We start from the raw sequence: 72,089 nt of genomic DNA on the forward strand, positions 1-72,089 counted from the left end.
TATTCCATGCCACCTTTTGGAACATTGACCACTTTCATCATGTACACCAAAAGTAGTGCAATTCATAGGCAATAAGGTGCCATTTCAGATGCAGCACTAGATGTCCACTATTATAAATAAATAATATGCCATTTAGCAGACGCTTTTATCCAAAGCGACTTACAGTCATGCGTGCATATATTTTTGTGTATGGGTGGTCCCGGGGATCGAACCCACTACTCTGGCGTTACAAGCGCCGTGCTCTACCAGCTGAGCTACAGAGGACCATTATAGTTGTAATTCCCCTCTCAACCAGATGAGGACGCTGTGCAGATCTCCAGGCCCTTCTACAGCTACTCTGTGATCCAGAACTACTACACCATCCGCAGAGAGGAGCTGCAGCAGCTCTCCAAGTGAGTGCTGTTCACATCACATCAGACCATTCACCCGCAAGAGCTGGTTCAGGACTGATGGTAAAACGCATCAACAAGAAGAGATGGGAAAAGTTTAACTTAGTCCCTTCAGTGTCATTCTTCTGAAATGCTGCGATTATTATTCTTTTTTGTAATGTTGTATACAGTAAGGGTGTTTCTCAAAATGCATACTACCGTGCTCCGAGCACGGGAGCCTTGGAGTATGAGTCCAAATCAAAGTATCCAAACGGAGCACGGAGGGCGCTAAACGAATGCGTACTCCGTTTGTACTTATTTTGAAGTATGTGTCTACGCAAGCGTCATCGGCAATCTATACGAAGAAATATGACACCCCAACGTTAAAAATGACTCACACTAGCCCATAATAAGTCAATATGGCTAACTGGCTAGCTACTACTGTTAGCTAGATAGCCACAAAGAATTGGTAGCTAGCTACCTACAAATGTTTAATCTACCTTGCATAACATTAGTTTTAGGTCATTTTTGCCAGTTTAACTAGCCTGCTAGCTAGATTATTACTATTCGCACATCTATCTGATTAATTATGAAGTAAAACGTTTACTTTGTGTACATCTTGTTTCGTCTATTGTTGCCATTGTCCTGGCTGGAAGAAGGTTCAGTGAATGGGGAGGTGCAGCGTGATGTAATACAGGAGTGCGGGTGCTTCTCAAATGGAATGTTTTATGCTTTCTTCACGCTCTTGTCCTCACGAACGTCCTCTGAGCATGAGAGCGTGGAGCGCAGTAGTATGTATGTATATAGAGAAACCCCTTATATTTGGTATGCGTGTTTGATATTAGTGTCCATTTTCCTTCATGTTTCTACTGCGGAGCCCTACTGTGAATGAGACTATTTTGTGTTGTTTTGGGAAACTAATACATTTTATGTAGGACCACCTCAACCACCATCAATATTTAGAATGAAACCATCTGTGTTCTTCTCAGGGGGAAGTGGTGTGCAGACTGCCTGATGATTGACGGCTTAGTCGCCCAATGCGGTGATCGCTTGGTTGACCTGTGGAAACGGGACGAGGGCGGGACGGGACAGTATCCACCCCCTACGCTACATGTAAGCATTTGGTACCTGTGCATTCACGCACACACAAACACATGGAGCCAAAAAAGGATCGAACCCCCTACCTTGAGCACATACTCTGACTGATTTCATGGAATTCCATCTAGAAGTAGAAATGGGAGAACAGAAGCTAAAACACACCTGGATGTGGGATTTGATCTTCTCTCTGCTGTCCACAGGGCCTGCTGGACATTTACCTCCTGGAGAACATTGATGAATCTGCTAAGCACGCCATCGTATCCTTTCTCTGTACTGGGTTCCCTAGCAACCATCTTACTACGTATTCATATCAGGGAGTTGGTTTGATTTGAATTGCCGTGTCCTGTCCTTACACTCCTAACCCACACTAGCACCTAGACTCTTAAAATCCACCTTACACATACAGACCCACTCTCCCGCTTACACACACACACACAGTGTAGTGAGATACAACACTCTCCCTCTCTCTGTGTGTGTGAGCCTTGACCCCCCCCTCCCCCCAGGTGATCTACCTGTTGTTGGATGTGATGTATTCCTTCCCCAACAAGAGTGGTGCGTCTGTGGAGTCCTTCCCCACCGCCTTCGCCATCCCCATCGGTCTGGTCAAACTGGTGCAGGGCCTCTGGCTGCTGGACCACCACGACCACCAGGTACGCGCACTCACTCTCGCTCTCATTCACTCACTACACAAGAAAATACAGGGTTATAGCCAGTCACATTCATTTAGATATAAGACTGTATATCTGGAAGTTAGCATTTAGCGAGGATAGCGTTTGGGTTGTAATGGGGCCTTTTCTCCTCAACTCAAACCTTGCATTTAGTGCAATGTAGGGAACCTTTTGGACTTCAACAATTTAGCTATTGATTAGCATAGTCATACAATCCAATGTGGAATTTCTAATGTACAGTGAGGGAAAAAAGTATTTGATCCCCTGCTGATTTTTACGTTTTCCCACTGACAAAGAAATGATCAGTCTATAATTGTAATGGTAGGTTTATTTGAACAGTGAGAGACAGAATAACAACAAAAAAATCCAGAAAAACGCATGTCAAAAATGTGATGAATTGATTTGCATTTTAATGAGAGATTTCTGGCTCCCAGGTGTCTTTTATACAGGTAATGAGCTGAGATTAGGAGCACACTCTTAAAGGGAGTGCTCCTAATCTCAGTTTGTTACCTGTATAAAAGACACCTGTCCACAGAAGCAATCAATCAATCAGATTCCAAACTCTCCACCATGGCCAAGACCAAAGAGCTCTCCAAGGATTTCAGGGACAAGATTGTAGACCTTCACAAGGCTGGAATGGGCTACAAGACCATCGCCAAGCAGCTTGGTGAGAAGGTGACAACAGTTGGTGCGATTATTCGCAAATGGAAGAAACACTAAATAACTGTAAATCTCCCTCGGCCTGGGGCTCCATGCAAGATCTCACCTCGTGGAATTGCAATGATCATGAGAACGGTGAGGAATCAGCCCAGAACTACACAGGAGGATCTTGTCAATGATCTCAAGGCAGCTGGGACCATAGTCACTAAGAAAACAATTGGTAACACACTACGCCGTGAAGGACTGAAATCCTGCAGCGCCCGCAAAGCACATATACATGCCCGTCTGAAGTTTGCCAATGAACATCTGAATGATTCAGAGGAGAACTGGGTGAAAGTGTTGTGGTCAGATGAGACCAAAATCGAGCTCTTTGGCATCAACTCAACTCGCCGTGTTTGGAGGAGGAGGAATGCTGCCTATGACCCCAAGAACACCATCCCCACCATCAAACATGGAGGTGGAAACATTATGCTTTGGGGGTGTTTTTCTGCTAAGGGGACAGGACAACTTCACCACATCAAAGGGATAATGGACGGGGCCATGTACCGTCAAATCTTGGGTGAGAACCTCCTTCCCTCAGCCAGGGCATTGAAAATGGGTCGTGGATGGGTATCCCAGCATGACAATGACCCAAAACGCACGGCCAAGGCAACAAAGGAGTGGCTCAAGAAGAAGAAGCACATTAAGGTCCTGGAGTGACCTAGCCAGTCTCCAGACCTTAATCCCATAGAAAATCTGTGGAGGGAGCTGAAGGTTCGAGTTGCCAGACGTCAGCCTCGAAACCTTAATGACTTGGAGAAGATCTGCAAAGAGGAGTGGGACAAAATCCCTCCTGAGATGTGTGCAAACCTGGTGGCCAACTACAAGAAACGTCTGACCTCTGTGATTGCCAACAAGGGTTTTGCCACCAAGTACTAAGTCATGTTTTGCAGAGTGGTCAAATACTTATTTCCCTCATTTAAAATGCAAATCAATTTATAACATTTTTGACATGCGTTTTTCTGGATTTTTTTGTTGTAATTCTGTCTCTCACTGTTCAAATAAACCTACCATTAAAATTATAGACTGATCATGTCTTTGTCAGTGGGCAAACGTACAAAATCAGCAGGGGATCAAATACTTTTTTCCCTCACTGTATACTGTGAGTTATATTTAATAGAATGATAAGTTGGTAGATATTGGTAGTGATAAAATGGTGTCCTCCAATTGACACCTGACCTTTGACCCCCCTCCAGAACTCCCTGGAGCTGCTGCTGCACCCCACCGCCTCCCCGTCTCTGTGGGGCTGGCAGCACGGTCGCGTCCTGCATGCTCTCATGTGCCAGGGGCAACATGGGATCGCCTTGCGCTACCTCCACGTCATGAAGCCCCCCCTCTCTTCCACCGCTCAGGCCCAACTCTGCCTCTCTGTGCTGCTACACAACAGGTGGGTGCTATAGGGTGTGTTTGCTAGCATCTGTGCTAACAGTGACGGCATTGTGAGTTTCTTTTCCTTATACGGATAACATAACATGTCTGTGTAACCCCTCTCTCCTCCTCCTCTCCATGTGTGTAGGTGTCTGGTGGAGGCCTGGGCCATGCTGAGGCAGCACTCCAACAGGCTGAACACGGAGGAGTTGTTACGGTTCCTCTACGAGACCTGTCAGGAGCTTGGCCTCATGAAGGAGCTGCTCAAACTTCCCCTGGGCCTGGCTGAACAGGTAGAATGCCTTGTTCCCCCAACTTTCCTTTCTACCAGGCCCAAATCACGTCCCTGGCATGCTCATCAATAAAATAAAGTTTTTCAAGTTGTGCCGATCCTATCCCTGAAGATGTATCTGTTTGTTTGTGTAGGAGTGCTTGGAGAGGTTCTTGCAGGGTACAGGGGGTCTCCAGAACAGAGAGCTGCTAATGGTGCACTACCTACAGCAGGCTAACTACGTCCCCGCCCTGCAGCTCAACCACACCCTCAAGATGAACATGGTGGTACGTACACATTTACATTGATTAACCTTTAAATAAACCTCATGTTTATTCATACACTTCACCAATACACAGAAAATATGCAACTAGAAATGTAGTGCGAGTTGGAATGAGACTAATACAAATTTTAGAAATAAGTCACCCTAACGTGTATTAGTGTCAATATGATGGTTGTATTATGGTGTGGTGTTGCTGAATTTTGCCGTTTAATGTTTCCATTTCGTTCATATATCTGTTCTCCAGAACGAGAGGGATCCCAAGCTGAAGGAGAGAACCAACACTAGGAACTCTATCCTGGACCAGTACGGGAAAGTTCTTCCTCGGGTCCAGAGGAGGCTGGCCACGGAGAGAGCTAAGCCGTACCACCACCCCTCCACCATCCTCAGAGAGGGTACGGGATCTCACCCCTCCTAGCTTCTTATTACGCTGCTGTGCACACGCTTCAAGGTTAGATTTATGTTTTCAGCGTGACCCTTGACTTCCATAATGTGTGTTCTTGTTAGTGTCGCGACCACAGCCGCTGTCGACCATCGCCAAGCGGTCGGCCAATGAGAACGTGCTTACCAGAGCGGCGTTCATCAACAGTGTCCTGTCGAAGATCGAGGAGGTGTGGGTGGGGAAGAACCCCACGCCCCAGTCCACCCCACTCAAGAGGTGAGACCCCACCGCCCTGTCCCAAACCCACCCCTATCTGACTAAGATGTAAGTAAGTGGTAAAGATGGGTTTTCCACCCCTGAATTTGATCTGTTCAATTGATTGAGTTGTTTTCCCCCCTCTCCACACCACCCAGCCCCAGGGCAGTGGAGGTGCTGTGCCCCAGCCCCCTGTTCCCCTCCCGGGATCTGCCCGAGGCCTTCGTGGGCACTCCCATCACCATGACCTCCAAGAGGAAGTCCAGGTAGGGCACACGCCGAACCCCAACTTGACATATTCCTGTCTAACTCAGACTTTCACGTTAATCATACATCGATGTCAATGAGAGATTTGGGTGGAAGTTCGAGTTATGTACATGTTTCTCAAATGTGTACATGTATGGTATGAAAGATGAGCTATAAATGACGTACCTCTAGTCTTTGGTATAAAGGGGTTTGACGTGATTTCGATACATCTGACATGCTTTCCTAACCCCTCCTGTCCCTGCCCCCAGGCTGCTGGACCTAGTGGTTCACCCCTCTCAGACCACCCCTCCAGAGGGGTCACGACCCCTGCTGACACCCCCCAGGGCGGCCAGCTCCTGGAACCCCCCCAAAAGCATCAACAAGGCCCCCGAGCTCAGCCTGCTGCAGACCCCACAGGTGGTCAAGGTAAGACTCAGACCAAGGGGAAGAGCGTTGACTGTCCCCACTGTCACACATGCTCCCACATCCTAGACACTGACGCTCACTGGCACGATGACTGGAAATCCTCTAGTTTTATATCTTGGTTGGGAATTAACTCTTAACTCCTACTAGAAGTCATGGATGGTCCTGGACACCACTGTGCCTGAGACCTAAGTATGCCTGCGGCATTGGGTTGTCAACTGTGTTTGTGTTTGAAACTCCATTGACTGTCTGCATGGTTGTTTCGTTCCCATAGCGCGCGCGAGCCCTTGCGGCGTCCGGTCCCGTGTTCTCAGCCTTCACCCCTCAGTCCATCCTGAGGAGCAGCCTGCGCCCCACCCCCGTGGCCACCCCCTCTGCCTCTCCCGGGCGCTCTGTCACCCCCCCGCTGTGCCCCAAGGAGAGCCGCATCACCTTCATCGAGGAGACGGCCTCGCCCAAGCCAGAGAAAGGCCCCCTCTGCTGGAGCAACGGGGTAAGACACCCGGACCGCTGGGCCTTATTTAGCAACAGAAGTGGAATTGAGAGATGCTTTCTTATGAACAAACATTAACTGTTCAGATACTTTACCCTTGTGTATCATGTTAATGATTTCATGAATTTCTATGTTTTGTACTCTACAGATCGCAACCGAAAATGAGATTAGCCTGCTGACCAGAGGCTCTCCACTCTCCAAGGTTGGACTGGAGACCTGGACCTCACACCCTGATGAGGAAGAGGAAGAGGAGGAGGTGAAGGTGACACACGTGAAGTTCCTGCCACCACCGGTCCGCGAGCCACCAGAGAGGGGAGAGTCTGAGAGTGGCTCCTCTGTCCAAGAGGTCACCATGGTAACCACATTGCCTAGCACGTTGCCAGGACGACTCAGCCTAGGCCTGGAGACGAGCCAGGCCTCTGTCCTTTCAACGGACACCACCCTGGAGTTCCATGATGCACCTCTGCCTGAAGACCTGGAGAGGGAGGAGGAGCTTCAACAGCCAGCCAATGAAGTCACAGACGAGGAGGAAGAAAAGGAAGTGGTGGTTAACCTCAAAACTCCAGCAGTACTGGAAGCCCAGCTCTCAAAGGAGGAAGTGCAGCCTGCAGCAGCCAATGAGCTGACTCTCCTCCCATCAGTGGAGGAAGGGCAGAACAAGGACCAGGAAGTAACGGAAGAGGCGGTCAACAGCCAAGAGGAAGTGGCCGAAGAGGAGCCGGACCAGGAAGTAGAGCAGATGGAGGTCAGCCCCGAACAGGAAGAGGCTGAAGAGGAAGTTGTAGTCGAACCAAGACTCACACGGGCAGTAGAACCAACTCCTGACACGGAAGTGGTTGAGGAATCTAACCTTAGTCAGGAAGTGATTGATATGCTCAACCATGAGCATGAGGTGGAGGTGGTGGAAGAGGAGGCTCCCAAAGAGGATGAATCACAACCCACTGAACCAATGGAACCTGTGGATGCTACGGAACACACTGGTGAGGGTTCCACCCACCTGTGAGGACTTCACTTAGCCAGGATCTTACAGCCGCTCCAGTAGCCAAATGAAATACATTACATTCATGTCCTGCTTGGTTTCAGCTCTGTGTAGATGATGTCAAATTATTCAAACAGGAGTAGTCTGAGGCAAAGTGAACACAATGTGTGTTCAATCAAAAACGTTAATGGTCTTGAGGAACAGTTTAGATCTTCCTCACTGTGCAAAGGTGCAACCATTTGAGGTGATTTGATAATGTACAGCGGGCCTGTGAGTGTGAGCTCAGTGCAGGTAACCACAGTGAGATGAAGTGACAGAGCTAAACCTAACTAAATTGAATACTAAGCTTAGAAGAGTTACACAGACACGGACTGATCATGATGCAGTTGATTTTAAGCCTTCGATGACCTGGTTGAATCCTCTCTCTCATGACATGGTTGAATCCTCTCTCTCTTGCTCTTGTAGATCTGGACGAGTTTGTGGAGCGCCATCTGTTTGGCAACGACCTGTCTCCGCCCCTGACCCGCTCTGGCATCCACAAGGCTTCTGTCAACTGGACCTCCTTCAACAGGTACGTCCTGAAGTGCATCCCAACAACATCATTGGGTGTATATGTGCTTACAACCATTTATTGATGTTAAAGCATCTTGAATATCATTAAACCTCTCTCTCCCCTGTGCAGTGAGCGGGTGTGTGATGTGGTAAAGGAGGAGGAGTCTGCTCCTACAGCCGTCCCCCTGGCCCTCACCACCCAGAAGGGTGTGGCGTCCGTACCTGCTTCAGACCCCACGGGCACCGACTCCCACTGTGAGTGATCTCTCACCTCTTGCTCATGACCTTTACCCCTTGACTCTAGGTCATGCGATCAGAGATCTAACGCAGGCCCACTGTACGAGCTACAACCACAAAGGATTTTGTGTTTTGATTGGCCGGCAGCGGAGTTGACACCTCTGTGCTAATACCGACCAATAATGGTCTGGAATGCTCATAATAGCTAATGTTACCTTTAGTGAGTGTTTGATGGGGCTCTTCCCTCCCTATAGCTGTAGTGATCCTGAACGACAGTGAGGAACTATCTAGTGCTGTGTCGGAGGAGGAGGATGAAGAGTCAGATGCTCCTGCTGAGGAAGACTCGGGCAGCGAGGTGGAGGTCATCGAGGAGGTGCAGGGGAACGGGAGGCAGCGAGCCCCCTTGCCTCCCCCCTCTCTCTTTCTGGACCAGCTCCCACCCCTGCAGCCACACCCCCAGTTCCTGCCTGCCCTATCGGAGCAGGACGCAGCTGTGCGCTCATTGGTCACTCCAGAGGCAGACCTAAAGGTAAAACTGTCTTATGGAATCCTAACTCAGTCATGAAAGCAGTGTGTAGACCTAAATGCTGTGGGTGACTGATGTTAAAAGTTGTACGTCTAATGGCTTATTTGAAGAGCGGGTTAAAGTATTTTGTTTTGTGATTGTGATCCTAGGTTGTGCTCTATAAATGTTCTCATACATCTCTGTGTGTTTCCCCTACAGATGGTGGAGGATGACATAGAGGGGGAGGTGGTGGTGGTGAGGCTGGGGGTAGGAGGAGATGAGGGGGTTTGTTACACAGAGCTGAAGCCCTCCACCACCCTGCTGGTTCCTCTGGAGCTGGTGGAGGAACAGGGGCAGGCCCTGGCCGATGGCGCCCGCCTGGGGCTCACCGAGGTGGTTGAAGGCAGCGAACCAGAGGTACCCCCCTCTGGAGCCCACAGCAGCTTCTCTCTGATGCTGGAGGATGGGGATGACGATGCAGACACTGTACCACTGGAGGTACCACTAGAACCCAGTAAGCATCTGACCACAGAGGAGGCAGATGGAACGTCGGACACACCTGCGGCCGACCCAGAGGTCATCTGCCTGGGCACGGACAACCAGGACACCCCCCTGGCTGACGCTGAGCCCCTGCAGGAGCAGGAAGCTGAGTTGGACACCCTGGAGGGGATGGACACCTTGGGGGGGATCATGGATAGCTGGACGGAGGCAGAGACTGGTTTAACTGAAGCCATGTCAGTGGAGAATGTTCCTCTAGTCACGGACGTCCTGCCTGAATCCTCTAAGGCTAAACCAGCCAGATCAGCTGAAGATGTTGACACAGACCATGTAGAAGAGCCAGATGAGATCCCTGCTGACTCTGGACCAACTGAAGAAGAGCAGTCTTCATCAGTCCTGGATGAGAACGAGCAGCCCAACGGAGCGAGGGAGGAAACAGAAGAGGTGACTGTCTCGTGTGCTTGTCGGGAGGAGGAGATGAAGGCAGACGACGTTGAGCTGGAGGCTGAGGAAGAGATAGAGGAGTACGTCTCTGTCCCTGCAGACCTGCTTCTGTCTCAGGTAGAAAGCAATGGACCCATCCAGTCAGACAACCATGAACCTGCCCACGGAGAAGCCATAAGCGAGGTGGCAGCCATACTTGAAGAAGAAATAGCTCAAACCAGAAAGCCCTCTACAGCCAGTGCGGAGGAGAAGAAGCCGGACAAGACCTCTAACAGCCAGTCTGAGTCTGTGGAGGAAATATTGGTGGGGGTCAGGAAAGCCCCATCTACCCCGATGCGCAGGGCCACCAAGCAGAGGAAGATGATGGTGAAGTTCACCTCAGTGGAGGCAGAGAGGCCTGGGTCAGAGGACCAGAGGCCGGCGGGACCGACTGAGATGGAGACAGACTCTCAGGTCCCGGTCACACCCAGACGGATCACCAGGAGTGGCCGGCACGGCCAGGACTCCAGGGTTCCCGTCACGCCTCGCCGAAGCGCCCGTAAAACTGAATCCCAGCCAGAACCGGAGCCTCAGCGAGAGCAGGAGGAGAGGAAAGGGGAGGAAGGGGTCCTCATCACAGAGGCAGCTGTGGTCCACTCCAAGCCCACCCCGACCAAACGGCGCACCTCACAGAAGGCCACTCCGAGGACGGGAACCCGCCAGACCAGGAACACCCAGGTGGGGAGCGACGAGGAGCCAACAGCCACAGATGAAACGGCCAACGAGGTGTCAGTTCTGTCTGTTACACGCAGCACTAGGAATAGCCGAATTGGAACCAAGACCCCAGCCAACCAGACTCAGCCAGTGGTCCCCCAGACTCAGCCAGTGGTCCCCCAGACTCAGCCAGTGGTCCCCCAGACTCAGCCAGTGGTCCCTGAGGAGGAAGAGAAGAAGGGGAATGATGAAGGGGCCAAACAGTGGCCTAGCAGTCCAGGCAGGGTGACCCGCAAGTCAACCCGCGCGGGCGTGACCCTCGGCCTCTTCACCCAGGAAGAGGAAGTGGTTTCCCTGACCCCTCCCCGCAGCCGGAGGAAGACGAGGGGCGAAGGCACCGCCGAGAAGACTCCCTCTGCACTCGCCCTGGATGACCCGCCCCTCAGCGGCTATCGTCGACCAACCAGGAGCCGCATGTGGAACCACCAGGAGGAGGACCTTCCCCTGTTGGAGACGCCGCTGGAGATGGACTCCGTAACGCCGGTGGCCGACGCCCTCATCCAGAGACTCCGTGACGAGGAGGCCAAGCGGGAAGTGGATGAGTCTACGGTCGTCACAGAGATGGTGAGAGCCAAGAGGAGAGTCACCAAGCCGTCGGGTCAGCGGGCGCCCTCTCCACCCCCGATGGGAGATATAAAAGTGCCCAAGGCCGACCAGGGAAGCCCTGTCAGGGACTCGTTCATCTACTCACCACCTCGGAGGAGAACCAGAGGTAGCTAGCTCCTTGCTTTTAGCACATTGTTTGCTTGTCAGACTTTGTGGTTAGAAGAGGAAGGTTATTCTGTAGTTCTGGCTTTCTTTCACGCCTTTTCATCTTCTGTCTGACAGGTAGCAGAGTAGAGTCGCCCGGTCAGAATGACGTGTCTGCGCCTCCCGTTACTCGTACCAGGCGGCCGGTGGACGCCACCGCAGCACAGCCTGATAACAAGGTTTGTTGATCACATCCTTTAGACTGAGACTGATGTTAGACAAGACAGGACTGGCAGGTTCCATTTCCCGGTATTCACAGGTATGGACGGACTGTCTAGGTTTACACAACATGGTGAAGATGATTGCTCAGCCTAGCCCTCAAATACCATAACTGGTGCCTTTGTTGTATTTCACTCACCTATCCCGTCCTCTCAGATCTGTGAACACAGAGGAAGTAGCTAGGGGCTGAACTGGTACATGGTCATTTGGTACATGTCTGGTTGCTGTTAAGCTAAAACCATATTCAAGCTTTGTCTCTGACTCTGTATCTTTCTGTTGCTCAGGACAAGAACTCATCAGAAGACGATGTGGAGAAAGAGATGGCTGCTGCTAAAACCAGAGCAACAAAGAGCCGAACAACCAAGTAAGTTCTGTGTTCCTCTACACTCCGTCTGCAATGTGAATGCTCTAACCCCACCAGGGCAAAGACATTAACGCTTGTCCTCTTGTCCGGTACAAGTAATACAAAAAAATCACATCACAATATCTAACAATTACACAGATCACAATTGCATCAGAGGGGCCAACATTGGAATAATATTCAAATCTTTTTTTCCATGTACATAAAAAAGCCTACATGTGAAAGTGTAGGTGATATGCATGTTGGCTACAGCCTCATGTCCAAACAGATGCTGACATGAGGGAGGCGCCAGAAAATGTAGCCAAACTTTAATTATACTTTTAATTACATATAGGCTAAACGCCAGTCATGTTTGACAAATATAATGAAGGATAATTAACATTAACGTCTAAAGGCTTGATTCTGTTGACATACCCGAGGCAAGGTTCGTTCAGATCAAATGGTCACTAGACCGGAGAGTGAAGGACAGTGCCTGTGGCGCACCGCACATCACCCACCTTGAATCTGAGCGGAGGTGGTCAGCATTTTGAAACTATTTAACCATAAAGTTCATTGTTTAAAATATGGATGTTTTGTCATTTTATGAAGCATGACTTGTTTCAAAGTAGCCTAGCCAAAATACGACAATAGAAATGTTGAGGGAATTATTTCATAAACACTTAATATGCCATTGAAACCAGCATTGTTCTCATGTTCTATTGGTTTTCAAATCAATGTTGTTTTATTGTCCAGCAGTCAAAGGCATAATCCTAGTCATAATAGTAACACATGCTAGTTGATGCATCTTTAGATCTCCCCTCTTTCTTAATTTCTAACAGATATTTTCATCTGTCACATGAAACCACTAGTGTGTGCGGTGCGCTTTTGAGAGCTGCGTTTTCAGAGAATTGCATTTTAGAACATTCACACTTAACCTACAGCCATGTGCTCATTGTTGAGCTTATAATATGAAGAAATAAAACTATCAACATTTTAAGCTAAACGGTCTGATCTGTTTCATCAGCCTCATTGCTTTTACATTTTTCTAATGTGCAGTGGTTGTATGAATTTTGGATCTGTCGTCCCAGAACTTTCCCAGAGTCTGTTTCGAACCGTATAAATATTTTTTTATTATACAATGGGACGCCCTTAATTTCAAGCCCTGGAGGGAATTATTTTATGAAGATGTAAAATATGTGGTTTTTTGGGGGGGTGAGGGGGGAACAAGTGACTTGAGCTTTTGGACATAAATCTGTCCTACTTGTCCAAAGGAAAAGTGGCTAAAAAAGTTTGTCAAGCCCTGCCCACTCCCACTCTCTGTCTGTTTCAATGAGTCACAATTAGATGACCTTTTCTCTCTCATTCTTCTATCTCGCCCCCAGGCCCAAAGCAGCCCCCGCGCCCCCTCCCCCAGCCAAAGTGGATCTGATCTCTCCTATGCCCAGCCCGGCCGAGCCCGCCCCGCGTGCCACGAGGAGGCTGTTGGAGGAGAACGACGCCCCCGCCCCCCGGATGAACCTCCGACGCAAACGAGTGCTGGAGGCAATCTTCCCCAAACCTGTCACCCGCAGGAAGAAGCTATGATCGGATGCCATTTTCACCCTGAACAAACTACAGCATCAACCTGGAATCTTACAGACTCAGTCAGAACTCATGGGGTGAATATCCCTGTCTCCTTTCCTTCATCTGAACTGGCCTGAAAAATAGGATAGTGAAAGCAGTATGATGCCTACTGGGTATTTGCTTTCCAATACGCTGTAAGGCAGATTAAGAAAAGGAGACTGAGAGGAATCAATTACAGAGACCGATGAAGGGGCCAAACAGCGGCCCAGCAGTCCAGGCAGGGTGACCCTTGCCCTCTTCACCCAGGAAGAGGAAGTGGTTGCCCTGACCCCTCCCCGCAGCCGGAGGAAGTCGACCCGCGCGTGGACTGGACTCCTAACTTTACTCTGAGGAAGAGATTTGATTCTCCTTTTCTTTCTTTTAACTGTTGCTGCCTGCTGTTTTGTATTTTAAGACAGACAACCAGTAGAGAACATATTTGAAAATAATTAATCAAATTTAATTGGATATTGATAATTTTATATAAATTATTGTTATGTTTACAGGGAGGAAGACTGATGGACTTAAACACCAAAAAAGAGACATTGTTTTTTATTTCTGGAGAATTTGTACATTTCTATAAATTGATGCATATGTAAATAGTCTCTTTTGCCATGTTATGAATAAAGTTGAATACTTGTGAATGATCTGTTTTTTAATTTTGATCATGTTTGGGTCATAATAATGATGCCAATGTCAGCCTTAAGACAATTATGTAAAGTTAATTGCTGTTTTTCGAATGATTAATTTGCACTGATTTAGGTAGTTTGGGCTTATTTTCCTGTACTGTATCACTAACATGTATATAACCTACACAGTGAATCCACTGGGGCTGATAAGGCTTGTTGGCTTGTTTTAAGGTCATTTATTTGACCAGCATAACATGCCGATGAATGTCTTATTTACAATGACTGATCTTTGACAATATGGTAAAGCTGAAGTATTTCATTAATACTGTGTGGAGTTCTTGTCTCTGTCCAATGTTCTGCTCTCACCAGTAAGCACTACTAAGCAAGTACTAAGACTGGATCCTGGTTGGCTAGAAACTTTGAGTACATTTAGTAGTGGGACACGAGTATTTGAATTGTCCCATTTTGACTTATGACCAATTTAAGATCAAGGTCAGATCGAGCTAGATAAGACAATTAAAATAGGGCAATCATGGCCCCAGAGTGACAGAATTATGGCAGTATAAGACTAATGGTGACTGAGGGTTCAGGGAGGTATTAGTACTGGCTCATATGACAAAAGTCAACTGTGTCAGTAATCTTTATAAAGGTTTGTGTGTCTAGCCTTTATAAATGGCTGTGCGTGTCAGTAGCCTTCCTGAAAGACTAGCTTTCCTTGATAAAAGGCGCTGCGTGTGTCTATAATTCATACAGGGAGATGCAGAGGGAAAGTGATCACCTGGTCTTACTCTGGTTACTTAGCTACTCCCCTCGGCTGCATCTCAATAGTCTAAAGTGGTCTTCACGTGTCCTCTCCAACTGAACTATCTGAAAATAAAGGCTTGGTGAAAGCAACATGGATGATGTCTTTCAGGACATCTTTCACCTGTCTGGTTCTAAGGCTTCTCATCAATGCAGATGGAGGAGAGAAGACAAGGACGAGGAAGGCGCTCTAGACTGTTGAGATGCAGCCCTGGTGCTACTGTCAGTGGGTGCAGGGTGTCACCCAACCAGTCCCTCACAGGAGCAGGGAGGATCATGAGGGCTAAAGGAGCAGAGATGCCATACGCGTTTGACCCTTCAACAAGGTCAGTTCTGGACAGATCTGGGATGTTAATAGTTTTAGTTTTGTCTAGTATTTCTCTAGCCTGGGTGCTGGTCTGTTTCTGCTCTTCTGCCAACACCTAATGGAATTGTCATGCCAAACATTTGTTTAGCTTGCCAATGACAATTGAGTAGGCAAAAGCACAAACAGATCTGGGACCAGGCTACTATTTCTCTCTCCTGCTTTTTCATTATAATGTGCTGTATTAGGCCAATCTGCACTGTGTTTTGTGTGCAATGTTATGCTCCACCAATACTATACCTGCTTCACTGGTCCCCCGTCTCTCCCCTTCCATCCCCAGAGAGAGGGGGACGCGGGTAGCCGCTGTACCCTCTCCATGGCCTCCAGCACCATAAACATCCAGGACCCTCGTAATGGCCAGAGCCCTTGATCCTTCTGCTTCGACTACACCTACTGGTCTCTCTGTGGCTTCACCAGAGACTGATGAGGCCTGTACGTACCTGAGGAGCCTGGAGGAAGATACGCTGACTGGTGGAGGGGGGAGGTTGTTATGAGAGGAGAGGAGGAGAAGAGACCGCTCCTGCCTGTACATACCTGAGGAGCCCAGAGGACAAAATGCTGAGGGAGGAGGGGGAGGAGTTGTCCCTCAGGGCAGTAACTCCTTCTGTCCTCCCTCAGGGCAGTAACTCTGTATGGTCTCCCTCAGGGCAATAACTCTGTTTGGTCTCCCTCAGGGCAATAACTGTCTGGTCTCCCTCAGGGCAATAACTCTGTCTGGTCTCCCTCAGGGCAATAACTCTGTTTGGTCTCCCTCAGGGCAATAACTGTCTGGTCTCCCTCAGGGCAATAACTCTGTTTGGTCTCCCTCAGGGCAATAACTCTGTCTGGTCTCCCTCAGGGCAATAACTCTGTCTGGTCTCCCTCAGGGCAATAACTCTGTCTGGTCTCCCTCAGGGCAATAACTCTGTCTGGTCTCCCTCAGGGAAGTAACTCTGTCTGGTCTCCCTCAGGGCAATAACTCTGTCTGGTCTCCCTCAGGGCAATAACTCTGTCTGGTCTCCCTCAGGGAAGTAACTCTGTCTGGTCTCCCTCAGGGCAATAACTCTGTCTGGTCTCCCTCAGGGAAGTAACTCTGTCCGTCTCTCTCAGGATATTTGGTATTTTATTAGGATCCCCATTAGCTGTTGCGATAGCAGCAGCTGCTCTTCCTGGGGTCCACACTGAACATGAAACATTACATAATACAGAACATTAATAGACAAGAACAGCTCAATGACAGAACTACATACATTTAAAAACGGCACACAGCCTACATATCAATACATACACACAAAATATTTAGGTAAATAGGGGAGAGGCGTTGTGCCGTGAGGTGTTGCTTTATCTGTTTTTTTTTCAAATCTGGTTTGCTGTTTATTTGAGCAATATGAGATGGAAGGGAGTTCCACGCAATAATGTCTCTATATAATACTGTACACTTTCTTGAATTTGGGGACTGTGAAAAGACCCCTGGTGGCATGTTTGGTGGGGTAAGTGTGTGTGTCAGAGCTGTGTGTAAGTTGACTATGCAAACAATTTTGAACTTTCAACACATTGTTTCTTATAAAAAGAAGAGGTGATGCAGTCAGTCTCTCCTCAACTCTTAGCCAAGAGAGACTGGCATGCATAGTATTTATATCAGCCCTCTGATTACAATGAAGAACAAGACGTGCCGCTCTGTTTTGGGCCAGCTGCATCTTAACTAGGTATTTGTTAGCAGCACTTGACCACATGGCTGGACAATAATCAAGATAACACAAAACTAGAGCCTGCAGGACTTGCTTTGTGGAGTGTGGTGTCAAAAAAGCAGAACATCTCTTTATTACGGACAGACCTCTCCCCATCTTTACAACCATTAAATCGATATGTTTTGACCATGACAGTTTACAATCTAAGGTTACACCAAGTCATTTAGACTCCTAAATTTTTCAATGGCCACACCGTTCATTACCAGATTCAGCTGAGGTCTAGAGCTTAGGGAATTATTTGTACCAAATACAATGCTCTTAGTTTTAGAGATGTTCAGGACCAGTTAATTACTGCCCACCCATTCCAAAACTGTCTGCAACTCCTTGTTAAGGGTTTCAGTGGCTTCATTAGATGTGGTTGCTGACACGTACAGTTGAAGTCGGGAGTTTACATACACTTAGGTTGGAGTCATTAAAACTTTTATTTTTATTTTTTTATGGTGGTTTTGGAGCAGTGGCTTCTTCCTTGCTGAGCGGCCTTTCAGGTTATGTCGATATAGGACTCGTTTTACTGTGGATATAGATAATTTTGTACCTGTTTCCTCCAGCATCTTCACAAGGTCCTTTGCTGTTGTTCTGGGATTGATTTGCACTTTTCGCACCAAATTACGTTAATCTCTAGGAGACAGAACGCGTCTCCTTCCTGAGCGGTATGACGGCTGCGTGGTCCCATGGTGTTTATACTTGCGTACTATTGTTTGTACAGATGAACATGGTACCTTCAGACGTTTGGAAATTGCTCCCAAGGATGAATCAGACTTGTGGAGGTCTACAATTGTTTTTCTGAGGTCTTGGCTGATTTCTTCTGATTTTCCCATGATGTCAAGCAAAGAGGCACTGAGTTTGAAGGTAGGCCTTGAAATACATCCACAGGTACACCTCCAATTGACTCAAATGATGTCAATTAGCCTATCAGAAGCTTCTAAAGCCTGACATCATTTTCTATATATTAAAATATTTCAAAAAAAGCTTTATTTGTTTATTCATTCATTTATACACTCCCGTTCAAAAGTTTGGAGTCACTTAGAAATGTCCTTGTTTCCGAAAAAGAAAAGCAATTTTTTTGTCTATTAACATAACATCAAATTGATCAGAAATACAGTGTAGACATTGTTAATGTTGTAAATGGCTATTGTAGCTGGAAACAGCTGATTTTTTTATGGAATATCTACATAGGTGTACAGAGGCCCATTATCAGCAACCACCAGTCCTGTGTTCCAATGCCACGTTGTGTTTGCTAATCCAAGTTTATCATTTTAAAAGGCTAATTGATCATTAGAAAACACTTTTGCAATTATGTTAGCACAGCTGAAAACTGTTGTGCTTATTAAAGAAGCAATAAAACTGGCCTTCTTGAGGCTAGTTGAGTATCTGGACCATCAGCAATTGTGGGTTCGATTACAGGCTCAAAATGGCCAGAAACAAATAACTTTCTTCTGAAACTCGTCAGTCTGTTCTTGTTCTGAGAAATGAAGGCTATTCCATGCGAGAAATTGCCAAGAAACTGAAGATCTCATACAACGCTGTGTACTACTCCCTTCACAAAACAGCGCAAACTGGCTCTAACCAGAATAGAAAGAGGAGTGGGAGGCCCCGGTGCACAACTGAGCAAGAGGACAAATACATTAGAGTGTCTGATTTGAGAAACAGATGCCTCACAGGTCCTCAACTGGCAGCTTCCTTAAATAGTACCCGCAAAACACCAGTCTCAACGTCAACAGTGAAGAGGCGACTCCGGGATGCTGACCTTCTAGGCAGAGTTGCAAAGACAAAGCCATATCTCAGACTGGCCAATAAAAATAAAATATTAAGATGGGCAAAAGAACATAAACACTGGACAGAGGAAGATTGGAAAAAAGTGTTATGGACAGACGAATTGAAGTTTGAGGTGTTTCGGATCACAAAGAAGAACATTTGTGAGATGCAGACCAAATGAAAAGATGCTGGAGGAGTGCTTGATGCCATCTGTCAAGCATGGTGGAGACAATGTGATGGTCTGGGGGCGCTTTGGTGGTGGTAAAGTGGGAGATTTGTACAGGGTAAAAGGGATCTTGAAGAAGGAAGGCTATCACTCCATTTTGCAACGCCATGCGCTTGATTGGAGCCAATTTCCTTCTACAACAGGACAATGACCCAAAGCACAGCTCCAAATTATGCAATAACTATTTATGGAAGAAGCATTCAGCTGGTATTCTGTCTATAATGGAGTGGCCAGCACGGTCACCGGATCTCAACCCTATTGAGCTATTGTGGGAGCAGCTTGACCGTATGGTACGTAAGAAGCGCCCATCAAGCCAATCCAACTTGTCGGAGGTGCTTCAGGAAGCATGGGGTGAAATCTCTTCAGATTACCTCAACAAATTGACAACTAGAATGCCAAAGGTCTGCAAGGCTGTAATTGCTGCAAATAGAGGATTCTTTTACAAAAGCAGTTTGAAGGACACAATTATTATTTATATTAAAAATCATTATTTCTAACCTTGTCAATGACTACATTTCCTATCCATTTTGCTATATTTCCTATTCAAACTCATTTCATGTATGTTTTCATGGAAAACAAGGACATTTCTAAGTGACCCCAAACTTTTGAACGGTAGTGTATTTCATAGGTATAGCAGCTGATGGAGCAGGGGACGAGGACACTCACCACGGCCGCCACACACATGAACGCCAACAGCAGCTGCTAACACATGCTCATCATCCTCCAGCTCAAACAGGTAAGCCACATTTCTCAGTCAGCCCCTTGTCCCTACCCTCTAACTCCTAGCCACTTCTGGAGCTCTGAGAGGATTCGATAGGTATGGAAAAAGCTTGCAGTCTGGTAAGTACTTTTTCCGTGTTGGACACTGTCCAATCCTTTCAGATGTACACAGGTGCCAAGGGGGGTATGGGTGACGGGTTGATTTAGGTGTTAGACGTGTCTCTTGGTGTTCCTATTGTGTCTCTGACCCTCTCCTGTCCCCTTCTGCAGATCTTCTCTAAGGAGAGCATCACCAAGCAGTCTAACATCAACCTGGTGGACCTGGCAGGCAGCGAGATGCAGTGGGCGTCAGGCTCAGAGGCCGACCGGCGCAAAGAGGGCGCGGCCATCAACCTGTGCAACCACCCTGGGCAACATCATCAGGTCAGGGAGAGACCCATGCCCTCCACACCAACATGTCACCAAACACTCAGCGGAACTCTACATTTCTTCCTGTCACTGGATTCTCTATCTCCTCTTCTCCTCCCTCTCCTCTCTTCTCCTCCCTCTCCACCTCCTCATCCTCTCCCTGCAGTGCCCTGGCTGATATAGCGGTAGGGATGAAGGTGGGATATATCCCGTACAGAGACTCTATCCTCACCCAGCAGCTGAAGTCTGCCCTGGGGTGTACCAGCCATACTGTCATGGTAACCGTGCTCTGTCTAATACACCTCTATTAAAATAAAGATAGAATTTATATTATATGAATGCCTTTTTTTGTGTGTGTGTGTTTGTTAAAATAAATAGAGTATATTATCGTGCCTGTCATAATTAAATCCCATATTCCTCAGATTGCAGCTGAGTCCGGCTGATATCTGCTATGAAGAGTCTATCTCAACCCTGCACTATGCTGGAATGTAGGCTGACTGGCTCAGCATGCCTTCTCTGTTTCAAGCTGTACAAACTGTGGTCATCAGATGATTCAATCTAATTTATGTGTCTCTCCCTCACCTCACCCCTTCTCCCATTTACTACCCACCCCTCTCAACGTCACTGGTTTCACCCACCCAACTCATCCTTCCTCCGCTCCACTCCCCGCTGTCCTCCCCCCTTCCAAATGTTGTCATAATATATGTGTGAACTGTTTTGACTGGGAAGCATGCGACAGGCTAAAGTGTCAATCGATTAAAAGGGACATCTGGGATACATGTTCTTATATATATAAAAAAGAAGAACAAAAAGATCACCAATGACCCCTTTCCCCTCCTCAGGATCCAGGAGCGTCACACTGTGTACAGTAATGTAAAACGCAGGGTGTCCCTGACACCACTGGCCGGGTCAAAGGTTATCATCAACGGAACACCCAGCTCCCAGAAGAACAAGCTGCAGCACCTGGTGCGTCTCTCTGGAAACAAACTATGTCGGCCATTTTGGAAAAGGTCCCTGTTTAAGGGACAGTGGCTTTATGACAAGGTAGTTCAGGCAAAAGCAGCAACGTGTTCGAAACTGATGAGCAAGAACATGAGCTCATGAGCAGGAGTTCTTCATATGGGGTTAGGGGGTTAAGGTCAGGGATAAAGGTAAAGGTTAGGGGTTAAAATAACATTTATGGGGGGGGGGAGATATCTATAGATATTAGATATTAGTGTGACTCAGAGAGAGAGAAGGTGATTGTGTATATCCTCTCTCTGTCTCCCCCTTTAGGTGACACCAGTCTCCTGGCTGTGCTCTATGACTACATCAAACTGATGCCCATGGTGGCTGAGGCTAACCAGATGAGTCAGGAGCGACACAAGGTGATGGTTAGACAAACACAAGATTACACCTTTAATCCTGATGGCTAAATTCTGTAATAGATTTCCTCATCAGGCATGACCTACATGTCAATGCGGCAACATTTCCAACGCTGGGATTAACATAATTTGCTCATACTCCAATTCATGATGTTCTTCTGGAAATATATCAACGTCCCCCAAAACCAATGTATTTTTTCTTGTGTTTGTGAGAAAAATATAAAATGTGAATTTTATGTTTTACTGTTTGTATTGAGTAGTCGATGAACGCTAAAGCATAACTTGAATGATGTCATCTAATCTAATTCTGGGGGGGGGGGGGTCATGACCTGGAGCAGGAGAATAATGATTAGTGAATAATCGTGAATAATGATGAGTGAGAAAGTTAGACGCACAAATATACCCCAAAGACATGCTAACCTCTCACCATTACAATAACAGGGGAGGAAAGCATTTTTGTGGGGTATATTTGTGCATCTGTAACCTTCTCACTCATCTTTATTCACAATTAATTCAGGACTATCCGTAATAATGGTAGCATCCACATTAATGTAGAAGTGTTTAGAAACATATTATATTCTTATTTACAATAAAAGTGACTCCAAAATGACACAATACATTATTTACTATTCATTTCTATTGGGCACAATATAATCTGAAACACAACCAAAACAAACAGCAAATGCAACCAACAAGCTGTTGGTATAATCATTGCATGCTAGGAATATGGGACCAAATACTAAACTTTTGACTACTTTAATACACATAAGTGAATTTGTCCCAATACTTTTGGTCGCCTAAAATGGGGGGACCATGTACACAAAGTGCTGTAATTTCCAAACGGTTCACCCGATATGGATGACAATACCCTCAAATTAAAGCTAACAGTCTGCACTTTAACCTCATAGTCATTGTATTAATTCAAATCCAATTACAGAAAGTGCTGTAATTTCCAAACGGTTCACCCGATATGGATGACAATACCCTCAAATTAAAGCTAACATTCTGCACTTTAACCTCATAGTCATTGTATTAATTCAAATCCAAAGTGTTGGAGTACTGAGCCAAATCAACAGGATAGTAAGGCTAATCCTAGTAAACCTGGGCCCAGGTAGTAAGGATAAGCCTGGGACTAATACTGCATTCATACTGTATGCATGCATGTGTACCAGGGTAACACCTGATACCTTCCTGTCCAGAGGGATGTAGAGACCTGGTGTCGTCTTTGGAGGGAGTGAGGATGACTCCAGAGGGATGAAGAGACCTGGTGTGTGCGCACGGTTGCATGTGTGTGTTGCAGACAGTGGACCCTGTCTCAGAGCTGAGCTGCTCTCTGAGAGCCCTACAGCTGGATGTGGAGGAGCTGCGGAACACTAACGCTGCACTGAGGACAGAGAACAACACGCTGAGGACAGAGAACAACACGCTGAGGACAGAGAACAACACGCTGAGGACAGAGAACAACACACTGAGGACAGGGAACAACACACTGAGGGAACAGCTCAATACAGCCAACAAACTAAAGAGGGCAGACAGCCAAGACATAAGCTCTTTGTTCATATGGATCTTTCACAGAAAGAACACAGTCAGTCTGCTTAACCAGAATACACAGTAGTACTTCAACATACTTGGAACAAATCGTGTGACAATACAGTAAGGGGACAAGAGGAAACAATGACACACAGGACAAGACAAGTGAATGCAACAGTGATATCACATGCCTACTTTCACCCATCCATCCACCCACCTATCCATCCATCCATCCATCCATTACAGCTCCTCCAAATACCAACACACCTCTTAGGTCGACGGTGAGTCCAACAGCTCGCGTTAGTCTCTATGTCTCAATATTCTGAAATACCTTTATTTTATCCTAGAAACCTCACCCATGACCAGGGGAATGGCAATGGATGTTTTAACCAGCCAATTAAAGACATCTAGCCAATAAATTCAAACTTATTGAAATCAATATGGTACATTGGGACAGTGAGAACCTTCTCTCCTTCACAGTGATGTGATCAGGTTTGTAGTGGTCATCAATATGATCAATAGAAAAAGAGAGAAATACTACAGAGTTAGTACTCATTCAGGTAATACAGGATGTCTTGCATTTTAGGTGTTGAACTCATCCATACTACATACAGGATAACATTGGCAATTGCACCATATACACATTAGATACACATTACATGGCTGCCACTCCTATAAACATACTACCACCTCCTCTGATAACAACAGAGAAAGGATGGAATGATGGACTGGCTGATGGACTGACTGATGGACTCTGTTGTTAGTGCTTTTTGCTTTTAACCCTTTGAGGAGGTTTAGAATATTCAAGGTTATTGGGCATTCTAATGGCTGAAATTACAAGGAACATCAGTGTTTGTTGTAATCTATATAAGTTATTTGTATCTTAGTAATAGATTCTAGAATTCAGGAGAATATTGCATTTTTACTGTAGAAGAACTCCTCAATGACTTTGCTTCAGTGGACACTATAGTCAGTGCAAAATGTTGTTAGCCATTTTAGGTCAAACTACTGTAGTCCAGCAGCCAGCCACTAAATGACAAAAACGTTGTTTTCTGAATTTGATCACTAGACATCACTGCACTATATACAAAAGTGAGAATGAACATCAATACTCTATTCATATTCAATCACATAAACACAATATATAAAATTAAATAAAATCAAAGGCCAAATCCAAGTGCGTTCACAAGCTGCTTCTTAAAAATGATAAGTTCATGTAATAGTTCATGAATTAGTAGGTTTCTCTCATCTCGCAATTACAGTTTAACAACCAAAGCAAATTACATTACATGTTTTCTATTGTCTGCAACATAGTACCCCCCAAAAAAGAGCTCAGTCACACACCTGACTGATGTGACCGGACTAGTAGGCTATACAGTGACCATAACAGTAGCCAAAACAATGACTCTGCACAGTGTACACAGTGAGAATATGATATGTTATATGTGTCACTGTCCATAGAAACAGAGTGAAACAACCTGAGTTTCCTTGCGTTTCTTATTATCAGACTGTTTTAGATATGTCTATTCTGAAGTGTTAAATTAACATCAAAGGACTATTGATGACTATGGGTGAGAGACATCAATGAGAGAGGAAACCCTCCTCTGCGCCTTGTTAATAAAGTGAAGTGAAGAGCTACACTGGTTATCTGTTTAAGTTCAGTTGATCAGTAACATATTTACCTTACACAGAACATGACCAGAAACTGAAGAATAAAACCCTAATATGGAATGCTACTACACTATCTAGAACCAAAAAGGGTTCTTCGGCTGTCCCCATAGGAGAACCCTTTGAAGAACCCCTTTTGGTTCCAGATAGAACCCTTTTTGGTTTCAGGTAGAACCCTCTGTGGAAAAGGAAACCAAAAAGGGTTCTCCTATGGGGACAGCCGCAGAACCCTTTTGGAACCCTTTTCTCTAAGAGTGTACTAGGATGGAAACATTTAAAAAAACATATTATAACGTATTATAAACTGGGTGGTTAGAGCGCTGAATGCTGATTGGCTGACAGCCGTGGGTCACGGGTATGACAAAACATTTATTTTTACTGCTCTAATTACTTTGGTAACCAGTTTATAATAGCAATAAGGCACCTCCTGGGTTTGTGGTATATGGCCAATATACATACCATGGCTAAGGGCTGTATCCAGAAGAACAACCCTTAGCTGTGGTATATTGGCCATATACCACATCCCCTCGGGCCTTATTGCTTAATTATAATGACAAGTTTGGAGCTCACAGGTGAACTCAATTATTGTCACGTGCTATAATATTTTCATTGCTAGTTAATAATAATCTTGTATTGCTGAGCATTTAGTATATTAGCACTTTAAATTGTTGTGAAAATGTAGGAGATTCAATCAAATGTGCATTGTACTTTACTGTACCCACATTGAAAACAAAAAGTACTGTCATCAATCAGGCAACGTTATCTGGGTGAAACTGTTGCTTCAATGATAGGCTCTACTTCACAGTGATTTTTCCAGGTAGGCTGTACTTCACAGTGATTTTTCCAGGTAGGCTGTACTTCACAGTGATTTTTCCAGGTACGCTGTACTTCACAGGGATTTTTCACGGTTTGACTGAATCAGTTGTCTGGCTACCCAAACTCCTTGCTCTGGCTAAACACTACGCCGTTAGATTCTTCTCCACAATGAGTCTGGATCTGAGTACCTTCCCAATGATTTCTAGAACACAATTACATTCTAACCATTTTGATTGGTCCCAGAAACCGATGGGTTGGGCCAGAGCCAGAACACACGTGGGTAAAGTAGTGTTTAAAAAATGTGTTATTGGCTTTGATACTCTGATTGGTTAGAGATTATCCAATCGCTGATTACTTTGTTTTGTACAACACCCCTCATTTTGACGTCACCACAAATGATTTCAACTATGGCAGTCTCAGACTAAAGTATGTAGCTGTCATGGGCCTCTCACTCCACCGGGTTACCACCTTAATTTTCTTCCACTCTGCTCACCACTCTCTCTACTCAGCCTAACTAGCTCCACCTGTCCCTGCTCTGCTCTGCTCTAATTACTCTGCCAGCTGCGCTGCATTACCCACTACCTCTCCCAGTATTTAAGGCCCTGTCTTTCAGCTCTCCGGTGTCAGATCGTCTGCAAAGCTCACACCCGGAACCTGTTTGCTCGCGCTTCTGGCTCACCCTGGTTTTGTGACCCCGGACCTGCCTGTTTTTTGGATACTCTTCTGCCTCAGGAGATCCAGACCTGCTTCTGCCATTACGACTCCTGACTACTCTTCAATCCCGGTAACTCTGACCAGCCTTCTGCCTTGCTACTACGTATTTTGGATTTCCCTTGAACTGTACTGCTGCCTGGTTTCATTCCGCCCTGTTGTGTCTGTGTCTCCCCCCCCCAGGACTTCTGGACCACCCACCACCGGCTTCATAGGACGCATCGCTGCCACTGGGGGGGGCACAGACCCAGCGCATTGGACAGGATCCCTGTTACCCCTGGAGCCTTCATTCACTCCCTACTTCCCTTTTCCCTTAAGTTTAATAAACTTTCTGGTGTGACGCAATTGTGGTCCTCTGGTCGTCTGTCTGAACCGTGACAGTACGATCTGACCATTATGGACTCAGCGCACACTTTCCCCGACATGGAAACCGATGAGCATGAGCAGCAGTTCCAGCAGCAGCAACAACAACTCGCCATGATCATTCAACTCCTCACCAACCTTACCCCAGCCAGTCTGCCCACCAGCCCAGCCCCCGAGTTACCTGCCCCGGTCATTGCAGCCGCTGCTCCGGAACCCAAGATTGGAAACCCCGAGCGGTTCAACGGCGATTCTACCCAGGTCCGGCCATTCCTGACTAGCTGCCGACTTCAGTTCTCCTTGCAGCCAAGGACCTTCGCCACGGAGGGGGCTAAAGTTGGGTATGCCATCACTCACCTGACGGGCCGAGCTCGACTCTGGGGAACAGCAGAGTTCGAACGTCAAACCCCCGCATGTGCAACCTTCGACCTGTTTGCTGAGGAGATGCTGAAGGTGTTTGACCTGGATTCACCCACCGCAGAGGCGTCTCGTGAACTGTTCAGTATTCGACAAGGCAGACGTACAGTCGCAGACCATTCCATCGACTTCCGAACCCTGGCTAGACGAAGTTCTTGGAACACACCATCGTTGGTGGACGCGTTCTTCCATAGTTTGGCTGACTATATCAAGGACGAGTTGGTCTCCCATGAACTGCCTTCCACTCTTGATGAAGCCATCGCACTGACTGTCAGGATCGACAGAAGGATACAGACCCGTCGTCGTGAGAGGGGGCGCCAAGGTCCACCTACTACCGGCATTCGGAGAGATCCGACTGGGCTCCTGTCATCTACTGCCACTCACCCAGGTCAGCTTGATCAGTCTGAGCCTATGGAGATTGGGCGAGCCTCCCTCACTCCTGCAGAGCGCCAGCGCCGCTTCACCTCAAACCTCTGCCTCTATTGTGGAGGTGATGGACATCGTGTGGTAACCTGCCCTTTAAAGGGCCGAAGCTCACCGGGCATAGGGGGAGTCCGGTTGAGTTCAATGACCATCCAGTCCTCCGACCGCAAACCCCTGCTGCAAGTTCACCTCCGCCTCTCTGACTCAACTCACACCCTGGCTGCTCTGGTGGATTCTGGCGCCGAAGCCAACATAATGGACATCAAGCTGGCACGCCAACTGGGACTGGAGAACCTCCGTTTGACACCTCCTATTCCTGCCCGGGCACTGGACGGACACTTACTCGGATCGGTCACTCATGTCACGGCCCCGGTCTCGATGGGTCTGTCCGGAAACCATCAAGAAACTATCCAGTTTCACCTGCTCCCCTCTCCAGGCCAACCCCTCATCCTGGGTTACCCATGGCTCCGCCGGCACAACCCTCAGCTTGACTGGGTGACCGGGGTGATCAGGGAGTGGGGAGAGGACTGCCACCGAACCTGCCTGCTTGCTGCCGCACTACCCCCTCGGCCAGTACCTACTAACTCCGCTCCTGACCTCTCCAATGTCCCAGAATGCTACCATGGTCTCAGAGAGGTGTTTAACAAAGCAAGAGCCACATCTCTGCCCCCTCACCGACCGTACGACTGTGCCATCGACCTCCTCCCTGGAACAGCTCCTCCAAGGGGTCGTCTTTATTCGTTGTCTGCTCCTGAAAGAAAGTCCATGGAGGACTACATCAATGGCTCTCTGTCCGCAGGATTAATCCGTTCATCTTCATCTCCTGCTGGTGCTGGCTTCTTCTTTGTGGGGAAGAAGGACGGATCTCTTCGCCCCTGCATCGACTACAGGGGACTCAACGACATCACAGTGAAAAACCGTTACCCTCTGCCTCTGCTCACCTCTGCTTTTGAGTTGCTCCAGGGAGCCACTGTTTTTACCAAGTTGGATCTCAGAAACGCTTACCACCTAGTGCGGATCCGGGAGGGAGAGGAATGGAAAACCGCATTCAATACACCAACAGGCCACTACGAGTATCTGGTTATGCCTTTTGGCCTCACCAATGCTCCTGCTGTGTTCCAGGCTCTAGTGAATGATGTACTGCGGGACATGTTAAACAAGTTTGTCTTCGTTTACCTGGATGACATCTTAATCTACTCCAGAAACCTGTCTGAACACACCCGCCATGTCCAGCAAGTCCTTCATCGTCTTCTGGAGAATTCCCTCTACGCCAAGGCAGAGAAATGTGAGTTTCACGTCAAGACAGTGGCCTTCCTGGGGTACATAGTGGCAGAGGGAAGTATCCAAATGGATCCTGCCAAAGTATCAGCAGTCACTTCATGGCCAGTTCCGGAGAACAGAAAGAAGCTGCAACAGTTTCTGGGGTTTGCTAACTTCTATAGGAAGTTTATCCGGAACTACAGTACCGTTGCTGCCCCTCTCACTGCTCTAACCAGCACCAAGCAACCCTTCACCTGGACCCCAGCAGCCGACAAAGCCTTCAGTACCCTCAAGGGGAGGTTCACCTCCGCTCCCATCCTCCAGATGCCTGATGTGGACCGGCAATTCATTGTGGAGGTGGACGCCTCGGATGTGGGAGTTGGTGCTGTGATTTCTCAGTGGGCTGCGGAGGATAGGAAGCTCCATCCCTGTGCCTTTTTCTCACGTCGGTTGTCCCCCTCTGAGTGCAATTACGACATAGGGAACCGTGAGCTGCTGGCTGTGAAGCTTGCCTTGGAGGAGTGGCGTCACTGGCTGGAGGGGTCCACCATTCCATTTCTCGTTTGGACCGATCATAAGAACTTGGAGTACATCCGCACGGCCAAACGGTTGAACTCCAGGCAGTCCCGCTGGGCCCTGTTCTTCACCAGGTTTAATTTCACTCTGTCATACCGGCCTGGATCACGCAACACCAAGCCAGACGCCCTCTCCCGTCAATTCCAGAAGGATGACACCCCCTCCAAGGACCCTGTGTCGATTCTGCCAAGTCCCTGCATCGTTGCAGCTCTGACCTGGGCTGTTGAGGAACAGGTGCTGGAGGCTCTCCGTAACCAGCCAGGTCCCAGCACTTGCCCAGCTGACCGCCTTTTTGTCCCCGAAGACCTGAGGTCCCAGGTCGTTCAGTGGGGACATGACTCCCGCCTAGCTTGTCACCCTGGCTCCACCCGCACTTACAACCTGCTCGCCCAGAGGTTCTGGTGGCCCTCTCTGAGGAAGGATGTACAGGAATTCGTCCAAGCCTGCCCCATCTGCAACCAACACAAGTCGTCCTGCCAGCCCCCAGCCGGATTGCTGCAGCCCCTGCCTGTGCCCAGACGTCCCTGGTCTCACATCGCCCTTGACTTTGTCACGGGGCTGCCCCCTTCAAGTGGCATGACCGTCATTCTCACCATCGTTGACCGTTTCAGCAAGATGGCACACTTCATTCCCCTCCCCAAGCTCCCAACCGCCAAGGAGACCGCCCAGGTGGTCCTGGAACACGTCTTCCGGATCCACGGACTGCCAAAGGATGTAGTTTCTGACCGTGGTCCACAATTCTCCTCCGCTTTTTGGAAGGAGTTCTGTCACCTGCTGGGAGCCACAGTCAGTCTGACTTCCGGATTCCATCCCCAATCCAATGGGCAGTCAGAGCGGGCTAATCAGGAGCTCGAGAAGGCACTGCGATGCATGACTTCACGCAACCCCCACTCCTGGTCGCAGCAATTGACATGGGTGGAGTACGCACACAATTCTCTGACCTGCTCTGCCATCGGTATGTCCCCTTTCCAATGTGTTTATGGATACCAGCCTCCTCTATTTGCCAGCCAGGAAGAGGAGGTTACTTGCCCATCTGCACTTGCTTTTGCCCGTCGATGTCGCCGCACCTGGTCACAAGCCCGAGCCACACTCCTCAGATCCGTTGCCAGCTACACTACCGGGGCCAACCGTCGGAGAATTCCTGCTCCCACCTACCATGTTGGTCAAAGGGTGTGGTTGTCATCGAAGAACCTGCCACTCAGGGTGGAGTCGCAGAAGCTGGCACCTCGGTTCATTGGCCCATTCCCTATCATAAGAGTGATTAGCCCAACTGCTGTCCGGCTCCAACTGCCTAATTCCCTGAGGGTGCACCCCACTTTCCATGTGTCTAAGATTAAGCCCATCCATGAGAGTCCGCTGGTCCCTGCTGCGCCTGGTCCTCCTCCTCCACGGCTCGTCGATGGTGGTCTGGTTTACACCGTCCGCCGCCTGCTTCGGTCCAGACGGAGGGGTAGGGGTCTCCAGTACCTCATTGACTGGGAGGGCTATGGACCTGAGGAAAGGACCTGGGTGCCAGCTAGTCGGATTGTGGATAGGACTCTCATCACCGCTTTCCACCAACGGCATCCTGATCAACCTGCAATCCGTAGGGGCCGCCCCAGAGGGGTCCCTAACCGTCCGGCCCGCTCGGCTTCCTGTCCTGTGCCTGATCCTGTCTCGGGACCTGTCCCATCTCCCGACCACGGCCCTCCGGCTTCCTCCGAGGATGAGGACGTTCACTCGGACCGTTCGGAGGAGTTCTAGCCCTCCTCCGGCTCCCCTCCTCCCGCCCGGCGTGGTGTTGCTCTTGGGACTTCTGGGGCCGTCCCTTGGGGGGGGGGTTCTGTCATGGGCCTCTCACTCCACCGGGTTACCACCTTAATTTTCTTCCACTCTGCTCACCACTCTCTCTACTCAGCCTAACTAGCTCCACCTGTCCCTGCTCTGCTCTGCTCTAATTACTCTGCCAGCTGCGCTGCATTACCCACTACCTCTCCCAGTATTTAAGGCCCTGTCTTTCAGCTCTCCGGTGTCAGATCGTCTGCAAAGCTCACACCCGGAACCTGTTTGCTCGCGCTTCTGGCTCACCCTGGTTTTGTGACCCCGGACCTGCCTGTTTTTTGGATACTCTTCTGCCTCAGGAGATCCAGACCTGCTTCTGCCATTACGACTCCTGACTACTCTTCAATCCCGGTAACTCTGACCAGCCTTCTGCCTTGCTACTACGTATTTTGGATTTCCCTTGAACTGTACTGCTGCCTGGTTTCATTCCGCCCTGTTGTGTCTGTGTCTCCCCCCCCCAGGACTTCTGGACCACCCACCACCGGCTTCATAGGACGCATCGCTGCCACTGGGGGGGGCACAGACCCAGCGCATTGGACAGGATCCCTGTTACCCCTGGAGCCTTCATTCACTCCCTACTTCCCTTTTCCCTTAAGTTTAATAAACTTTCTGGTGTGACGCAATTGTGGTCCTCTGGTCGTCTGTCTGAACCGTGACAGTAGCGAACATAGAGCAGTGGAAGAATTCAGTGAGTCGTCAGGCAACTGAATCAGTGCTTCGTGTCTAAAAGTAGTACCTTTTTCACCTGTAAGCCCTGTATGAGTAGGCTAGGTATTGTAGAGAAAACAACACTGAGTAAATAGAAATGATGGCTACATAGAAATACCACTCAGTGCTAACATGCCTGTTGTAGTAGCAAGTACACTTTCACTAGTGCAAGGTCTGCATCTGCATAGCTGTGTGTGAGTGTGGCATTAGAGCAGACATATGCTTCTTGTATTTGCACGTCTGCATCATCATGAGTTTGAGCATGTCATGAGCGTCTCTCTCCCTTCCCTTCCCTGATTGCACACAGGTCACTCCTGGGGTGGTCTGATGTGGTGTGGGGTCTTCTCAACTGTTGTCCAGGGGCTGGTCGGGGCTGTGGACTCGGGGCTGGTCGGGGATGTGGACTTGGGGCTGGTCGGGGCTGTGGACTTGGGGCTGGTCGGGGATGTGGACTTGGGGCTGGTCGGGGCTGTGGACTTGGGGCTGGTCGGGGCTGTGGACTTCGGGCTGTGGACTTGTGGCTGGTCTGGGCTGTGGACCTGGGGCTGGTTGGGGCTGTGGACTTGGGGCTGGTCGGGGCTGTGGACCTGCGGCTGGTCGGGGCTGTGGACCTGGGGCTGGTCGGTGCTGTGGACCTGCGGCTGGTCGGGGCTGTGGACCTGGGGCTGGTCGGTGCTGTGGACCTGGGGCTGGTCGGGGCTGTGGACCTGGGGCTGGTCGGGGCTGTGGACCTGGGGCTGGTCGGGGCTGTGGACCTGGGGCTGGTCGGTGCTGTGGACCTGGGGCTGGTCGGGGCTGTGGACCTGCGGCTGGTCGGGGCTGTGGACCTGGGGCTGGTCGGGGCTGTGGACCTGGGGCTGGTCGGGGCTGTGGACCTGGGGCTGGTCGGGGCTGTGGACCTGGGGCTGGTTGGGGCTGTGGACCTGGGGCAGTTGTTCTCTCCAGTAGGTGAACTGGCTGAAGGTGTCAGGGCAGGAGAAGTCAGAGACGTGGCCTCTGATCAACAGGGGGAAGACGTGGTCTACCACCTCACACAGACCACCATACCTGGCAGGGACACAAACAGAAACATACTTCACTTCATTGTTCATAGACAGACACAAAGACAGAGAGAGAGAGCTACTGAGGGAGATAGAAACAGAGACAGACAAAGACAGATGAAGAAAGATACAAGGGAGAAAGATGTCTGACTTACGATGAGATGTTGGTTTTAGCGTGTTCCTGTATCAGCTCTCCCTTGGGGTTGACTGTGAAGATCCTGTTTAGGGGAACCCCCACCTCCTTATAGGAATACACATCCTAAACAACAACAACTTTAACAACAACCGACATACTATCCAAAAACACACACACAACCACAACTGCAACGGTATCAAACAGAATTTTCAGTTTGAAAATAGCCTTTTGGCTTAATCTGTCACATTTACAGATCGGTTCATTACTGTGCATGGTTCCAGACAAATGAATCTAAAAAGTAGCCTAAGGTAACATGTGCAGTGTTGGAGAAAGCAGGGCTCTCACTGTGGCTCTGTTGCCAAAGGCTGCGTAGAAAGGCTCAGTGTTGGCGTAGAACAGCTGCTTGATGTCGGTCAGACACTGGATCTTAAACCTCTCAGGCTTCTTCTCTATCACCTCCCTACAGGAAGGACAAGGACAGGATGGACGGACGGGATGGAATCATCGTTATACAATCCAGGGATAGCTAGTTCTATTACATCAGCTGCTGTACATTGTTACCATATGATTGTTCACTATTGTTACCATATGATTGTTCACTATTGTTACCATATGATTGTTCACTATTGTGTTTCACTCTTTTTTGCTTCTGCTGTGTTTATTTTTACGATGATGATGGTGATGAGTGATGATGGTGTGTGTGTGTGTGTGTGTGTATGTGTTCCTCACCTGTGCAGAGCTGAGAACAGACTGCTGGGGCTGAGTAGGACAGGTCCTATAGGCAGCATGGTTCCTCTCTCGTTGACCCAGTGTAGATACCCCCTCGTCATATCAGCCATACCTATGGCCCTCGCTGAGCAGTACATAAACTTATAACCATTCCTGAAAAAGAGAGAGAGAGAGAGAGAGAGAGAGCGAGAGAGAGAGAGAGAGAGAGAGAGGGGGATAGAGAGGGATAGCGCGAGAGAGAGAGAGAGAGAAAGATAGAGGGATAGGTAGAGGAAGAGAATGAGATTTAATGATTCTCCTCTCTTAGTCTTTCCTAAGAGTGAGGGAGGGGACAGGGCTGCCTTCATTAGGGTGCAACGTACTAAACCTTGTAGATTGAAACACCATGAATAAAGTTAATTGATCTTACATTGAGCCCTATTCTAAATGTGAACAAGGTTCCATTACTCTAATGCTCATCTATAGTTATTGAATTCCTCTTGTGGGAACTCACTGGCTGACTCGGTGGTAGAGGCGGGCAATGCCCTGGTGGGTCCAGTCTTTACCCAGCGTGGGCAGAATGTGGCCCAGGGTGTCCGACCTGCAAGAGAGGACACATGCACGCACGCGCACACACACACCTCATTAACCTACCATTAACAGAGATATAACATGATCACACACAACTGCCAATAAAACTCATGCATGCATACACACACCTGGTGATGGTGCCGTCAATGTCTGAGATGATGATCTTGTCGTCCCAGCTCCAGAGGTAGATGGTGCCCTGGCAGCGGCAGGTGCCCTGGTACTGAGTGGTCACACTGAACACCACCTCATTAGGACCCTCCTTTAACTGCAGACTGGCCTGTGGACACAAGGACTACATTACCCATACACCCTCTAACTCTAACCCTGCTACTGAGTGGTTCAACTGCAGACTGGCCTGAGGACACAAAGACTACATTACCCATTCACACTGAACACAACGTCACCACATAAAGAGGTGAGAAGTATTGTTTCTCATCAGCAGTTCTGAGATCATAAGTTAAATCAATAGATGTTAGGGGAACAGTGTTGTGTCTCTCACCAGCTGCTCTGGGGTCAGTCTGAGGGTCTTCCTGTAGCACACACTACCGGGTGTAAGAAGGGGCTCGGCCTTGCAGGATTCTGAGCCCTGATTGGACAATCTGTGGTCCTCATCGCTGGAGGAAGACTCCTCCTTCATTCTGTTATGACAACAGTTCAGCTATAAATGCATTTCTGACTTTATAACCAGAATCTAAACACTATATAAACAATGTAGTATAAACTTCTAGGGGGGGTTTCCCGGACACAGATTAAGCCTAGTCCTGAACTAAAAAGCAAACTCAAAGGAGAATCAGTCCATGAAACCGACCCTTTCTGTATAATGTATATGATGATCTGTAAACTAGGGTATATAAACGTGTATTCAAAATAATTAAATTATATTGCGCATTATAAACTTTTCTGGTGTTAGAGAAGTGTAGTTACCCATTGACTGGAGCCATGCTGAGCGAGGCCTCTCCCTCATCTCCAAGTCCTGTCTCAGACACTGAGTCCTGGGGACAAACAACCAGTCACACACTCATACAACAACAACCAGGAAATTCTAGCAAATATAATATGCCAGTCAACTAGGCCTCCAATACTGTAACTTCTGCAGAAGTTTCCTGGTTATGGTGTGTGTTACAGAGGTGTGTGTATTTGAGCTGAGGGGTGTACCGATTTGGAATCGCTGTTCCTGCTGCGCCATGAGAACCACCAGCGGCCTCCTTTCTTGGGCATCTTCTCCTTCATGATGTTCTCCACTGCGGCCTGATGCAAACGCACACAGTTCCTGACCAAAACCACAACTCAACAAAACCACTGAAACGCAAAAACACAGAGATACAAAAACCCAAATGCAAATAAGTGAAGCTAGTGTCATATGACTGGATGATGGTGATCTAACGAAGACAGGCAGCGACAAAGGGAGGGAGACAAAGAGACAGAACGAAATAGAAGAGAGAGAGAGAGGAAAAACACACAAAGAGACATAGAGAGAGACAGACGTACAGACAGATATGCTACAGACAGACAGACAGACAGTGGACATACTATACCCAACAGGCAGACAGACAGACAGTAGACAGACAGACATACTATACCCAATAGGCAGACAGACAGACAGTGGACAGACAGACATACTATACCCAACAGACAGATGGGATGGACTGACAGACAGACAGACAGACATGCTATACCCAGCAGACAGACAGACAAGACAGACAGCTGAAACTGAAGGGACCCACAGGGCTGGAGCTGAACTGACTGGGTAAACAGTAGGAGAAGAGGCCAAAGGCAGAGTACACATAACTCAGACAGGAGTACTGAAGGCCAATAGGGGCCGGATGGGAGGTGAGATTGAGGGAGAACAAATTAAAGAAGGGAACAAAAAGGGGAAAAGCCTTGAGCGTTAAGAGGACACGTGGTTAAGGAGAATGCTTTCCAGTGTGCATGAAGTTCAAACGAGACAGAGGATGTAGGAATTCACACAAAAACAAAACATGCATGGCCAGACGCAGAACTGGGCCACAGATTTAGCAGGTAGATGGGTTACATTTGGACTGTTCTTTTTACATTGCCATATGATTAATGTGACATATGATAAACCTCAGGTAAAACCACTCCGGTACAGTGCACTATATTTGAGATCAGCACATAGTCTACCAGCCGTGTAGCCCAGATGCTATGCTAATAGCATGTTGCTAATGTTGTGGAGGTCTTACCAATGGCAGGGGCTTCTGATACACCTGCATAGCCAGCATCAGAGGGGCTGCAGTAGTCCAGTTATAGTACCTGGAGGAGAAAACACAGACATATGATCATTGTTTAATCTCCAGTTTATACAGTAGATTTCTTATCAGTAGTACTATATTTGACTGCACACAAAGGGTGTTCAGTGGTATGTTCTGTACATTACATACTTTCCTGTCAGGGATGTGGTCAGGACAACATATCAAATCGGGATTTTGGCTATGGGATAGGTCAGATTCAATTACATATGAATGGAGGATAATGTGTCCTGATTAATCAAGAAAAATCACATCTCTGCTATCTTCACTGCTATGATGCAGAGTTAGAGGTATTTTACATACTTGGTTCCTATCTTGACCACCAGGTTGGGATCGTCGATGATGGAGGGGTTTTCCGTGAACTGCTGGTAAGAGATGGCTCTCTCCTCAAACTGTTCTGTAGAGACACACAGACAGGAGAGGGTTAATACAACTGTTCTGTAGAGACACACAGACAGGAGAGGGTTAAGTAGTGCGTACGGCCCAGTACATCACTAGGGCCAAGCTTCCTGCCATCCAGGACCTCTATACCAGGCAGTGTCAGAGGAAGGCCCTAAAAATTGTCAAAGACTCCAGCCACCCTAGTCATAGACTGTTCTCTCTGCTACCGCACGGCAAGCGGTACCGGAGCGCCACGTCTAGGTCCAAAAGGCTTCTTAACAGCTTCTACCCCCAAGCCATAAGACTCTTGAACAGCTAATCATGGCTACCCGGACTATTTGCATTGTCCCCACCACCCCACCCCACCCCCTATTTTACGCTGGTGCTACTCTGTTTATTATCTATTTTTATTATTTACTTATCAATTTTTTACTTAACACGTATTTTTCTTAAAACTGCATTGTTGGTTAAGGGCTTGTAAGTAAGCGTTTCACTGTAAGGTTACCTGTTGTATTCCGCGCATGTGTCAAATACATTTTGATTTGATTGAATATAACTGTTCTGTAGGACACAGAGAGGAGAGGGTTAATACAACTGTTCTGTAGGACCCAGACAGGAGAGGGTTAATACAACTGTTCTGTAGGACCCAGACAGGAGAGGGTTAATACAACTGTTCTGTAGGACCCAGACAGGAGAGGGTTAATACAACTGTTCTGTAGGACCCAGACAGGAGAGGGTTAATACAACTGTTCTGTAGGACCCAGACAGGAGAGATGACTGGATAGTTGAAAACAATATGGCAGCAAATAGATGTAGCGACAATTTGCACCTATTCAGTTATACCAAGAAGTAAACCAGACACTATTGAGATGCAGCCCATGTGTTTAGCAGCCCCTACCTCTTGTGATTTCTCTGTTGTCAGTGAGACCTCCACACAGGGAGATGGTGATGTTGGGTATGTCTCCCAGCTGGTCAGAGTAGCTGTCCACGCCGCTGTCCATCTCACTGCTGCCCACCGACTGAGGGGATTGGTTGGCGCTCCGCACCCCCGTCTCCGCACCCACTCTTACCGAACCGCCCCCGTCACTAAGGAACAGGGTCATAGGGTCAGGAGTGTAGGACAAGTCTGTGTGTAGGACAGGATAGGTGAGTGTGTGTATGTGTGTGCGTAACAGGTGTGTGTTTGTTACTGGTATGTGTGTGTGTGGGTGTGTTGAGTGTGTGTATTTGTGTGTCAGTGGAGGCTGGTAGGAGGAGCTGTAGGAGGACGGGCTCATTCGAATAGCTGGAATAGAATATGGGGTGGAGTCAAACATGTGGTTTCCATATTTGATGTTTGATACCATTCCATTAATTCCATTCCAGCCATTACAATGAGCCCGTCCTCCTATAGCTCCTCCCACCAGCCTCCACTGATGTGTGTGTATGTAACAGGTGTGTGTGTGTTCGTTACAGGTGTGTATGTGTGTGTGTGTGACAGGTGTGCGTGTAAGTGTGTGTGTGTGTGTGTGTGTAAGTTACAGTTGTGTTACCTTTTGGGGAAGTAGAGAGCGGCCACATCTGGCTCCAGCTCAGTGATGTCATCCAGGTAGATTCCATCAGAGCCCAGGTGGTGGCTCCTCTTGTCTGCAGGTACAGCGTCACACATTACCATGGATACAATGATTGACAAGGCATTACTTTCATTCATTAACTTGACATGAAACTAATGGCTGAGGCATTCATATTTACAGATGTGAGTGACAGTTTCAATAACAATTCTGGAATCTAAACCGATTTATATATATTCTGTCTGTACTCTCCTTCGAGGTAATGGTTCAGCTACTCAAACATGACTGTCCATAAACTCTGATTACAATCTAACCCTGAATGTGACACTGAAATAAACCAGATCATTAAAGAAGCAGACTTGTGAGCTGCATACCTTTCCTCTTAGATGGGGAGTCTGTGTGTCTGACCGTGTTGTCCCTGTGGCCCCCCTCATCCAGTCCAGCCCATACTACCTCCATGTCTCCTCCAGCCCCAGCCCCAAAACCAGACCTGGCCCCAGACTCAGGCCTAGCCACAGACCCAGTAGTGTTGTCCCCAGGCTGGGGAACGTACAGGGTGAGGGACGGGGGGCTGCTGTCTGTGTGGCTCTGGGTCTGGATCTGATCAGAGGGGACACCGTCTCCAGTGATGGTCCTGAAGTGTGTGCTGTCACACACAGGGATGGTGACAGGGGACATCATCAAAGAATCTTGCATCTGGAACGGAGGGAAGAAGGAGGGCTAGAGGAGGAGAGAGAGAGGGAAAGAGAAAGAGAGAGGAGAAAGAAGAGAGCGAGAGGGAGAGAAAGACAGACCAGGACAGAGCAAGGGAGGGGAGGTAGGGTGTAGAGAGGAGAAGAGAGAGAGAGAGAGAGAGAGAGAGAGAGAGAGAGAGAGAGAGAGAGAGAGAGAGAGAGAGAGAGAGAGAGAGAGAGAGAGAGAGAGAGAGAGAGAGAGAGAGAGAGAGAGAGAGAGAGAGAGAGATAAAGGATGTGTGGTTAGCGTGTTTCTCAGCTGCTCTCATGGAAGATGATTAAAGAGATTAAAGTCTGCCAACATCAGTCCTGATTTCTGGATCACTGTGTGGACATAATGTCTCCCTTTTTGTGTCCTTTCTTTCCTGTTCTGTCTCTTTCTTTTTCTGTCTATCTGGATCTGTCTCCCCTCCCTATTTCCCTCCCTCCCATTCCTCTCTTCCCTCTCTCTCTCTCCCTCCTTCCTTCCTTCCCTCCCTCCCGCTTCGTCCCCACCTCCCTCCCTTCAACCCCTCACTCCCTCCCTCCCCACCTCCCTCCCTCTCTCTGTACCTTGGCAGCATGTGGCAGCTCTCCCCAGGCCCACAGCATCTCAGGGTTGTCTTTGCTCTGATTGGTCAGCTCTGAGTCACTCTTAGGAGTGGAGGGGCTGGAGCCGCCTGGGCTGCTTGGTAACATACACATAGAGAGATGTGATTGGTTGAGCCAGTACTACACTGATTCATGAACATCAACAATACAGTACAAAGTCTCTGCTGGTTACCATGGTTTTAGACTATAATGTAGTTGGTCTAAAATTAAACAAAGGATAACTTTTAAGACTTAATGAAGCTATACTGATAAGTGAGATTGGATGGTGAGTTAAAAATCTAATCAAATCTAATGTTATTTGTCACATGCGCCGAATACAACTGGTGTAGACTTTGCAGTGAAATGCTTGCTTCCGAACCTTTCCCAACGATGCAGAGTTTAAAAAAATATATATACAAAATAAAATAGTATAACTTACCTGATCGGAGAAGGGAAGAGAGAAGTCTGCTGTGGACAGGAGATGGACAGACCACCGCTAGGAGGGATAGACAGAGTATGCTCTATCAGAGCACTGGAGGGAGAGAGAGATGGGGATAGGGGGGGAGAAACAGACATACAGAGAGAACAACTGTAAGCCATACGCAGTTCTTTCATTCTACAAAGGCATCCGACAAGATCCTGCATGAGTACAACAACCAAACTGTCGGTTATTCTATTCTGTTCGATCTTGTGGGTGCATGTGTGTGTGTGTGCGCGTGCGTGTGTGTGGTTTGGGTCATATGTATGTACCTCTGCGAGTGTGCCCAGTCTGCGTCAGGGCGTGTGTATGTTTTGTTCTGGGTGTAGGTGCTGCTCAACACACTGTCCTTAGGCCCCTGCTCTCCATAGAACTCCGGAGTAGAGGTCCTGAGACAGAGAGAGAAATAGATAGAGATAGAGAGCGAGAAAGACAAAGAGAGTAAGCCAAATAGAGAGAGAGACAGAGAGAGAGAGAGAGAGAGAGAGAGAGAGAGAGAGAGACAGAGAGACAGAGAGAGAGAGAGAGAGAGAGAGAGAGAGAGAGAGACAGAGAGAGAGAGACAGAGAGAGAGAGAGAGAGAGAGAGAGAGAGAGAGAGAGAGACATTAGCAACAACAACACACACATCAGATGAATGAGAGAGAATAAGGAGGGTCCGACTGAGAGGCCCCGTTCACCACGGTCATTACTCCACAGAGACAGAGAGCATTGTGGGAAAAGAAGGAGTTACTGGAGCGTTTCCAACACGGAGGACACAGAGCTGGCATTCACACACACACACACACACACACACACACACACAGAGACACCAGAGAATTGGGTTCACATTAGACAGATGCTGGTTCCTTCAGGCTTATTAAGCCAGCACCCAACCAGCACAGGGACGTGTGTTTGTGTTTGTGTGTTACAGGAATCCCATAAGCTCTATATTACCCCAGTGAGGATTCACCAGAGACAGTCTGGCAAAAATGGTTTTGTCATTTCCTAAGGCCTAAGAGAAACGCAACATATGATAATAATTGGAGTGTCCCGGATTTACATTTACTATGTTTCTTCTACCCCTGTCAGCAGTGAAATTATATAATCTGCTTGTATATATGGATGCCTGCCTGGCAATGCAACCATTGACCTGTCACCAACTAGGCTATAAACACACACACACACACACACACACACACACACACACTCTCTCTCTCTCTCTCTCTTGGCATACCCCACATTTATTTCACACACAGAGTGATTTCTGCACATCCTGTCTGTCACGATCGTCGAACTGAGAGGACCAAGGCGCAGCGTGGAATGCGAACATATTTTTATTTTTTATGATCACACGAACAAAACAACAAACGATACGAAACGTGAAGTCCTACGGTTACACAAACCAAACGGAACAAGATCCCACAACACACTGTGGAAAACAGGCTGCCTAAGTATGGGACCCAATCAGAGACAACAAGCAACAGCTGATACACGTTGCCTCTGATTGAGAACCACACCGGCCAACATAGAAACAAAAGAACTAGATAATAACCCTAGCACACAAAACACATAGAAACCACACACCCTGGCTCAACATAACAGAGTCCCAGAGCCAGGGCGTGACACTGTCCAAACTCAGCAAGCTGTTTGTTATTGCTCAAGAATTCCAAGAACAGCCCCAGAATTCCACTCATTATGACATTACAGCACGTTTTCCACCCATTGCGTCCTGGAGTCACCCTGGGCTTCGTAAGGGTTGGGCTGCCAGAGGGAAATATAGAAAGCAGCACAGTGAGTACAGTATCTGTATCTGTTGCAGCATGTGATCGCTGTTACAGAAGTAGTAGCAGAGGCCTCTGTAGGAATGTCGTTTCTCCAGGAATTGGGGCCCAATGTAAACAGATAACTCAGAGGCGGGCTGTGTGTGTGCCTCTCTTGCCAAATGCGTCCCTGTCTGTACAGACGTTCTGGACACACACACACACACACACACACACACACGTTGTAGATTAGTGTAAATAGTGTTGATGTAAAGACTATATCTACTGTAATCACCTGCTGGTGGTGTTGTCCTGCTCTCTCTCCTCATCAGTGCTCATGTCGATGGTGAACATGTCCTCGTCCTCTGAGTACTCCCCACTCTCCTCCCGCCTCCCTCCTCCGCTCTCCCGCTCCTTCCTCCTCCTCTTCCTCCTCTTCTTCATCGTCATCATCCCTCCTCCTCCTGTGGTCTGCTGGGAGCCCAGGGTCTGGACCGAGAGGGAGGCGGGGTCAGAGAGGCGAGACATGCCCCTCCCCAGCTGGGCTTCCATTAGCTCCGCCCCCTGGGACACAATGGGTGACGTCGCCAGGTAGGACGGAATCACTTCCTGTTGGGGACAGGAAACACATTTTGTTACATTACAGCCTTATTCTAAAATGGATTAAATTGTTTTTTTCCCCCTCATCAATCTACACACAATTCCCCATAATGACAAAGCAAAAACAGGTTTGTAGAAATGTTTGCAAAAAACTAGAAATACCTTATTTACATAAATATTCAGACCCTTTGCTATGAGACTCGAAATTGAGCTCAGGTGCATCCTCTTTCCATTGATCATCCTTGAGATGTTTCTACAACTTGATTGGAGTCCACCTGTGGTAAACATGATTTGGAAAGGCACACACCTGTCTATATAAGGTCCCACAGTTGACAATGCATGTCAGAGCAAAAACCAAGCCATGAGGTTGAAGGAATTGTCCGTAGAGCTCCGAGACAGGATTGTGTCGAGGCAAAGATCTGGGGAAGGGTACCAAAAAATGTCTGCAGCATTGAAAATCCCCAAGAACACTGTGGCCTCCATCATTCTTAAATGGAAGAAGTTTGGAACCACCAATACTTTTCCTAGAACTGGCCGCACGGCCAAACTGAGCAATCGGGGGAGAAGGGCCTTGGTCAGGGAGGGGACGAAGAACCCAATGGTCACTCTGACAGAGCTCCAGAGTTCCTCTGTGGAGATGGGAGAACCTTCCAGAAGGACAACCATCTCTGCAGCACTCCACCAATCAGGCCTTTATGGTAGAGTGGCCAGATGGAAGCAACTCCTCAGTAAAAGGCACATGACAGCCTGCTTGGAGTTTGCAAAAAGGCACCTAAAGGACTCTCAGATAATGAGAAAAAATATTTTCTGGTCTGATGAAACCAAGATTGAACTCGTTGGCCTGAATGCCAAGCGTCACGTCTGGAGGAAACCTGGCACCATCCCTACGGTGAAGCATGGTGGTGGCAGCATCATGCTGTGGGAATGTTTTTCAGTGGCAGGGACTGTGAAACTAGTCAGGATCGAGGGAAAGATGAACGGAGCAAAGTACAGAAAGATCCTTGATGAAAACCTGCTCCAGAGCGCTCAGGACCTCAGGCTGGGGCGAAGGTTCACCTTCCAACAGGACAACGACCCTAAGCACACAGCCAAGACAACGCAGGAGTGGCTTCGGGACAAGTCTCTCAATGTCCTTGAGTGGCCCAGCCAGAGCCCGGACTTGAACCTGATTGAACATCTCTGGAGAGACCTGAAAATAGATGTGCTGCGACGCTCCCCATCCAACCTGACGGAGCTTGAGAGGATCTGCAGAGAAGAATGGGAGAAACTCCCCAAATACAGGTGTGCCAAGCTTGTAGTGTCATACCCAAGAAGACTCTAGGCTGTAATCGCTGCCAAAGGTGCTTCAACAAAGCACTGAGTAAATGGTCTGAATACTTATTTAAATGTGATATTTCCGTTTTTTATTTGTAATAAATCTGTTTTTGCTTTGTCATTATGGGGTATTGTGTGTAGATTGATGAGAGTTATTTTTTAAATCCATTTTAGAATGAGGCTGTAATGTAAAAGTCAAGGGGCCTGAATACTTTCCGAATGCACTGTGTATATTTTTTTGTTTTACTTTGGGGGGGAAACGTCCCACGAGCCACCTGTTGCCGACCCCTGGTGTACGTTCTGAGTGTGTGTACATACGCTCACAATTTAAGAACCTGAGGCATACTGCAATGACCATCAAAGTACACTACACACTGACACACACATGTAAACACACAAAGCCACGTGCAGTCAAATGCACATGCCCACATAGAAGCTAATAGCAGACCAAATTCATGGCTGTATGGACACAGACATATTAGCAGCCAGCGCTCTTGGCACAAGATGTCAGGTCACATCCATTCATCTTAACATCCTGACCCTAAAACCTACATCACACTCAACTCTGCCTACTACAATACACCCCTGCCTGAAATAACTAATAAAATATATGAAATAAACACAACTAATTAAACTACAACTGAATCACGTCTCAAGCCTGTTCAACGTCGATATGGAGATTACTCCTTGGTTAATATTAACTTTCAACCAACTATTTATTGATTGAGTTGATCATGTCCCCCTGATCTATACACTCTTAGAAAAAAGGGTTCCAAAAGGGTTCTTTGGCTGTCCCCATACTCCGAGTAGATATTCACGTCATAAGATGGAATTCCCCTCAAACAAGCCCTTAAAACATTATTTCCCATTGACCCCTATTGTAAAAGAGCTTAGTCGTTGATTTTTTGTTATACACAAATAACAAAACATGCCGAAAATCTGCTGTGTTGTTCAAGTGTACTAAACATTAGGAACACCTGCTCTTTCCATGACATAGACTGTTTGTGTCAATCACTGCAATGCTGCTGGGTTTTTCACACTCAACAGTTTCCCATGTGTATCAAGAATGTTCCACCACCCAAAGGACAACCAGCTTAGAGCTTGGCTACGTGCCACTGCCGGTGGGCTCTTTGACACTGTTATCGTTGATCCTGCCTCGTTCATATAATCTGAAGGGAGAGAGAGTAGGAGAGAGAAAGAGAGGGAGAGATTGAGCGATACAGTGATATCTCAGTGCTGATTTATTTTATTATAGTGTCATGCATCTTCATGATGCCCAGCCCACATGGGTTTATAACACACTGTATATGCTTTATCCAAATAAAATGGACCACTCAGAGGGTAGACACTGTGAATCAGGGAGAGGACAGACTCCTGAACGTGTGTGTGTGTGTGTGTGTGTGTGTGTGTGTGTGTGTGTGTGTGTGTGTGTGTGTGTGTGTGTGTGTGTGTGTGTGTGTGTGTGTGTGTGTGTGTGTGTGTGTGTGTGTGTGTGTGTGCTGTGCAGCGGAATGCAGAAAAGGGAATTTTGTTCCATAAATAGGGCTGTTCTTTTCGGCTGGGTTTAAGAGGGGGATTAATCCCAGAGGAGAAACAAGATCTGTACAGTAAAACCAAAACACACACTGTAACCTGAACAACTAACTGGACATGGAAAAGATATACAGCCACTGTCAGGAACATGGAAGCTCAATCCCTCGATTGTTAGAGGGGAATAGACTAGGACAGGGAGGAGGAGAGGAGAGGAGAGGAGAGGAGGGGAGGGAGGAGAAGAGGGGGAGTAAGGAAAGAGGAGAGATGAGCAGAAAGGAGCGGTTGTAGCAGGGAGGAGAGAAGAGGAGAGCTGAGAGGAGAGGATGTAGCAGGAAAGTGGGGTGGAGGGAGGAATGGGAGTCCGACTCAGACAGTCACGACAGCCCAGTTAATCTAAACCCCAGATTATAACAGCTCTGGTTGAATCCCTCACAGGAGAAAAGATCAAGCATCATCCCTCTATCCCTTTATGATTATTCTTCTCCTTCTCTTTCTTCTCCCTCACCATTATTAATTCTCTCCTCTCCCCCCTCTTCTCTTCTCCTCTCCTCTCCTCTCTTCTCCTCTCCCGTCTTCTCTTCTCCTCTCCTCTCTTCTACTCCCCCATCTTCTCTTCTCCTCTCCCATCTTATCTTCTCCTCTCCTCTATTCTCCTCTCCCATCTTCTCTTCTCCTCTCCCATCTTCTCCTCTCCACTCCCATCTTCTCCTATCCTCCTCTCCCCCCCATCTTCTCTTCTCCTCTCCCATCTTATCTTCTCCTCTCCTCTATTCTCCTCTCCCATCTTCTCCTCTCCTCTCCCATCTTCTCCTATCCTCTTCTCCTCTCCCATCTTCTCCTCTCCACTCCCATCTTCTCCTATCCTCCTCTCCCCTCCCATCTTCTCTTCTCTTTTCTTCTCTTCTCCTCTCCTCTGTGATGTTATTACTAAGGGCTGAGAGCTGGGTGTAGCAGTTATTCTGAGCGCTCAGAGAGCCACATACTAGATGAATAATAGAGTGATAATAAGAGTGAGGTAGTTAACTTATAAAAACACAATCTGTAGACTTTACTTCAAACAGAACTGTTCAATTTGGCATTTCCCCTTACTAATGGTTATGAATTGAGTTTACATGTCATTATCATATGATTATTTATAGGATTCTATTATAGAATCTATGAGATCTATTATATGATTTTTTCTTGCCTCCTGTTGCCTAAGATGGTGTCTCAAAGTTCACACTAGCACACTATTTAGTATGCATGGCTTAGGTGTATGCATGGCTATTGCATCACTTCATACTAAGTAGTGTGAGATCACATTACTGGGATTGAGTTTCTGTCTTAAACCTTTTGGCCATGACCCCTGATTGATTCTTCATGGTTCTTGGCCAGGCTGTGTGTGTGTGTGGCCTTCTCTGGGCATGGAGTCCATTCTGTTCCCATCCTGTCCAGGATCCAGTTACAGCGTGTCCTCATTGTTTGTTTACAGGGAACACCGCTCACATTACCTAACATGCACCAAGTCAGTTCACTAGGCTACACTCTTAGAAAAAAAGGTTATATCTAGAACCGAAAAGGGCTCTTCGGCTGTCCCCATAGAATAACCCTTTGAAGAACCCTTTTGGGTTCTAGGTAGAACCCTTTTCAGTTCCATGTAGAACCCTTTACACAGAGGGTTCTACATGGAACCCAAAATAGTTATACCTGGAACCAAAAAGGGTTCTCCTATGGGGACAGCCAAATAACCCTTTTGGAACCCTTTTTTCTAAGAATGTACTCCTTCTACTCTCTCTCTCTTTCTCTCTTTCAATTCAATTCAATTCAAAGGGCTTTAATGGCATGGGAATGTTTACGTTGCCAAAGCACATCTTCTCTCTCTCCGTTCTCTCTCCGTTCTCTCTCTGTTCTCTCTCTCTTCTCTCTCTCTTCTCTCTCTCTTCTCTCTCTGTTCTCTCCCTCTTCTCTCTCTGTTCTCTCGCTCTCTCTCTCTTTAAGTTTTGTGCTGAGTGACATTCAGCACGTTGTCCTGTGAACAATACGGTTTTGGGCCATGGTTGTGTGTGTGTGTACATACCAGTGTGTTCTCTGTCTCCTTGACGAAAAAGGCCTCTCCGTTGTCCCCCAGCTTCATTTGTAGACTCACAGGCTCTCCATTGATCTCTATGTCCACCTGAGACACCGATGACACCAACCATCACTATACCTTTCATTCCCACTCCATCCCATTCTCTCTCTCTTTCCTCTGCTCTACCCTCCATCTCTCTTTGTATTTGTACTTCGCTATCTCCATCTCCATCCTGTCTCTCTTTTCCCTCCAATCTACCATCAACTCTGTCTCTCCCATCCACCCCTCCTTCTCTATTTTTTTCTTTCTATTTTTCTATTTTCTATCTACAGTAAATCTTTCTCTCAGCAACTGTCATTGTCCATTCTCTCTGTGTCAGCTCAGGTATACGTGGCAGAAAGATGAATGATTCATTTCTCTCTCTCCCTTCATCCTCCTATTCTCCCCCTCTCTCTCCCTTCATCCTCCTATTCTCCCCCTCTCTCTCCCTTCACCCTCCTATTCTCCCCTCTCTCTCCGTTCATCCTCCTATTCTCCCCCTCTCTCTCCCTTCATCCTCCTATTCTCCACCTCTCTCTCCCTTCATCCTCCTATTCTCCCCCTCTCTCTCCCTTCATCCTCCTATTCTCCCCCTCTCTCTCCCTTCATCCTCCTATTCTCCCCCTCTCTCTCCCTTCATCCTCCTATTCTCCACCTCTCTCTCCCTTCATCCTCCTATTCTCCCCCTCTCTCTCCCTTCATCCTCCTATTCTCCTCCTCTCTCTCCCTTCATCCTCCTATTCTCCCCCTCTCTCTCCCTTCATCCTCCTATTCTCCCCCTCTCTCTCCCTTCATCCTCCTATTCTCCCCCTCTCTCTCCCTTCATCCTCCTATTCTCCCCCTCTCTCTCCCTTCATCCTCCTATTCTCCCCCTCTCTCTCCCTTCATCCTCCTATTCTCCCCCCCCCTCTCCCTTCATCCTCCTATTCTCCCCCTCTCTCTCCCTTCATCCTCCTATTCTCCCCCTCTCTCTCCCTTCATCCTCCTATTCTCCCCCTCTCTCTCCATCTCAAACTGAGACAGGATGACCCTCCCTCTCTCCTGCCAGTACTGTAATCACCCATCACCCTCTTCTACCCCATGCCCTCTGCCCCAGTGCCCCTTAACCCAGTTCCCCTTCCACCCCCACTGCACACAGCCTCCCTGTGTCCTCTCACCACTTTCTCTCGGGAGCGCAGCACGCCCATCTTGCCGAAGCGGACGTGGAAGGGCGAGCACTGCAGGGTGCCGTCGGGCTGACGCACCACGATGACATCGATGCAGCCCGACAGGGTGGCCGGGTTCAGGCCCCGGTACAGCTCCTTCACCTGCACAAACACCTGGCCTGCCAACTGGCCCACGTAGTTCATGGTCTGAGACTGATGGGGTTAGAGGGTGGAGGGGAGGGGAGGGGGAAAGGAGGGGGGAGGGATGAGGGGGAGAGGGATAGGAGGGAGAGAGAAAGACAATATGTAATTTCCCAAACGCTTGCTGGGCAGTCAGATGATGACTCTTGATGATCCTGTGGAGCGATGAGGGCATGATCATATAAATAGAATCTAGATGATATCATGATACACCAGAGTGATGTTATTGCCTGGATGGATCAGCTGGGTTATCTCTCTGACTCTGTGATTAACATTCCTCTCTGACCGCCCGTCCTCATTCCCCGCACATCAGGTCTTTATAAGGCTTTTTACTGATGCATTCGTCACATAGTGCTGAACAGCAACCAACCGGGCCTCCAAAGCCCCACTGCCCTGTGCAGCAGAAACAAAGGAATACGGCTGAAATTGCATGATACGGTGCTTGCAATAAACACACTGACATTCTCATTCAAACACATGCCTGCTCTCTGCATATCACACACACACATACACACACACAAACACACACACACACATACACACACACACACACAGACACTGATGCACACACACACACACACAGACACACGCACACATGCATGAACACGCTTGGTGCCCAGTGCACAGTGCCCTCTGCTGCACTGGCATTTGAAGGGGGATTCATCTGCATGCCATGCCAGTCTCTCAGTCACAGGGAGGGCAGCACCACTAACGCCTTCTGACTAGAACCAACAGGGGAGGGAGAGGAAGCCATTTCACTGGAAGCCCAACTTGAACAAAGTTAGGATTCAGACCTAACTATTTACTAACAGTGCAAAAGACAGAGACAAAATGTGCACTATCCTGTCTTGCAAAAGTCTTAACCACACACCTACAATTATTTTTTGTAAAATCTCCCATTGACAAGGCATGATTTACCTGAAAGTCAGCAGTTTTCAAGATAGGATTTGGCCCTAACAATGCAAAACAGTGAGAGGGAGAGGAAGGCTTGCTTTGTTGGCTGTAAACTCTCCTCTTGATATTCCCCTGTTTCTGCTGAGTCAGGGACACACATACACACACACGTGCCTAGAGGACAGATAGCTTAATATCCTGCTGACAGGATAAATAGAAGTTGGAGAACCGATATATTGAGGTAAAGTATGGATGTTTGAATCTATGAATCCTGTTTTTCACGTTGTTGTCATTTTCAAATGTATTTTCTTATATTGTATTCCCTTCTGAAAATAACCAGTTTAATCTTTGCACTCGATTAAACAGTACATACCTGACTAACATACTTAAACACTACGCAAACAATGGAAGCATAAAGTCTCTCTCTCTCTCACTCTCTCTCTCTTTCTTGCCCTCTCTCTCCTCATGCCCCACCGCTCTCTCCTCATGCCCCACCTCTCTCTCCCTCAATGTGACAACATTACAGAGCCAGTATCAGTGGCATTTCAGAACAATTACATAAGTACCCCGCCCCACCCCCGACACATTCTGCCATCCCCCCTCATTCAAACACAAGGCCACGTGTTAAAGGAACTAATTCACCTGAAAAATGTCCCCCCCCCCCAAGGACATAACCTAGTTTACAACCAATCACAAGATACTCACAATATAGGCCCAGGGTTAGGGTTAATAAAATAAAACTACACAAACCCTAGATCAGGGGTAACTTCATTCTACTCCACAATGTAAGACACATGTTATAGTAGTACCATTACATCCTAGGGACACTCAGATTAGAGGTGAGGTTTAGGTGCCCATTCACTGACAGCCAGGTCGGGGAGAAAGGTAACCTTTAATAAAGTCACATCTTCCATAGGATTAGTCAATTAACTGCATTAACTGTACCTAGTTTATCATCTTATCTCACCTAACAGACATCACGCATACATGCATGGAAGCATGCACACACACACACACACACACACACATAAATATACACACACATACACACACAACAACAATATTCCCATTGGCTGAGGATCTTATTGATATACTAGAAGTATAAGTCATCCCACTGGGCATACACTGGTTGAATCAACATTGTTTCCATGTCATTTAAATGAAATTACGTTGAACCAACTTGGAATAGATGTTGAATTGACCTCTGCCCAGTGGGATATGACATAGGGATCCAACCCAAAGCTGTCTGGCTGGCAGTCAAGGCTGCCAAATGAATGGGTAGTGAGAACACATTCAGGTGGCCACATTTGTCCAACACAGGTTCTCATCAACTGCATGTATTTCAAATATGTTTCAGATATATTTTCAATATATGCCATTGGAATATTTGTGAGCTATACTGATGCATAATACACCTCATGTTCTGTAGCAGAAGACAGGCATGATCGGACATAAACTGCAGTTTATAGCCTATCAAACACTGCACAGGCAGAATCTTTCACATTCTAAATAACGACTTTGTGAAAATGAGCTGTTGTTGTGTTTATGTCCATAGCCTATTTCAGTCTCCATTGTATCATATGAATATAACTGTAGTCTCAATATGCTGTCCTTACCATAATGCCTGGCAATTGCTTCACAAAAACAAGCTAGGCTAATCACAATCCATGCCGAGATGATCTGGGTGCAGCTATCGGTTGAAAAGAAATGATAGACCACATAAATATTAAGAATATCACATTGATAAATAGCCTAAAATTCCGAATCATATTCATACATACATTATTGATGACGAATTGTCGCTTCTGGGAAATACCTTCCGTTGTATAGGTAAAGCAGTTTTTCTTATTACAATTAACTATTACATTGTAATTGTGAACAGAACCTTTCCCGACATTTGATCTCCTGCTTGGCGGTGTGTTAAAGCGCTGTGAAGATAATCCTGTCACTGAAGAGAAAAAAACATCCTATACTCACTCCGCTGGTGACATAGCACGGCATAAACCCTCACCCGGACCAATGAGAGACGACACCACCCATAACAGTGAGAAGGGTGCAACTGCAGCCCGCAATTCGGGGTGTTCCTGCATATGCAGGAACCCCTCTTTATATTTATATTGTCAATCTTTAAAATATGACTCCAGTACATAGGCGAGAGGCAGGGGCGCTCCACTACAGTAGATGGAGGTAATGCATCATAACGGTAGATAAACCCCACAGAAGAAGAGCAAGCTAGCAACGAGTGGTGGGGCTACCGGTAGACAGTGTTCTTCATCCCGAGCCTAGCACAGTTTTCTCCAGCAAGCGGGAGCTACACCATGTGCTAGCTAGCTAGTTAGCACACGGTGTTGCCCCAGCCTCCCGCCTGTTGGGCACGGTTTTCTCGGGTACACAGCAGGCGGGGGGTAGGGGCGACACCGTGTGCTAGCTAACTAGCAAGCTAGCACATGGTGTCGCTAGCTAGCTAGTTAGCACACGGTGTCTCTCCAGCCTCCCGCCTGCTGTACTAGCTGGGGGCGACCGGTAGACTGTGTCCTTCGCCCCCGCCTGTCGGGCACTGTTTTCTCACAGTTCCTGTTAATGATGGCGAGGGCAGGTGTTCGGTCTACCGGTGTCAATCCCACTAGCTAGCTGAGGACTTTCTGTGTTTGCAAACATTGACGTACGAGGGCGATGCGCACAAGTTTGTGGCAGAACAAGAGGGAGTTAAAGAACGCCAGCAAAAAAAGCCTATATTTACATACTATTTATGAGCGCATTTCACACTACTTTTGGATTATAATTCGATTTTAAGGCTCGTATGAATGTCCTGCTTAATATGTTTTTGTCATCATCGCAAATCAACTGTATTATACTTTTAAAAATACTTCAACTTCAACCAGTATAATGGCTCTTTGGCTTGTTTTTGCTACAGCCTATGTCATCAATACTCAACTGGCGGACCAGATCCGGACCCAGAACCGGGTCAATGCGGACCACAGGTCCCGAAGAAAAAAAACATACATAAATTATATACACTACCATTCAAAAGTTTGGAGTCACTTAGAAATGTCCTTGTTTTCGAAAGAAAAGCATTATTTTTTGTCCATTAAAATAACATCAAACAGAAATACAGTGTAGACATTGTTAATGTTGTAAATTGCTATTGTAGCTGGAAACGGCTGATTTTTTATGGGATATCTACATAGGCATACAGAGGCCCATTATCAGCAACCATCAGTCCTGTGTTCCAATGGCACGTTGTGTTTGTTAATCCAAGTTTATCATTTTAAACTGGCTAATTGATCATTAGAAAACTATTTTGCAATTATGTTAGCACAGTTGAAAACTGTTGTGCTTATCAAAGAAGCAATACAACTGGCCTTCTTGAGACTAGTTGAGTATCTGGAGCATCAGCAATTGTGGGTTTGATTACAGGATCAAAATGGCCAGAAACAAATAACTTTCTTCTGAAACTCTTCAGTCTATTCTTGTTCTGAGAAATTAAGGCTATTCCATGCGAGAAATTGCCAAGAAACTGAAGATCTCATACAACGCTGTGTACTACTCCCTTCACAGAACAGCGCAAACTGGCTCTAACCAGAATAGAAAGAGGAGTGGGAGGCCCCGGTGCACAATTGAGCAAGAGGAAAAATACATTAGAGTGTCTAGTATACAGTAGACGGTGGCGAAAAAACTCAGATAATACTTTATGCAGGAATGCCCACATTTAGGACCGCCCCGATTTGCAGGCTGCAGTTGCACACTATTAATAACAGTAGCAGCCCACTAGCTGGTTACAAAGTAAAACATTTGCTGACCTGTGTTGCTTTTAAAGCTGCAATACATAACTTTTTGGAAGACCCACCTGACCAAATTCACATAGAAATATGAGTTATGGATCTGTCATTCTCAATGAAAGCAAGTCTAAGAAGTGATAGATCTGTTCTATGTGCAATATTTCTATGCTTCCTGTTCTTAAGTTTTGTTTTTGCATCTTTTACTTTCAGGTTTGTACACCAGCTTCAAACAGCTGAAAATACAATATTTTTGGTTATTGAAAATGTAGTTCACAGTGGTTTAGATGGGACAATGATCTTCATTACTTGTTTTGTCACATAAACTGAAATTAGGCAAACTATTAGAATGTAAGCAACCAGGAAATGCCAGACATATTTCTCCGTATTGCACCTTTAAAGCTCAAAACAGTAACCTGTGTAGGCTTTGATTTCTTCATTTATAAAGGTGAATTCACATATTTTCAGAATGTTAGAGATGTGGTGATGGGGGTCTCATAGACTAGACATAACATAGTAAACACAAACCCGAGATGTTCAAATTAGGATGATACAGTATGTTACATTTTATATGGTTACATAAGACAGCTTACTTAAAGATCCCGCACAGTCATCCTTTTTCCCAAGTAAAAATAGCCTTTGAATGACCAAAACATTACCCATAATATTTTTACTCTATTAAAATGCTCAGAATTGAAGAAATTGTACCTTCCCTCATCTCTAACTATCAGAAATCCTGAAAGAACAGGCTCAGTGGGCGGGGAGCTTATATTCATGAGTTCACCTTGACTGACAGCGCTTTGAAACACCCTTTGTGGTCATTGCCAGGTAACAAGGTAAACAATGGGCCACATGCCATTGATGACCAGGTAAACAATGGGCCACGTCATTCCGAGCCTAAATAGTATGTCTCACCCCATTTTCTCTGCAAAATGCTCTCATGTTCAACAGAGCTGACCATGGACTGCTGGATATCAGACAAACAGCAGCAATCCACAATTGCATTTCTATTGTTTTGTAGCTAATTACAGAATACAGTTCACTGATACACTTCTTCACAAGAAGTAGTAAAGCCTGAGTAACCTTAGAAGCTTAGACATAAGGGAATGTACATGAAAACAGCATAAAATAATAATATAATAATATGCCATTTAACAGACGCTTTTATCCAAAGCGACTTACAGTCGAGCGTGCATACATTTTTGTGTATGGGTGGTCCCGGGGATCGAACCCACTACCTTGGCGTTACAAGCGCCGTGCTCTACCAGCTGAGCTACAGAGGACCACAAATAAGTGTAAAAAGTGTAAAATGTATTGGTGCTTCTGCATTAGCATTATAAATGGCAAATATGTTCAGAATTGTATGTATTGATCAGACATTTATTTGATAATTTACAATAGGCCAGAAAATATGAAAATTTGATCAACATGAACACTCATGAGAATTAAAGGTGAGAAATAATGGCGAGACATAATTTAACATAAAAAAATCATTAGAGCCATAAGGCTAATATAGGCACCCGGCTGTCCCACAGTGTGCAGGACCCCATTGATTCGTACAATTTGTAACACATTGTCACACCTACTCCCGTTCCCTCTCTCCGGCAACATCCGGTCTACTAACCACCGGTCCTGGCAACCCACATGATGCACACCTGGCAACCATAATTACACACACCTGGACTACACATTATTACCTTGATTACTTTATTTAGCCCTCAGTAGCCTCAGTCTTCAGTCAGTATTGGTTTTGTTCACGTTCAGTAAGCAGCTCCTGTTTTGTTTATCTGCTTATTCTCATTATACCAACTGGTAGTTACGGTCTTGTCCCATCGCTGCAACTCCCATACGGACTCGGGAGAGGCGAAGGTCGAGAGCCATGCGTCCTCCGAAACATGACCCCGCCAAGCCACACTGCTTGCTTAAACCGGAAGCCAGCCACACCAATGTGTTGGAGGAAACGCTGTACAGCTGGTGACCGAAGTCAGCGTGCATGCACCCGGCCTGCCACAAGGTGTCACTAGAGCGCAATGGGACAAGGACATCCCGGCCAGCCAAACCCTCCCCTAATCCGGACGACCCCTTAACCCGGACGACGCTGGGCCAATTGTGTGCCGCCTCATGGGTCTCCCGGTGGCGCGACACAGTCTGGGATCAAACCCGGGTCTGTTGTGACGCCTCTAGCGCTGCGATGCAGTGCCTTAGACCGCTGCGCCACTCGGGAGGCCCTTATTCTCATTATTAAACGTACCTTCTGCACCTGCTTCTTGACTCCTAGCGTATACATTACACACATCGTACCATCCGAATGCTTGAAAAAAACAATACAAAATAACAAAATGTGATATCATATGACGTAAAAGTGAATTACTTAGGCTTTAGGAAATGACACAAGCTACATCAACTGTAAGACAACAATCCACACAATAGAATGGCAAAATGTGATTTTTAGGGGTAAATTACAAGTACTATACACACCACAACTCCTTTAGTGGACAAAATTCCTTTGTGTCAGCGCAGTGGGCTTAGGGATGGAAGAACAAAAACCATATAGTGACTATCAGGTGTGTTACAGAAATTATACCGTTCACAAGTCAAAGCAGCCACAGTTACAGACACCATTTTCGGTGCAGCCTTTCCACCGGAAATAAAAAGCAGCCACTATTGTCAGATGTCTTAGTTCTTTGGAAAATAGTGTAACATTAAATTAACACTATGGCATCCAGTTACAACACAGTGTGCTTTTTCTGGCATGCTGGTAGGTAGTCTGCTAGCTAAAAGTCACAATACGGATGAAGGGGTTAGTTACCAGTATTGTTCTGCTTGAGCTATCTTACGGTTTGTAAACAAAGCCATGTGATGCGCACAAGGCGTTATATATTTAAATTAATTAACCTCAATGGGATCCCTGTCCCGTATACGGGACGGTTGAGCGAACGTGTGCTAATGTGATTAGCATCACTGTTATAAGTAACAGCAAACTTTCCAGGACATAGACATGTGTTATATGGGCAGAAAGCTTACATTATTGTTAATCTAACTGCACTGTCCAATTTACAGTAGCTTTTACAGTGAAAAAATACCATGCTATTGTTTGAGGAGAGTGCCCAACAACAAAAAACTTATCACGGCAACTGGTTTCACCTCTGAAGGTAAATAATGTACTTAAATTCAGTAATCTTGCTCTGATTTGTCATCCTAAGGGTCCCAGAGATAAAATGTAGCATAGTTTTGTTTGATAAAATCAATTTGTATATTCAAATGTAGGAACTGGGTTCTACAGTTTGAACCCCTGCTGTCTCTGGCTCCACACCCGGCCACACCCGGCCATCTAGATGTGTGAAAGTTAGTGTATAAGCTAATGATCCATCATGTATGACATTCCTGGGAGTGTGTAAACTTACATTTGCATTACCATATGATTTTTGTATGTTCTCTATAGTTATGTACTTGAAAATGTATCAATTGACCAATTCGGCACATTTGGGCAGACTTGATACAAAATAGTCCAGTATTGCAATGCTTCACTGGATCATTCTGAAACTTGGCATACACACTGCTGCGATGTAGTGGCCAAAATCTAAATTGCGCCTAAACTGCAATATTATATTGTGGCCTTTCTCTTGCATTTCAAAGATGATAAAAAAAAAAAAAAAAAAAACATACGCATGTTTTTTAAATGTGTATTGTCTTTTACCAGAGCTAATTCTCCTACATTAATTTCACATTTCCACAAACTTCAAAGTGTTTCCTTTCAAATGGTATCAAGAATATGCATATCCTTGCTTCGGGTCCTGAGCTACAGGCAGTTAGATTTGGGTATGTAATTTTAGGCGAAAATTGAAAGAAAGGGTCCGATCCTTAAGAGGTTACAATTATGAGATGCTAACATTGACATGGGGGGAGGGGACCATTAACTTTATGATCAACTTTGTCAATGTACCAGCTACAGTCATTTTTCATACTTGGGTCAATCTACTATGAACTGGTTTCATCCAAATATCATCACATTTGATGAAAAACATGATTTCCACTATTCAGGAACTTTAAGTCAAAAACTAAAGTAGGGTGGTTGGTCGGGGTGGATGGGTAGATGTATAACGCAACCCAAAGGTTGTGTATTCAAATCTCATCACGGACAACTTTAGCATTTAAACTAATTAGCTACTTTGCGAATACTTAGCATGTTAGCTAACCCTAACCGTAACAACTCCTAACCCTTTAACCTAACACACATAGCCTAGCTCCTAACCTTAACACACATAGCCTAGCTAATGTTAGCCACCTAGCTAGTGTTAGCCACCTAGCTAACGTTAGCAACAACAAATTGGAATTCGTAACATATCATACCTTTTGCAAATTCAAAAAATATTGTATGAATTGCAATTCCTAACATATTGAACGAATTGCAATTCGTAACGTATCATACAAATTGTAATTCGTAACATATCATACGAAATGGATGATGGACATCCACAAATCAATAGATACCATACGAAACGCAACATATGATAACAATTGGAGTGTCCCGGATTTACATTTACTATGTTTCTTCTACCCCTGTCAGCAGTGAAATGATATAATCTGCTTGTATATATGGATGCCTGCCTGGCAATGCAACCATTGACCTGTCACCAACTAGGCTATAAACACACACACACACACACACACACACACACACACACACACACACACACACACACACACACACACACACACACACACACACACACACACACACACACACACACACACACACTCTCTCTCTCTCTCTCTCTCTTGGCATACCCCACATTTATTTCACACACAGATTGATTTCTGCACATCCTGTCCAAACTCAGCAAGCTGTTTGTTATTGCTCAAGAATTCCAAGAACAGCCCCAGAATTCCACTCATTATGACATTACAGCACGTTTTCCACCCATTGCGTCCTGGAGTCACCCTGGGCTTCGTGAGGGTTGGGCTGCCAGAGGGAAATATAGAAAGCAGCACAGTGAGTACAGTATCTGTATATGTTGCAGCATGTGATCGCTGTTACAGAAGTAGTAGCAGAGGCCACTGTAGGAATGTCGTTTCTCCAGGAATTGGGGCCCAATGTAAACAGATAACTCAGAGGCGGGCTGTGTGTGTGCCTCTCTTGCCAAATGCGTCCCTGTCTGTACAGACGTTCTGGGCACACACACACACACACACACACACACACACACACACACACACACACACACACACACACACACACACACACACACACACACACACACACACACACACACACACACACACACACACACACACACACACACACACACACACACACACACACACACACACACACACACACACACTGATTTCGTAACAGTCTGTATTTATTTCATTCACCTGGTGACATAAGAGGCCCACACGGCCTGGAACAGACAATAATACTCAAGTGCAGTGTTTCTAGGAACTATTAGAACTATTATTGTTTCTAGGAACTATTATAATTGTCAGTGAGTGTCCCATGTGGCTCAGTTGGTAGAGCAACGCCAGGGTTGTGGCATTGATTCCCATGGGGGACCAGTACGAAAATGTATGCATTCACAACTGTAAGTTCTTCTGGAAAAGAGTGTCTGCTAAATTACTAAAATGTCAAATGTAATACCAGAGGAAGGTGACTCTTTTGTCTCCGGGCCTCCCCTGAATTAATATATGACTTCTGAGGATAGCTAGGGGACAGCGGTTAGGGTCAACTAGGAAGTAGCTATGACTAAAGGAGAGAAAGTCTGACTGAGAGACTCTCGTTGTGCTTTTATCATTCAAACTTGATCGATCGGACAAGACTAGAAAGTGCTTTGGAGAATTCGAACAGCCTGAAGTAAGATCTGCATTTCACACTTCTAGAGAGCTGCTGAGGAGCACGTAAGGAGTGAACACTCAACCCGCCCCTGCATGGATATTTACCGGCCATGAGACATTACTGAGTGGTGGAAAATACCATGCTTTACTACTTTACTGCCATCATGTTGCTGTAATGCTGTTCCAATCCTGCAGGTAGTCAAGAAAGATCACACTCTCGTAATGTGACTGAGACACACATACACACACACACACACACACACACACACACACACACACACACACACACACACACACACAGGCAGTGTCTTGAGACACATAACACAGGCTAGGCCGATTTGTTCAGTGTCTTCCATATACGGTCCATATAGATCCACAGGGTATAAATTTATTTTGATGGTGGGTTCCCCTGATGTTAATATGACATAACAAGCTGTGCTGCCTGGGCAAGCAGATACCTTGAATAACACCCCAGGCCCTGACCATGTACCCTGCAGCCATATAGGGAGATCTAAACCCCACGTAGAAAGAACAGGTGCCTTTGTAACAGAGGTGGTTGGGGGAACCAAGCTCACGTCATGAGTCACCTTGCCTGAAACCTGAGGACTGATTCACACTATAGGGCCAAACTGGGCCGAGTCGAGCTGAACTGGGCTGGCCTGGTTACGCATCCACCATAGTTGCTGGAACCATACTGGAAAGAAAATATCTGAGCTAGCATGGTACAGTTCAGGTCGGCCAATTGTATGAATCGGGTCTCAGACTGGCGTTTGCTCCCCTAGCTAATGCCTAGACTTTGGCTCAGCGGGTTACCACAATCTTGTGGCACACAGATGACTCGGGTTCATACCCAGAGTCACACTTTCAGTACCACCAGTATAGGGAAAGGGGGATACCTAGTCAGTTGCACAACTGAATGCATTCAACCGAAATGTGTCTTCCTCATTTAACCCAACCCTCTGAATCAGAGAGCTATGGGGGGGCTGCCTTAATCGACATCATCCACATCATCGGCGCCCATATTCTTATGTGTGGCCAAGGAAGCCTTTTGAATGGACAGTGCAATCTGAGACGTTCCCACAGCTCCCCTATCCTCTCCCTCATCCCACTCTCTCCCTCTCTCTCTGCCTCTCCCTCGCTTTCTCAGAATCATATAGTCTCAACTGCCGGCCACTGGCTGTCATACAGATGGATATTCAGCAACATAACAGTCTGTCTAGATTGAGGTTATAGTAGTAGTCTATCTCAGATAGTGACATACTCAGAGAGAGTATGGTTGGTAAACAACTGTATTAGGTCATTATCTGACTGTCTGTCTGTCTGTCCATGGTATGATAGAGAGAGATGAGAGCGAGAAACAGAGACTGAAGACAGACAGACACGCAGACATACACAGACAGACAGACAGACAGACATACGGATACAGACGGACAGGCAGACAGACAGACAAGCAGGCGGACAGACAGACAGGCCACCCTACCCAGGACCAGTTGGGACTGGCGTTGTTGCAGAATACTTCCAGATGTTCCTCTGGGGTCATGATTCCATGACACGGCTTGATCCCAACGCAGGTGTAGGATCCGAAAGGTGTGTTTCTGTGACAAAAACCTGGTGATCCAACTGAAGTGTGTGTGTGTGTTAGACACTTGGTGATCCGACAGACAAGTGTGTTCAGGCGGTAGAAGTGTGTTCAGACGGTAGAAGTGTGTTCAGGCGGTAGAAGTGTGTTCAGGCGGTAGAAGTGTGTTCAGACGGTAGAATTGTGTTCAGGCGGTAGAAGTGTGTTCAGACGGTAGAAGTGTGTTCAGGCGGTAGAAGTGTGTTCAGGCGGTAGAAGTGTGTTCAGGCGGTAGAAGTGTGTTCAGGCGGTAGAAGTGTGTTCAGACGGTAGAAGTGTGTTCAGGCGGTAGAAGTGTGTTCAGGCGGTAGAAGTGTGTTCAGGCGGTAGAAGTGTGTTCAGGCGGTAGAAGTGTGTTCAGACGGTAGAAACCCGGTTGTCCGACGTGTGTTCAGACGTTAAAAGCACGTAGTGATCCCAGCGATTCTCTGTAAGACTGTAATACTGTGTGTCCTCACTGGTCAAACTGTCTATATAATGTTTCTGGAGATATTGTGGGACTAATTTTACCGAGCGTGTTCTGAGAACCACGTTCCAAAACTAAATATTAGAGGACCCACCAGATCTTATCCCAGGTCCTTTAGGCTAGGACAGCACACACACACAAGCAAGTACACACACACACACACACACACACACACACACAGGCCCGTCATGAGTGAGACATCTATTGGGGCAGTAATTCCTGGAACTTGTTTGCTACCCGACTCTCAGCTCTCTCAGTGACATCATCACAGCCACTTGGGAGAGAGACCCGGTGTCCACTAAGTTCTGCCCTCTGCTCTAGACCCCCTCCTCTATCCAACAAGCTCTCACAGTCTCACGCCAGAATTAGATGTTCATCCATGTTTCTCAAATGTCAAATGGTTAGGGTTAAGTTTAGGCATTAACTCTGAAATCTTAATATTAGGGATGAACTCCGAATGGTTAAGGTAAGGGTTAAGGTTTGGGATAGGGTTAAAAAAAAAAAGAAAAAAAAAAAGAGTTATGTTGCTGGATTCGAACATGCAACCTTTTGCACAAGAAGCAGATGTTTAAAACTGTAAGGTAATAGCGCTCACTGTTGCCCCTAGTGGCAGATTTCCATGTCATCTCCCAACATCTTCACTTGGATGTATGTCTAATACTATCTTGTATCACAGGTGACCTGGCTGCATCTATCCCCTCATCTCTACCCCTAGCTCAAGGGCTGCAAGACGGGTAGGTCAGCTCAACATGTCCCTCCAACCCAGGGTACACAGCTCAGTTGAATGGCCATAGACGTCCCTGTCTGCCCCCTTGGAACCCCTGTCCACTTCCCCCCTCCTCCCCCCTCCGGCCCTAGCTGGTACAGCACTGCACCATGTTTCATCACTATCTACTGCAGGTGAATACTACTGTATAACTACAGTAGGACACAAGACTCTTACATAATGACAGATTCTCTTAGTGATTCGATAAGAGGAAAAACTTAGGTGTAAGGTAACACTGTTTGGTGTCAGTAAGGCACATTTCAATTGGACTTGATTTACTGTTCACATACTGTCCTCAATTTGAGCCCAGTGGCGATAGCTTCCACCGACTGTCAGTTTAAATGTATAATGTGTGCTTCCCTCTGCTGGCCACAGATAGTGTTGAGTCTCCTGTGTGTAGCGCGAAGAATGCGAAGGAATAAAGAGGGAGACACTACCCCCTAGTGGCGGTAAACTAGAGTTGCAGTGAGAGATGTGTGACGCGCAGAGTCAATGTTTAGAGCAGGGTTTTTTGACTCCAGTACTTGGACAGCAAATGGGTGCATAGGCTTTTGTTCCAGCCCTGCATCAACTAATCCTGGTCCAGACTGAAGCCTGTGTTTATTTGATTATTTTAAACAGGTGTGTTAGTGCTGGGCTGGAATGAAAGCCTGCACTCCCAGTGGCTCTCCAGGACCTGATGGTAAAAAACATAATTCAGAAGAGCACCAACCTCTACGGATGTACAGTATAACCAACAGCAGATACTGTAAAATAGATTGAGACTGTTTTCAGAATATGCACATGTATACATAGTAAAACATACAGTACACAGGACATTGTGTCTATAGAACATGACACCATCAATTCATGTTTCTCAACATATTGATCATCAGGAAACCACAAACATGGAGCGTCAGAAATTAAAACCACATACACATGTAACACCTCTTAAAAAACATTGGCGTGAAATCACTAAAGAAAACGTCCTCTTTTGCATATATAAGTACTTTTTACATGACACAAAACTGTCAACATACATGCAAAATATTTAATCACTGTATATCACAAAAAACGTTTACAAAGAAACTATACCTCATTAACTACAATAAGAACGGTGGCATACACTGTGGAATGATGACTTTTAACACATCACAACAGAGAGGTGGAGGGTTGATTGGAGTATTGGAGTATTGTAGTAAATACTACAGCAATACTACAGTAAACAGAGGCATACCAGTCACAGACTCATAGCTGTATTCACTAGCAGCTACTGTCTCTATGGGTTATTGGCCTGATCCACCAGAAGAGTACAGACCGTTTTTGGCTTTCTGTTTTGAACATACAGCAGGGTTCAAGATGAGGGGTACGGGTTGAGATTCATGGGTTTAGGAGTTAGAGGGGTTCATATGTGTTTCCCTGTGAGGAAGAAGAGGGGGCGGTCCTCTTTAGCGTTGGCTGTCTGGAACTCGTCACTCAGCCGGAACCTCCACTCGTCCTCGAGCTCCAGCCTCACCACCGTCTGTCTCGGAGAGCTGCGGTCGAGCACATATCACACACAGATTCGCCCCTGGAGGAGGGACGAGAGAATACCGTTGAAGAAGTGATGACTTCTCTCTGTGTGTGTGTGTGTGTCTGCATGGGTCTGTGTGCATGTACCTTTGAGGAAGTGAAAGCTCTTGAGGAATCGTGGCGTGACAAAGGAATCCCAAAAGCAGAGCAGCAGGCCACTGAACAGCAGCCCTGTAGTACAGATGTTGATGGAGTGAGGTCTGGAACTCACAAAACACACCGTCACCTGGAGAGAGAGAGAGAGAGAGAGAGAGCGAGAGAAAGAGAGAGAGAGAGAGAGAGAGAGAGAGAGGAAAGGATGGAGGGAAGGAAGGAGGGAGGGAAAGAGAGACGCACCAATGACTGATCTGACATCGAAACAATCACATATGTATTTGTGTGTGTGTGTGCGGGTGTGTGTGTACCTCAGGCCCCAGGTTGAGGTAGAAGTCCACAGACAGTATGGGGTGTGTGTGTACCTCAGGCCCCAGGTTGAGGTAGCAGTCCACAGACAGTATGGGGTGTGTGTGTACCTCAGGCCCCAGGTTGAGGTAGCAGTCCACAGACAGTATGGGGTGTGTGTGTACCTCAGGCCCCAGGTTGAGGTAGCAGTCCACAGACAGTATGGGGTGTGTGTAGTTGCGTGTGCTGAGGGGGAACAGGCGTTGGCTGGTGTGTTGCAGGTATTTCTCCAGCAGTAGCTGTGCAGGCGTGGCCAGGAATGGATGCTTGCTGTCCGGGGCACCGATATACTGAGACGGCTGGACCGAGGTGGGGACGTCAGTCATCTGAAACCACACATTACATCAACATTACAATGGTCCTAGCATGAACGTTACAACAACATTACAACTGAGACATCACATTACAGAGGGATATGAATCGATCCCTGCGGAACACCACATTTGATTTGAAGATGATGTTGTGAGTGTGTGTGTGTCTGGTTGTGTGTGTGTGTGTGGTTTTGTCTGTGTGTGTGTGTATCTGAGAATCATTCCTTGTGTGTGAGTGTGTGTGTGTGTGAGTGTGAACCTGTGTGAGTCCAGGTCCACAGCGTTCCACATGACGCAGGAGTCGTCAGAGAGGATGATGACGGGCCAGACGTCTGCTGGCGGCCCCCCTCCCTCCACCATGCGGCTGCGTTCCAACTCTAGGTTGTTGTAGGACAGCTCCTTGATCAGGAAGTGGGCTGCACCTGGGGGAGGGGGCAGAGGTCAGAGGTCAGAGAGGGAGACATCAGGAAACATTGTCTCTGTGTTTCATAGTGTACGTTAGTTAGTTAGTTAGTTAGGTAATTAGTTAGTTAGTTAGTTAGTTAGTTAGTTAGTCAGTAAGTTAGTTAGTTAGTTAGGTAATTAGTTAGTTAGTTAGTTAGTTAGTTAGTTAGGTAATTAGTTAGTTAGTTAGTTAGTTAGTTAGTTAGTTAGTTAGTTAGTTAGTTAGTTAGTTAGTTAGTTAGTTAGTTAGTTAGTTAGTTAGTCAGTAAGTTAGTTAGTTTGTCTGTTGTGTGGCGGGAGAGGGTGAGAGATAGATGAAGGGACGGGGAGTGAGAGTGAGTGAGAGAATGAGTCTGTTAGTGAGAAAGAGAGTGGAGCTGGAGGTGGTAATGGTGTACCGATCCCAGCTCCATTGAAGACGGTGGGCAGCACCAGCATAATGTGGTTGGGCCAGTACTTCTTATAGACAGCCATCTCGTACTCCTTGATGACCAAGACGTGGAGGTGGGCCGCCCCATCCATGGCGTGGTACAGGTTGAACAGTAAATGCTCATGACGACCTGTTGTCGGGGTGAAGATGGGACTCTTGATACAGTCAGGGTTCTGATAATAATAATAATAATAATAATAATAATAATAATAATAATATGCCATTTAGCAGACGCTTTTATCCAAAGCAACTTACAGTCATGTGTGCATACATTTTTACGTATGGGTGGTCCCGGGGATCGAACCCACAATCCTGGCGTTACAAGCGCCATGCTCTACCAATTGAGGGGGAAGGAGAAACATATACATGGTTGAGTGGGTTCTGCAAAGATTTGATCTTCTCAGGGTTTCTATACTATGTATTATGTTGACTGTATATGTTAGTGGAGGTTTCAGATATGGAAGTATTATAGGAAAGAAAGGGTAAGAGAGGAAAAATAGGCTCTTGGGAGCTCCCTGGTGGTGAGATTACGCAGTGCATCCTCACTTCACTGAGAAAGATTGTGGGTTCGAGGAAGGGATTAGTAGAGTATGGCTATGGTCCATTTCTCTACTCTTCTCCTTGACACGTGTACCTACCTGCTCACTCCCCCTAGCAGATTTCTGGCCGTACGCCTCTGCAGATACACGTCCTCCTGATGTCTGGGGTTTCCTGGGGAGAGAGCAGGGGCTGGGGGTCAGTCGACCAGGAGAACACCAGTCTATAACCATGGAATAACCATGGAGCATCTGAAAACCACAACCACATACTGTACACAGCTACAGAGTTTAGCATTATTTATCTAGTTCGGTTTTTCTACAATCGTAGAACAAGAGATCAGGAGGTCCAAGACAATGATCTAGTAAGACTGCCTATGATAATGTTATGGTCCTAGAGAGACGTCCCGTCCTACCATCAGTGTTGGGGCAGTAGTCAGGGCAGTAGACAGTGCTGATGTCGTCATATTTGGGGTCGTGGATGGTGTAGTCGAACGGCATGCCCCTCAGTGTGTCTGTGACTGGCCAGGAGGCACAGGCTGGCTGGTACTGGACACACTCCAGCTGACCACCTATTCATAACAGCTAATAGCACCTTAAAACAACCTCATGTAGGGTTATCAGAGTCCAAACCACGTCCTCGTCTTCACAGCCATTTTCTAGAATATTGGACCGTTGGCCTTTATAGTTTTGAATTCTCAGCACGGCTCAGGTGATGTATCTATCTGTCATCACATTCAGTTGAATGGGAGGTGCTCAATGAGCCGCTGGACTATTACGGCTCTGAGGCTGTGGGTCTGAAGAGTGTAGTCGTAACGGAAAGAGGGCAGGGGAGTGTTGTCATGGTAACTCACTGTAGTTGATATCGTCCTCATCATAGATGTCCACCTCCATCAGTCTGATCAGCATACGAGACAGGATGCCCAGAAACTGGAGGTACGCCCCTGTCTTCCCCACCTGAACAGGTTACAGGAGTCAGTATGGCGTGTGTTTGGGTGTGTGTGTGTGTGTAAGGCTATGTACTTGTCTGTGTGTGTGTGTTTCCACTGAGCAGTATTCTGCATGTGTGTGTGTGTCTGTCAAGTGTGTGTGCATGCATGCATGTGTGTGTGTGTGTATACCTGTGGGGGTCCACTGAGCAGCAGTCTGCGGGGATGGAAGTTGTCAGTGCGCCCCTCTGCAGGGCGGTTGCTGCTGTCCATGTGGTGAGGCCGTGGGATGGTCCACTGGCGGTAGTACAGAGACTGTTCTGTACAGGTCATCATCTTACTTAGCAGAGGTCTGACACAGAGGAAAGGAAAGCTTAATTAGAAACGTTGATATACAGCATCATCTTACTCAACAGTGTGTGTGTGTGTGTGTGTGTGTGTGTGTGTGTGTGTGTGTGTGTGTGTGTGTGTGTGTGTGTGTGTGTGTGTGTGTGTGTGTGTGTGTGTGTGAGACTGTTCCTACCTGAAGGAGCTGGCCCAGGCCACAGACAGGTGTGGCAAGAAAGAGGTGCAGCGAGGCAGCCCACTCCCGTCGCACGCCTTGATGATGTCATAGAGTCCCCGGGGCAGCAGCAGGGAAGGGGGGCGGCTCACCCCCCAGGAGCAGAGGGAAGAGAAGAGGAAGAGGTGAGTTATACTGTTGATATATAAACAGTCACATTTGTTGTTTAGTGTTAGAAACACCCACATTGAAATGAAATTGTCTTCTTGAATTGCTAGAATTTAGTTGTATTTAATTTAATTGAACGTGGCCAGTGGATGGCGCACCATTGCTCACCGTTCTCTCCCCCCTCCTCCTCCTCGTTGTCGGTTCTGATGAGTTTGTGTGATAGGTCACTGCCCAGGCCGGAGGCGTGGCCGTGGGGTTGTGACCCCTGGGACTCCACCCTCACCAGGTAGGCAGCCAATCCAAGCTCTTGCTCCAACGCTGTGCGCTGCAGGTAGGAAGAGCTTATCACATGCAGGTCACAGTACTTCAACGATCTGGTTGGAGGAGAGAGAAGATACATCAATCAATCAACCAATGTTTGTGTATGTGTGTCTGTGTATGTGTGTGCGTGCGTACCTGGGTAGGGACACTCCCAGGGAGTCTACATTTACATTTACATTTTAGTCATTTTAGCAGACGCTCTTATCCACCCCAGAGAGGATGAGGATGCAGGGTAGGGAACCCAGTCTGTCTCCTGGATCTTCAGCCACGCCTGGACACACACACACACAGACACACACACACACACACACACACACACACACACACACACACACACACACACACACACACACACACATACACACACACACACACACACACACACACACACACACACACACACACACACACACACACACACACACACACACACAACACACACACACAAACACACACACACACACACACACACACACACACGCACACATGCTTAAGACAAGTACTAAGACAAAAATAGATCTAATAAGGTTAAAGTATATGTCACCTGCCTTACTTTGAGATTGTTTTACAATGCTGTCAACTAAGGAATCTACTGTAGCTAACTGTCACGTGATGTAACAAGCAGAAGCTAACCAGGATCCTTATCCCTGTTCATGTGATCTAAAAGGCTAAACTGAGCCTAAATCAGTACTCCTACTCTGAGACCCTTGATACACACGGCTCAGTTGTCCTGTGGTTTAACCCTACCTTGATGCGCTCAGTGAAGCTCTGTCCTATGCTAAGGGCTTGGCTGGGGTTTCCCAGGATGATCTCAAAGCGCTCCCCCAGCCCCAGTCTCTGTCTGATCCGCACCAGCCGTTGGTGGGCCCACCCTGCCAGAGCCAATGAGGGGAGCCGTAGCAGCACCATGTGACCGTGGTGGGAGGGGCATCGCTGGGCGGAGCTGAGCAGGCTCTGGACGATCTCCAGCGTCTCGACAGAGGTGTGTTTATGTAGGTTTCGCCCCCCTGAGCCAGGCCGGCCCGACACGGCCATCAGGGCGACACAGTAGTGTTGTTTTAAAACCTGGGTCCTGATCACTGCACTGTGTAGCCTGGGGAACCTGGGGGATCAAGGAATTGAGTTATTAGTTACATGCTTGTGTCATTTCGATAGCCCAAATTAAATCATATGTGTGTGTTATGTGCGTATGTGTGTGTTACCTCTCCTCCAGGGCAGAGGCCATGCTTTGGAAGGAGCTGTCATAGCGGAGGAGAGGCAAGCCGCTGCCTGAACGAGTCGAGTCCAGCAGCTCAGACACACCAAAGTAACGTGTCTTCTCATGGTACAGATCCATGTCCTACATACACACACACACACACACACACATATACACACATTCACACACACACTCACTCACACACACACACACACACACACACACACACACACACACACACACACACACACACACACACACACACACACACACACACACACACACACACACACACACACACACAAACACACACACACACACACACACAAGAGTTTGAGACAACTGTGTATGTGTGTGTGACTCTGTGTGTGTGTGTGTGTGTGTGTGTGTGAGAGAGTGTCTAACTTTAGTGAAAGCAGAGGGCCAGTGAATCTCGTTGTAAGGGCTGATGCGTGTGTGTTGTGTCTGCAGGGCGAAGGGGAATGAGGTGACGTGGAGAGTCAAGATGTTGGTGGCGTCTCTGATCTGACGGGAGTTGAGCGGGCTGTCCACCAATCCACCGCCGGAGTCACCACCGCTGGCACCATACGATCCACTAGGAACCATAGGATACAGTTGAAGTCGGAAGTTTGCATACACCTTAGCCAAATACATTTTTCACAATTCCTGACATTTAATCCTAGTAAAAATTCCCTGTTTTAGGTCAGTTAGGATCACCACTATATTTTAAGAAGGTGAAATGTCAGAATAATAGTAGAGAGAATGATTTATTTCAGCTTTTATTTATTTCATCACATTCCCAGTGGGTCCGAAATTGACATACACTCAATTAGTATTAGGTAGCATTGCCTTTAACTTTGTTTAACTTGGGCCAAACGTTTTGGGTAGCCTTCCACAGGCTTCCCACAATAAGTTGGGTGAATTTTGGCCCATTCCTCCTGACAGAGCTGGTGTAACTGAGTCAGGTTTGTAGGCCTCCTTGCTCGCACACACTTTTTCAGTTCTGCCCACAAAATCTCTATAGGATTGAGGTCAGAGCTTTGTGATGGCCACTCCAATGCCTTGACTTTGTTGTCCTTAAGCCATTTTGCCACAACTTTGGAAGTATGCTTGGGGTCATTGTCCATTTGGAAGACCCATTTGCGACCAAGCTTTAACTTCCTGACTGATGTCTTGAGATGTTGCTTCAATATATCCACATAATTTTCCTTCCTCATAATGCCATCTATTTTGTGAAGTGCACCAGTCCCTCCTGCAGCAAAGCACCCCCACAGCATGATACTGCAAACTCTGTGCTTCACGGTTGGGATGGTGTTCTTCGGCTTGCAAGCGACCCCCTTTTTCCTCCAAACATAATGATGGTCATTATGGCCAAACAGTTCTATTTTTGATTCATCAGACCAGAGGACATTTCTCCAAAAAGTAAGATCTTTGTCCCCATGTGCAGTTGCAAACCGTAGTCTGGCTTTTTTATGGTGGATTTGGAGTAGTGGCTTCTTCCTTGCTGAGCGGCCTTTCAGGTTATGTCGATATAGGACTCGTTTTACTGTGGATATAGATACTTTTGTACCTGTTTTCTCCAGCATCTTCCCAAGGTCCTTTGCTGTTGTTCTCCGATTGATTTGCACTTTTCGCACCAAAGTACGTTCATCTCTAGGAGACAGAATGCGTCTCCTTCCTGAGCGGTATGACGGCTGCGTGGTCCCATGGTGTTTATACTTGCGTACTATTGTTTGTACAGATGAACGTGGTACCTTCAGGCATTTGGAAATTGCTCCCAAGGATGAACCAGACTTGTGGAGGTCTACCATTTTTTTCTGAGGTCTTGGCTGATTTCTTTTGATTTTCCCCTGATGTCAAGCAAAGAGGCACTAAGTTTGAAGGTAATCCTTGAAATACATCCACAGGTACACCTCCAATTGACTCAAATGATGTCAATTAGCCTATCTTTTTGCTTCTAAATCATTTTCTGGAATTTTCCAAGCTGTTTAAAGGCACAGTCAACTTAGTGTATGTAAACTTCTGACCCACTGGAATTGTGATACAGTGAATTATAAGTGAAATAATCTGTCTGTAAACAATTGTTGGAAAAATGTCTTGTGTCATGCACAAAGTAGATGTGCTAACCGACTTGCCAAAACTATAGTTTGTTAACAAGAAATGTATGGAGTGGTTGAAAAACGAGTTTTAATATAATAATAATAATATAATATGCCATTTAGCAGACGCTTTTATCCAAAGCGACTTACAGTCATGCGTGCATACATTTTTGTGTATGGGTGGTCCCGGGGATCGAACCCACTACCTTGGCGTTACAAGTGACTCCAACCTAAGTGTATGTAAACTTCCGACTTCAACTGTACATATGGTCATGTTAGAAACACAAGGACACACACACACACGCATATACACAAGTATTCACGCAAACACAATCAAATTCACACACCTGCTGATGTCCCAGTGAGCGTGGTCATGAACCAGGATGTAGAGTGTCTTGGGGTTCCAGTTTGTGCACCTAGGCCTCCTGGTCCATCTTCACCACGTAGCGCTCTGCCTCTCTCTGAGACAGACACTCTTGCTCCAACCCCAGGTCCTGGAGGACACCTAGAGTACACACACAGACAGGGATTAAACACACACACGTGCACATACAGTGGGGAAAAAAAGTATTTAGTCAGCCACCAACTGTGCAAGTTCTCCCACTTAAAAAGATGAGAGAGGCCTGTAATTTTCATCATAGGTACACGTCAACTATGACAGACAAATTGAGAGAAAAAATCCAGAAAATCACATTGTAGGATTTTTAAGGAATTTATTTGCAAATTATGGTGGAAAATAAGTATTTGGTCACCTACAAACAAGCAAGATTTCTGGCTCTCACAGACCTGTAACTTCTTCTTTAGGAGGCTCCTCTGTCCTCCACTCGTTACCTGTATTAATGGCACCTGTTTGAACTTGTTATCAGTATAAAAGACACCTGTCCACAACCTCAAACAGTCACACTCCAAACTCCACTATGGCCAAGACCAAAGAGCTGTCAAAGGACACCAGAAACAAAATTGTAGATCTGCACCAGGCTGGGAAGACTGAATCTGCAATAGGTAAGCAGCTTGG

At 46.9% G+C, this 72,089-nt stretch overlaps 2 protein-coding genes and 1 pseudogene across 3 annotated transcripts in view; 1 reads left to right on the top strand and 2 right to left on the bottom strand.

Moving 5' to 3' along the window:
• LOC311146144 (protein ELYS-like) overlaps positions 1–14,382 on the top strand; it is a 23,441-nt gene extending 9,059 nt beyond the window's left edge. The window contains exons 17-36 of the mRNA XM_084182621.1: positions 296–392; positions 1,358–1,481; positions 1,667–1,723; positions 1,970–2,116; positions 4,030–4,220; positions 4,350–4,494; positions 4,628–4,759; positions 5,000–5,147; positions 5,260–5,410; positions 5,548–5,655; positions 5,905–6,061; positions 6,333–6,551; positions 6,700–7,531; positions 7,996–8,101; positions 8,213–8,337; positions 8,574–8,848; positions 9,044–11,231; positions 11,348–11,448; positions 11,773–11,852; positions 13,211–14,382. Of these exons, the coding sequence (XP_084038747.1) occupies positions 296–392; positions 1,358–1,481; positions 1,667–1,723; positions 1,970–2,116; positions 4,030–4,220; positions 4,350–4,494; positions 4,628–4,759; positions 5,000–5,147; positions 5,260–5,410; positions 5,548–5,655; positions 5,905–6,061; positions 6,333–6,551; positions 6,700–7,531; positions 7,996–8,101; positions 8,213–8,337; positions 8,574–8,848; positions 9,044–11,231; positions 11,348–11,448; positions 11,773–11,852; positions 13,211–13,412 (5,585 nt within the window). The 3' untranslated portion in view covers positions 13,413–14,382. The remainder of the gene's footprint in view (positions 1–295; positions 393–1,357; positions 1,482–1,666; positions 1,724–1,969; positions 2,117–4,029; positions 4,221–4,349; positions 4,495–4,627; positions 4,760–4,999; positions 5,148–5,259; positions 5,411–5,547; positions 5,656–5,904; positions 6,062–6,332; positions 6,552–6,699; positions 7,532–7,995; positions 8,102–8,212; positions 8,338–8,573; positions 8,849–9,043; positions 11,232–11,347; positions 11,449–11,772; positions 11,853–13,210) is intronic.
• Positions 14,383–31,670: 17,288 nt separating this feature from the next.
• Positions 31,671–51,652, bottom strand: LOC311146092 (phosphatidate phosphatase LPIN1-like). Its single transcript, XM_084182559.1, is given in 23 exon segments — positions 31,671–32,215; positions 32,218–32,761; positions 32,910–33,013; positions 33,236–33,350; positions 33,620–33,772; positions 34,113–34,199; positions 34,318–34,466; positions 34,689–34,827; positions 35,114–35,181; positions 35,345–35,437; positions 36,391–36,460; positions 36,760–36,853; positions 37,736–37,923; positions 38,370–38,463; positions 38,762–39,107; positions 39,674–39,788; positions 40,131–40,223; positions 40,442–40,558; positions 42,206–42,519; positions 47,414–47,509; positions 48,601–48,801; positions 51,300–51,373; positions 51,465–51,652. Coding segments are annotated over 22 exon segments (3,339 nt in total). The 5' UTR covers positions 51,303–51,373; positions 51,465–51,652; the 3' UTR covers positions 31,671–32,059.
• Positions 51,653–62,990: 11,338 nt separating this feature from the next.
• The window catches only part of LOC311145322 (protein GREB1-like), a 26,277-nt pseudogene continuing 17,178 nt past the window's right edge, over positions 62,991–72,089 (bottom strand). Inside the window, exons 10-27 of the transcript XR_014615588.1 lie at positions 71,422–71,579; positions 69,381–69,570; positions 68,980–69,116; positions 68,525–68,879; positions 67,913–68,048; positions 67,615–67,830; positions 67,310–67,483; positions 66,979–67,138; positions 66,712–66,814; positions 66,274–66,429; positions 65,968–66,032; positions 65,577–65,655; positions 65,290–65,451; positions 64,707–64,869; positions 64,514–64,526; positions 64,262–64,462; positions 63,783–63,921; positions 62,991–63,693 (exon numbers count right to left, since the gene is read on the bottom strand). The product of XR_014615588.1 is annotated as a protein GREB1-like (transcript). The remainder of the gene's footprint in view (positions 63,694–63,782; positions 63,922–64,261; positions 64,463–64,513; positions 64,527–64,706; positions 64,870–65,289; positions 65,452–65,576; positions 65,656–65,967; positions 66,033–66,273; positions 66,430–66,711; positions 66,815–66,978; positions 67,139–67,309; positions 67,484–67,614; positions 67,831–67,912; positions 68,049–68,524; positions 68,880–68,979; positions 69,117–69,380; positions 69,571–71,421; positions 71,580–72,089) is intronic.

The sequence above is a fragment of the Coregonus lavaretus genome, assembly GCF_964263955.1.
Source record: "Coregonus lavaretus genome assembly, chromosome: 18".
NCBI lineage: Eukaryota > Metazoa > Chordata > Actinopteri > Salmoniformes > Salmonidae > Coregonus > Coregonus lavaretus.